Source organism: Hevea brasiliensis, chromosome 7 (genome assembly GCF_030052815.1).
Source record: "Hevea brasiliensis isolate MT/VB/25A 57/8 chromosome 7, ASM3005281v1, whole genome shotgun sequence".
In the NCBI taxonomy this organism is placed as follows: domain Eukaryota; kingdom Viridiplantae; phylum Streptophyta; class Magnoliopsida; order Malpighiales; family Euphorbiaceae; genus Hevea; species Hevea brasiliensis.
The window spans coordinates 61,510,064-61,582,152 of record NC_079499.1 but is presented as its reverse complement, the minus strand read 5'-3'; positions in this window follow the sequence as shown (position 1 = coordinate 61,582,152).

Below are 72,089 nucleotides of genomic sequence, written 5' to 3'. Positions count from 1 at the left end.
CTGGTATACTCATTATACCCGATAGTCTCTCACTGGAGGTACTAGCAGCCTAGTCTGCTGCACTGTCTGTCTGTCTACCTACGACAGCAATAAAAAGCTATCGCTGAGACAATGTCTCAGTGGTGCACAACATTAACTAAATACAATTTAAATCACAATTCATATATCATATAAATAGTGGATACTTAAAACCATAGTTAATTTCAAGACAATAATTGTCAACCAGAATTTAAACTCCATTTCTCAATATCACAATAAATTTCAGTAAGTCAGATCATGGTTGAATTCAAAAGACAGTATGTCCATAAGAGTTTAAATTCATTTCACAATCTCACAATAAATCTCAATAATCAGAACACAGTTAAATTCGAAAGACAGTAAATGTCAATAAGAATTTAACTTCATTTCACAAATTATCAAATCGCATAACAACACAATTTAGTCGAATTAGTTAAGAATACAGTGTTGCCAATTCATTCACAACTTAAGCCATGACACAAATTTCCGATCAATGCCGCGTTGTACACCACGACAAAGCAATCACAACCCCACTAATCGAAATCAATGAGGAAGGGAGCTAGCTATATAATGAGTACTCATCCGATCACCTCAACTGGTAAACCAGAGAGGGAGAAAAATAAACGATCACGACTCCATAAATGGAGAAGGAAAATAAACGATCACAACCCCATAAAAGGAGAAGGAATGATATGATACTGTCATGCTAAGTGTGAACACAAAATCAATTCTAAACATTTTATTCAAATGATTCGTAAGAATCCAATAAATTTCCAAAGTTATAGTTTTATTCACAAAATGGCAACACAATTCATAATTATCTTTAATTTCCACAAAAACCATTTATAGTGCTTTTCAATCAATATTATCCATCAAATCATTTACAATGCTTTTCAAGCAATAAATATCCATTCAAACACATTTCCACAATTTAAAACAATAATGTACAAATAGTCATAATTCATTTCAATTGAAAAATTCAAAAGAAATACTGTTGTGCACAAACACAATTTAAATCAATAACATACAATTAGTCATATGAAATCTTATTCAGAATAAAATCAGTTGAAAACTAGTTGTGCACAAACCTCTGATAATTGTCTCCTGGTCTGGACTCAGTGTTTCCTTCCCTTTTCCTGAGTCTTTGGTAACTGAGAAACACAATTTGAAGTGTTTCAGTACTAAATTAAACTGTCTCTAACGATAATGTTCGATAAGTAATTCACTGAAGGCTATTATTTGCTCAATTACCTAATATACCGACCCTCGATGCATTTTAGGTAACTTAGGTTTTAGTGTCCTTAATATGTCACATTCGATAGGGTTTTAGGGTTGGTACGTTTTACCAAACTCATTTCTATGTATACTGCGTTTCCTTGCATTTTATTGCAAATTGCTGGATTCCGGGATACTAATTTGACCTAGCCGGACGACCTAGTTCCCTCGGTTTTCGGGTTTCAGTCAAAACTACAAACTTGTAGATCTATGTCTTACTGCACACGGGGCAAAATTTTAGGTCAATCCGAGTTAAGTAGACCAAGTTATGGTCATTATACTATTGCTGGTCAAATGGCATCAAATTAGGTCAATTTTAGGTCAATTTGGTCAACTCTGGTTCGGCCAGTTTTTGGACCCGAACTTGTGCAAGCTTTTTGACTTGCTTATGGTCATTTCTGGGCTTTGGTGTCTTCATAAGACTTGTAGGTATGGGTCTTAAATATTCATGGTTAAAATTTCAGGTCAATTGGACCTGTTTTGAGTGAGTTATGGCCTAAACACTCACTGCTGCCCAATTGGTCATTTTTCAGGTCCTAATTGCACCTAATCCGAATTGGTCATTTTCTTAGGTCACCTTGCAAGCAGAATTTTGGTATGTTTTCTCAATGAAAGTTGGCAATTTTGTGCCTAGTTTCACCTCTAATTGGTCTCACACCAATTGAGTTTACACATTTAAACTTATTGGCTAAAATGTACACTGCCCTTGGTTACTTTGCTTAACACACATCAATTACACACATTTACCTTGCAATATGTTTACTTCCCTACCAAATCTGTTTTGGTACATTACCAAAAACACATTCCCCTTTACATTAACATCATTTTGGGCAGATTACAATTATCCTCAATACACCAATTAACACTCAATTTACAAGTTCTAAGTACAATCACATACACACCTAACCATTACAAATTTTTGCATATACTTTACACAACAAGTTCATATACATATCCATCAATCCTTCTATGTCAATATTCTGCCAACACTTCCATGAATACATACATTTATTCAAGTGTCCCCAAGCTGCCGAAAATCTTCTTCAACACCAAATTGTCCTACAATTCATCAATTCCCATCCAAGTGCCAAAAATCACCATATAAATATCAAGTAATTCACTAGGTTTATTAAATCATCATAACTAACATAATTCTCATCAAATATATGTACAATTACTTCATCAATACATGATTACATGGCTGCCCAAAAATGGATATCTCAATACTCTTCAAACTTAAAAAATTTCCTTCACAAAACCAACACCCATAACATGTATACAAAGTTTATCAAAGAAATCTTCAAAAATGCTAACTTACCTTATGGTTGAAACTTGATAAACCTTGCTTAAACTTCTCAAATTTGGTATTAAACTCTTCCTTGTGATGAGTAGACAAACTTTAATGAAGGAACTCAAGTGTTTGGAGTTGAAATGGAAGGATGGATCAAGCTTGCATGAAAATGTCCATGGAGTTTCCTCTCCCTTCATTCACGGCAACTTTGGTACAATGGAGAAGATGAAGTTTCTGCCTTGGATAATGGATGTACACCTTCCCCACTATGTGTTTAATTAATCCTTTAATGGTCCACTAACTCCAAATAATCATATAATAAGCCAATTGTTCATTTATTCCACATTAACCCATGATTTTAGCTATTTGTATTAGGTACCACTAAACTAATTTTTCATTTTATTTTCTAAGTGTAATATTATTTATTTTTAATGGACATTTAGTTCAAAAGACAATTCGGGATGTCAAATGACCATAATGCCCCTGTTCGGGTTGCATTCCCGATTTTTCGGTAACACCGGGTTTTGTCCGTTTTTCGATTTCTCACTTTTCTTTGTACTAATTATTTAATTTTTCTTTGATCTTTCTAATGATATTTATTCTTCAACAAGAGTCTATTTAAGTCCTAAAAATATTTTCCAGGGTTCCCCGCAGTCCAGGGCTAGTCAACGGTCCACGCCGTGGCTTCCCGGTGCAGTCACCCATCGCTAGGGTTTTCGGCTCGCTTAACTTGGTTACATTTCTTTGCTATGATTTTTCCTTTGTTTTTTTTGTACTTTCTTTTCTTGTATTTCATTATTTTATGTCTCCTCACTCATATTGAAGTGTGGTTCTAGGCATCCTAGCTGTCCGGACAGCACTGGTCACCGGAGCAGTAGAACGCACTACCGAACTTAGGGGTGTTACATCAACTACTTAATAATCCATGAAAGCATTGCATCTCAAACATAAAGAGAAAATATTAAAAAAAAAATTCCCTACTTAAGTTAATCATTTCAATTTCAGTGTCACTGAAGTGCACAGATTGTGAGTTTATACAAATGTTCAATTGTTCAATCTGAATAGGATGATGACCCATCCCTCAATATAGAACTTGGAATTTTTTTTTATTGTTGTGAAAAATCACCCATAGAAATTAAAGAATATAAAATTTAACATGGTTTGACATAAGCCTACTCCACCAACAAATTCACTATAAAAGAAAAAAAAATTATACAGCCACTAATTATTTTTCTCACTCTTACAAGTCATTCAAACAAAACTCACAGTATTCTATGCACCTCTCCACTTCATGAGCTCTCTACAATATAATGACCAGCCAACTAATCATATATATAGGCAACTAAAACTTAGTCTTTTTGAAACTCTAGTAATTAAACTTCATAATTTAAATTCTCCTAAACTTCTTATTTTATTTCTCCTTAAACTAAACTTTATCCTAATTAATTCTAAATACTTAATTCTAATTTAACTTGGACTCTAACAATCTCCACCTCCAAGTCAAATAGAATTAGTCTTCACAACTTCCACAAAAGTCAATTTTCTCTTGGATACTTCCTTGCACTCTTGCTTGTTAATGTTGCCTCTTGCCTCAACTCGTATTCTTCCATGTGCAAGTCTCGCCTTCAATTGGAGCAGAGTTACCCCATTTTGCACCTAGAAGCTTTAATTTTCTTGGTTTTTTGGTTAAAATTGTAAGAAATTTCGATATTCAAGTGTTGAATAATGGAATTTTTGAGATTTGTTATGACATGGCTTTTAGCATGGTTAAATGCAAGTGTTACATGTGAGAAGAATGAAATTTTTTGTTATTCCTCACTAACCAACGAAAATTTACATGAGGTGTAACATGGGTTATGTCATACCCAATGCTAAAAATCTCTATATGTGACACTGGGTTTGTTGTACCTAGTGCTAGGATTTCAAGCATGTCGGGAGTTGCACGAGATGTGACTCAAGGCATGTCACACCCAATTTGAATTGAAAAGTTGCCTAGTTTTGCATGAGGCTCGACATGGGGCATGTTAAGACATGCCTCGGGCAACATTGCTCTATGACATAGGGTACGTTTAATCTTATGCAAAATTTGCATGGGGTTATGCAAATGTTGCACTAGGGACTTCCAATTTAACATAGGACTGTACAAATGTTGTATCAAGATACATAAGAGTTACATAAGGCAAAGTATGGACCATTTATTTTCAAATATCAAGTTAAAAAGTTTAATTGCATATTCAACCAAAGATATAATTGGAATATGATTCCAAGTTGTTATTTTAAATATATGATATTTAAAATATTTTCCCATTCAAATGTTGAATGTATGCTTATGCATGATGGATGATCATGGACATTAGGAAGACCAATGTGATTTCTTCCTTCATTTTATTCTTTTATGGGAATGTAATAAATAATTATATTATTTATAAGGGTTGTATAATTTCTTATGGTTGTATATTCATTTATTTGGGTTTGTGAGCTCTTTTCATTATAATTTTTTGCCTTGGTATGCAAGGATAAATGTTATAATTGGCATTGGTGGAATCTATAAGAAGAAAGGAGGCCAAATCATTGATGGGATCAATGGGAGCACAAGACTTCAAGTGTTGAAGACTCAATGCTTATTTGTAAATAGATGGATGACCACTTAGGATGCCCTAAACTCTAATCCTGATGGCTAGGATTAGAGTCCCATAGAATAGTCCATGATCATGCCTTTTACATTACCATTTATGGATGAATGTATGTTTTGGAAATATATGTTTATCGAATGTTTATATAATATGCATGAAAATGGTTAATGTGCAAAGAGATACCTAATAAAAATTAGTCGACCAAGGATGTCACACCCTACCCCTCAGTAAGGCATAACATGATCCCTTAGTACACCTAATGAATTACCGTACTTCGCCTATCGATAACTCATTAAATATACTACAAGGGATTTTAAAATACTTTTCGTTCATTTTGAAAGTGGTGGGTAAATTTTTCACAAAAATTAAAAACATTTATTTGACATTAAGTCATAAATCAAATTTTTGGATATTTAAAATCTCCATAATTTTTACAAAAATTTTGACAGAGTGCCAGCTGTATTTTGAGAAAACAAATCTTCAAAACCTACAAAGAAAAACACTCCTAATGTTTTTACTCAACCATCACTCCAATACAAATCATTTTCATATCCCCATTCAACATAATTAACTCAATCTAATTTTTTTAAGCCATACTTAGCATAAAGAAAACCATACATGGATTTCAAAACTCAGGAAGAAATTTTGATATTAAATCATTACGAAACTCAGAAATAAATTTGAATATTACAATAATTTGCATTTTAATTACATACCCAAAATAATATTACAAAAGTTCTTGTACAACTGCTTAAATAAATTACATACATATAATTACATGTATACATCAAAACCTATGTATAAGGGTATACCTATGATATACCTGGAGCTAATCTGAATGTGTCTTCAAGGCGCAGCTACAGAAAATCTCACTCAGTTGCTCTATCTTTACTTTTACTTGTGACAGCATACAAAGCTATCGCTGAGTGGTAAACTCAGTGGTGCACAACTATAATTTAAAACATAGTACAATATACCTTAGCAAAATTACAGAATTTGAAAATCTAGATATTTATCAAATTCCAAAAATCAAAATATTCATTGCCAATAATATAAATCGTTTGTTAAAATGACTTTGATCAAGAAATTCAATTTATCAAATTACAACTGGACATTTAAAGTAATTCTAGCAATTATGGAAATAAAGATTAATTTTAATAAAATCAATGATGCATAAGTCTCATTTGAAATTGAAATTCTTTACTATTCAAAAACCATTCTTTATCTCACTAACTATGCAAGACTAATCCGTAAGGGCTATCTTTAGAGTGATTCTAACTTCTATGTTTGGGGAGATCGAATCGGGATTCTAACTTTCTATGGTCGAGGAGGTCAAATCATCATGCACAGTACACAACATAATAATGAAACTTCCGAAAGGGCCAATGAAAAACTTAGATCTAACCTCTAATAAGAGGAGAATCTAAGCCTGTGCACGTACCATGGTAATAAAAAAAAAATAAAGCTAACTCCATTGTCTCCTCAACAAATGAGAGAGATGGGTAATAACCTAATCAAGCATCTATAGTGAGATATAAAACAATATCATGAATCTCTTTGTCATTTTTGTAAGCATAAATCACAACACAATTCAATTGAATGTCAATTTCAATATCCAATAATTTTTATGCTCATCACAATTCAAAACATATGTTATCATAAATTTTTTCCAAAACTAATTTATTCAATCCATAACAATGCTCAATAATTGTTGAAATACCATTTCACAAAGCTAAATGCATACATACTATAACAATTTCAATAAACATTAAATTAAATCCAATACTTGATAAACATAATACATAAGAAAAATAACGTCATTTAATCATATGAAATATTCAAAACAAAATCAATTAAAAACTAGTTGTACACAAACCTTTTATGAGTCACCTCTTAGCCTTGACTCAGTGTTTCTTTCTCCTTTCCAGTGTCTTTTCTAACTAAAACACACAATTTAAAGTGTTTCAGTACTTATTTAAATTATTTTAAATAAGAAATTCTAACAATTAAATTTTTATTAGTTACTCTTTATTTCACTAGTCAACCTATAATACTGACTTTTCATACACACTAGGTGGCTTGGTTTTAAGTTTATCAATATGTCACATTTTACATTCCTCAAATGTTGGTATATGTTGCCAATTTCATTTCAAAGCTTATTGCATTTTATTGCAATTTTTCATATTTGGTATACGGCTTTGACCTAGCTAATTAACCTATTTCCCTTTGTTTTTAGATCCTAGTAAAAAAAGCAATATTGTAGGTTTATGTCTTATTGAAATTTTGACACTAATTTCATGTCATTTGGAGTTTTTTAGACTAAGTTATGGTTATTTTACTAATGCTGGACAGATTACTTTCTTATTGCAAGTTTTAGGTCATTTTTAGGTCAATGGCAATTCTGGCAGATTTGGTACCCTAAATTGGGTAAGCAAATTAACTTGGTTCTAGTCATTTTTGGGCTTTGGTGTCCTCATAAGAGTTGTAGCTCTATGTATATGCTTTCCATTGATATAAATTTCAGGTCATTTGGATCTGTTTTGAGTGAGTTATGGCCAAAAGACTGGCTACTATTTTTATGGTAAAAAATATGGGTTCACATGTTGGGCAATTCTGGATTTGGCCACTTTTTTTAGGTCACTTTTAGGCAGAATTTTGGGATGACCTCTACATGAAAATTGGTCTATTATAGGTCATATTTCAACTCCAATTGGCTTCATACCAATTGGGGTCATACATTTTCATTTATAACCTAAAGTACATACTGCCCTTACTAACCATACTTTGCATTGCAAATTGGCATTTCTAATGGACATTATGTACATTGCACTTTGGTCAATTGTCCAATAATAACCCAATTGATCAATATCCAGCAACAACTCAAGTCATTAAATCAATTGTCCAATAACAATTTAATTCAAGTAAATATCTAGCAACACTCCATTCAATTAAATCAATGTCCAACAACAATTAAATTCTCCACTCCCTAATTCAATTTATCCAAACCAACAATATACACTCCATTGCTCATTAATCAACATAAATATATATAAAATTAAAGCTTTCCTAAATACATCAAAGCTGCCCAACTTATACATATGCTTCAAATTGTCCATATTCAATTCACAACTTTACTTTAAACACTCAATTCAGATATAAACATACTAATTAAATTCTAATACATTTGAGCACTCTAATTAACCCTTCAAATCACCATATACATGAAGAATTAAGTCATACTCCCATGAACATGAAGGCTGCCGAATTGGGGACTTGTCAACACTCATTAAATTCTTCAAATTCTTCCATATTCTAACTCACCATATGTCACTCCTTACCCCTCCGTGAGGCATAACATGATCCCGTAGTATACCTAATGAATTACCAAACTTCGCCTACTGATAGCTCATTAAATACACTATAAGGGATTTTAAACCTTTTCTTATTTCTTTTTACAGCGGTGAGCACTTTTGACAGGTGTTAAAAATTTTTAACTGAAGTGAAACAAAATAACAAACCTGAGTATCAATAATTTCTGTAAAAATTTTGGCAGAGTGCCATCTGTATTTTGAATAAAACAGTTCTTCAAAACCTGTAAAAAGTACTTCCAATATATATTTCTTCAATCCCAAGCTCCAATAACAGTTCAACACAATAATTTTCTCAACTCAATTCAACATCAATTTTTCCAGTGTTTCCAAAAGTTGAGATCAAAGAAATATGTCACAATATTTTTACAAGCCAAAATAATTTACAATTTTTACAACTGCTCAAGACCAAGTACAATATATACATACAGAGCACATACATTATAACAAAAACTACAAAATATGGTATACTCAATATACCCGGCGAAATCTCAAAATGTAGCACAAGTAGCCTACTCTGCTGCTCTGTCCGTTTGTCTACCTGTGAAAACAATGAAAAAGCTATCACTGAGCCAATATCTCAATAGTGTACAACATTAAGAAAATACAATTTAAAACCATAAACCATAAATCATATGAACTATGGATACTTAAAATCATAGTTGAATTCAAAAGACAGTGAATGTCATAAAGAATTAAACTTCAGTCAGAGAGGGAATTCAAAGTCAATTCGTCCCACTAGACAAGTTAGCGAGGAATTCAATCAATATACATGATAGCTGTGGTTTCAAACCATTTGTAATATTTTTCAAGTAATAAGTATCCATCAAATTTCATTCAAACAAATTTTCCACAATTTAAAACAATAACATACAAATTGTCATAATTTATTTCAATTGAAAATTCAAAAGAAATAACTGTTGTGTACAAACCTCTGAAGAGTAACCTCTTGGCCCTGACTCAGTGTTTCCTTCCCCTTCCCTGAGTCTTTGCTAACTGAAACACATAATTTGAAGTGTTTCAATACTCATTTAAACTGTCTCTAACAATAAGGTTTAATAATTAATTTATTTAATTCTATTGTTTTCTTTAGTCAACCTATAATATTGACCCTTGATGCACTTTAGGTGAATTAGGTTTAATGTTACTAATATGTCATATTTTTCATTTCAATATGCTTCCAACATAGTGCAATTTACCATTTTTACAGGTTGGCATTCACTGCCAAATTATTTCAAGCATCATTATATGTAAATGTCAAGTTCTCAATGTTTGTGTGCTAGATTGGTCTAGCTTAAAGTCCTATTTCTCTTGGTTTTTAGCTTCTAGTCAAAGAAGCAAAATTGTAGCTCTATGTCTTATTGCACTCTGGGGAAAATTTCAGGTCACTTTGAGTTGTATAGAGCAAGATATAGTCAATTTACTAAAGCTAGACAGATTGCACCTTTACTGCAAAATTTGGTCAATTTTAGGTCACTTTTAGTTCTGGCAGTTTTAGTATCCGAACTTGTGCAAGCATTTTGACTTGCTTATGGTCATTTATAGGTTTTGATGTCTTCATAAGAGTTGTAATTCTATGTCTAATCTATTCATGGTAAAAATTTCAGGTCATTTGGACCTGTTTTGAGTGAGTTATGGCCAAAACACTAACTGCTGCCCAAATGGTCAATTTTCAGGCTTCCAAGTCACTAATCCGGATTTGGTCATTTTTCAAGTCACTTTCTAGACAGAATTTAGGTAGGCTTTCTTCATGAAAGTTGGCACATTTTGTGCCAAGTTTTACCTCCAATTGGCCTCATACCAATTGGAGTGACACACTTAGGGTTATAGGCTCATTTGCACACTGCCCTCTACATGCCTTTCAAGCACCAAACCAAACACACATTTACCAATTACACCTTCACTTCTCCATACCATTCTGCATTTGGCACTAACCATAACCATTCAATTCTTTACATTATAGGTCAACTTCGGACAGAATATAACAACTTCAAAATGCACCAAATGGAATCACAATTCACAATGTCCAAATCCAACAATTTACACACATAAATATTCGTAATTATTACATATAATTTCACTAATAAATTACATACATACTTAGCAACTCTAAAATCACATTAAATCAAATAATCTTCATGAATTCAAGCATTCCTCATGACTTTCTCAAGGCTGCCGAAATGCTCCAATTTACCAAAGTTTCCCATACTTTCTTTAACTTCAAGATCAATTGCTCAATCACCACATACACTTAATACATATTGGCTCCAATATCTTATAACATTAATCAACATGTTTTCCCATCATTTACATGTAAACAACAAGTTAAACATTTTAACTTTCATGATTGCCAAAATGGTACATTGTCACACCCTACCCCTCTGTAAGGCATAACATGATCCCGTAGTATACCTAATGAATTACCAACTCCGTCTACTGATAATCCATTAAATACACTACAAGGGATTTTAAAAACTTTTCTTACTTCTTTTACAGTGGTGAGCACTATTTACAGGTGTGAAAGACTTTGGTGAACTGAAGTGAAATAACTAACTCATTTGATTTATTTGGAATATCTGTAAAAATTTTGGCAAGGTGCCATTTGTATTTTGGACAAAACAGTTCTTCAGAAAACCTGTAAAAAGCACTTCAATATATTTTCAAATCTCAACTCCAACATTTTTATCAACACAACACATTTCTCAAGTCAAATCCACAGTGATTTTCAAAGACTAAGATACAAAGATATAACACAATTTTTACAAGCCAAATAACTCATAATTATTTTACAACTTTACTGTACAACTTAAATTTACAACTGCTCAAAACCAAGAACAAAATATACATACAGTGAATATACATTACAGTACAAAATGCCACATGTGGTATACTCACTATACCCAAAAATCTCTCATTGCGATACTAGCGACCTAACTTTGCTGCCCTGTCTCTCTCTCTACCTGCGACAGCAATAAAAAGCTATCGCTGAGACAATGTCTCAGTGGTGCACAACATTTACCAAATACAAATTTTAAATCACAATTCATAAATCATATCAATAGTGGATACTTAAAACCATAGTTAAATTCAGGACAATAAATGTCAACAAGAATTTAAACTCCATTTGTTAATATCACAATAATTTTCAATAAGTCAGATCATGGTTGAATTCAATAGACAGTATATGTCAATAAGAGTTTAAATCAATTTCACAATCTCACAATACATAATAACACAATTCGATCAAATAACTGAAGAATACAGTGTTGCCAATCTATAACACAATTTAGGCCATGACACAATTTTTCCATATATGCCGTGTTGTACACCACAACAAGACATGCTCACCCCAATAATCGAAATCAATGAGGGAGGAAGCTAGCTATATAATGAGTACTCATCCACACTCACCTCAGACTGGCAAGTCAAAGAGGGAGGAACATAATCATACTCACCCCAGACTGATAAGTCAAAGAGGGAGGAATAATCACACTCACCCCATTAATGGAGGAGGAACATAGTATCAGTGTCATGCCAATTGTGAGTCAAAATAATTTCAAACATTTTATTCAAATGATCCGTAAGAATCCAATAAATTTCCAAAGTTATAATTTCATTCACAAAATGGCAACACAATTCGTAATTCACTTCAATTTCCACAAAAACCATTTACAGTGCTTTTCAATCAATAAGTATCCATCAATATCATTCAAACAATTTTTCACGATTTCAAACCATTCACAATGTTTTTCAATCAATAAGTGTCCATCAAACACATTTCCACAATTTAAAACAATAATATACAAATAGTCAATATTTATTTCAATTGAAAAATTCAAGAGAAATAGTTGTTGTGCACAAACACAATTTAAAACAATAATATACAAATATTCAATATTTATTTCAATTGAAAAATTCAAAAGCAATAGCGTTGTGCACAAACACAATTTAAATCAATAACATACAATTAATCATATGAAATCTTATTGAGTAAAATCGGTTGAAAACTAGTTGTGCACAAACCTCCGATGACTGTCCCCACGATCCGGACTCGGTGTTTCCTTCCCTTTTCACGAGTCTTTGGTAGCGAAACACAATTTGAAGTGTTTCAAGATTACTAATTTAAATCGTCTCTATAGATGGTGTTTGGTAAATAATGCACTGAACTCAATTATTCACTTAATCACCTAATATACCGACCCTCGTTGCGTTTTAGGTAAATTAGGTTTTAGTGTCGTTAATATGTCACATTCGATAGGGTTTTAGGTTCGGTATGTTTTACCAAAGTCATTTCCTTGTTTAGTGCATTTTAATGCAAATTGCTGGATTCACGGAAACTAGTTTTAACTAACCGGACGATCTAGGTCCCTCGGTTTTCGAGTCTCGGTCGAAACTACAAACTTGTAGATCTAGGTCTTATTGCACGCGGAGCAAAATTTCAGGTCAATCCGAGTTAAGTAGACCAAGTTATGGTCATTATACTATTGCTGGTCAAATGGCATCAATTAGGTCATTTTTTTGGTCAATTTGGTCAACTTTGGTTCGGCCAGTTTTTGGACCCGAACTTGTGCAAGCTTTTTGACTTGCTTCTGGTCATTTCTGGGTTTTGGTGTCTTCATAAGACTTGTAGGTATGGGTCTTAACTATTCATGGTTAAAATTTCAGGTAAATTGGACCTGTTTTGAGTGAGTTATGGCCTAAATACTCACTGCTGCCCAAATGGTCAGTTTTTAGGTCTCAAGTGTACCTAATCCGAATTGGTCATTTTTCACATCAACTTGCAAGCAGAATTTTGGTATGGTTTCTCAATGAAAGTTGGCACATTTTGTGCCTAGTTTCACCTCAAATTGGTCTCATACCAATTGAGGTTACACATTTCAGGTTATGGCCTAAAATGTACACTGCCCTCAATATGCATTTCACACCCCACTTCAAACACACATATACCTTGCAATTTGGTTCACTTCCCTACCAATCTGTTTTGGTACATTAACCACAATATAATCTACTTTACATTAACATTATTTTGGGCAGATTACCATTACCCTCAACACACCAAATATAATTCACATTTACAATATCTCAATACCATTACATACACACCTAAACACCACTAATTCTCACATACACTTTACACAATAATTTCATACACATATCCTTCATTCCTTAATGCCACAATTCTGCCAACACTCCCATGAATATACACATTTATTCAAGTGTCCCCAAGGCTGCCCAAATTTGTCCTTCAACATCAAAGTGCTGTCCAAGTTACCAATTCCCATCCAAGTGCATAAATCACCATATAAACATGAAATAATTCACTAGGTTATTAATTTACCATGATCAACATTATTTCTCATCAATTATATGCATAATAAATCATCAAATGTGTGACCCCATGGCTGTCCAAAAATGGCTATCTCAATAACTATTTAAACTTCAAAATTTCCTTCACAAAACCAACACCCATAACATGCACACAAAACTTAACAAAGCTATCTTCAAAATTATGAACTTACCTTATGCTTGGAGTTTGTTAAACCTTGCTTAAACTTCTCAAATTTAGTATCAAACTCTTCCTTGTGATGAGTAGACAAAGTTTCATGAAGGAACTTAAGAGATTGGAGTTGAAAATGGAGAGTTAAGAGAGCTTGCATGAGAAATGGCCATGGTTTTTCCTCTCACCTTCATTCACGGCAATGTTGAGATCACTTTGAGGAAGATGAAGTTCAGCTGATTTAGTGGAGTTACAGCTGCCCTATTATATGTTTATTTTATGCATTAGTGGTCCACTCACAATTTTAATCATATTTTAAGCTAAACTTTCATTTAATCCCACATTAAACCCTTGATTTTAGCTATTTACTTTAGGTACCACCAAATTAATTTTTTATTTTATTTTCTAAGTGTAATATTATTTATTTTTAATGGACATTTAGGTCAAAAGACACTTCGGGACGTCAAATGACCATAATGCCCTGCTCGTTACGTTCGATTTTTCAGATACCGGGTTTTGTCTGTTTTTCGATTTCTAACTTTTCTTTGTACTAATTATTTAATTTTTCTTTGATCTTTCTAATGATATTTATTCTTCAACAAGGGTCTATTTAAGTCCTAAAAATGTTTTCCAGGGTTCCCCGCAGTCCAGGGCTAGTCAACGGTCCACGCCGTGACTTCCCGGTGCGGTCACCCATCGCTAGGTTTCCCGGCTCGCTTAACTTGATCACATTTCTTTGCTATTATTTTTCCTTTGTTTTTCTTGTATTTTCTTTTCTTGTATTTCATTATTTTATGTCTCCTCCCTCATGTCAAAGTGTAGTTCTAGGCATCCTAGCTGTCCGGACAACACTGGTCACCGGAGCAGTAGAACGCACTACCGAACTTTGGGGTGTTACAATTCTCCCCCCCTTAAATAAATTTCGTCCACGAAATTTTACCCAATAGCTATCTTACAATAGTCATACGTTTATTTTCTCCTGTCTATATGATCGTATAATCTTCTTTTCCTCAAATTTGTATAAGACTTTTAACAATCTAATACCACGTTTAATTTGTTTGTATAATACTAATCTCCTCTTACTATTGTGTTGTCTAATATTTCGGTTCACGTTCCTTCTTGAATGACCCTTGAGGTCATGTTAGAATCATTCATCAGTCATTGGTCCTCTGACCATTCTAGTCCATAGTCTTCCTCACATTCGGAATATTTCTTTGTTACATATGAATCAACTGTTCAAGTCTCTACTTCCATAACTCTTTTTATCTGTCAATGTTCTATAACTTACTTCCTTTTGTACTGAACTATAACCTTTCGATATTTTAACTTTTGAGTTTTAGATCCCTAAGTAGGATTTTCAAACTTATTTTTAACAATTAAATTCTGTCATGGCATAACTATACCAAAACAGATGCCGTTGGCAACTATTCTTATCTAGGTGTACTATCGGGTAGTACGTAGCTCTACACAATAATCTCAAGTCAGTATTGTAATCTGCAGCTTACAGTATAAACATCAAGAACATTGCATAGTTACTACGATACATCCCAATAGATCAAACTTTGTTATCTTTTATTCTTTTTGAATTCACTGATATTCGAATCTTATTCTGATTACAATATCCATTAGCAATTTCTAACAGTAACCTCCTTGCCCTTATCAAGAGCAATTCCATTACTGCATCTTACTTTTACGTCCTCTTGCCTTACATTAAGTAGGCTCACTAATTAGCTTTATAATTTATGGTGTGTTAGAAAATACTTTTCGCCGATAAACTCTTTCAAAACTAATTTCACTTATTATCACAATCCTTATCTTAAGGGCTAATCACTAATGCGTCAAAATTTATTCCTCTGTAAACGAATAACAACAGAACATATAGTTCTAACACTAACATAAAAATATGCAAATTCCAGGTCAAACAATACATATATATATCTTAGTTGCTAATTGAGAAAGTACCAATGATGTCAAAAGTCTCGATCTCTTTTCTCGTCAGATAGCGTATACTCTAGTTGAAGCATCACCTGCTTTGGCTGATTCACAAGAGTCCGACTTCTAGGTGTACTACCCTACCTCTACCTTTGCCTCTACTAACGATGGTGAACTATTTGGGGTAGAAACTTGGGTTGATCCCTTTGGTGTAGTAAATGATCCGTAACGACTGGATTTACACAATCCCTAGCAAAATGACCAGTCTCCACAGCTTAAAGCATGCTCCTACGGCTCTATAACATACCCCACTATGTGGTTTACCACAAGTTTCACAAAGTCGATCCGACAGCATTTACGGGTTTCGTTGAGTTGGTGATCGGATCGAGGTGGTTTCTGTCCAAAAGATCTATCTCTACCGGACTTCTTACTATCTCTGTCAGATCCCCAAAGTTTTTCCTCTTTCCAAGAGGGACCACTAGAACTCTGTCACTGACTTTCCTCTTTTTCGCTTCTCTCGATTTCTTTTTCTCAAGAGCCGCTTGATTCAATTCTTTCTAATTCTAGTGCTTGAGAAATAAGTTCAGAGAAGTTGTTATGTTTGAATCGACCACTTGTAATCGATACTAGGCTTCAAGCCGGTTTCAAACCTCTTACATCTCTCCCCTTTGGTAGAAAGTAGACTTCTTGCATAATGGCTTAGGCGGGAGAATTCCCTTTCATACTCACCACCGATCGCCTGTTTGAGACTTAGGAATTCTTGCGACACGGTCTACATAAGCATCGGGGACATATTTTTGCTGAATTCCTAAGGAAGTCATTCCATGTTAGCACTGCAGTTCTATCGATCGTGGGGATGGTTTTCCACTATCATAAGCATCCCCTATAGCAAAGATACTGAGTACTCAAATCTAAGCTCCTCTGTGCAATGCAGTTTCTTGAATACCCTATCCATCCTCTCTAACCAATGTTCTGCCTCTAGAGGATCTATTGTCCCCTTAAACTCTGTAGCCCCATACTTCATCAATTTGTCATATTGTCTAGCAGAAGACTGTGGTTGTACCACCGGTGTCTGTATTGGGACTTGAGTAGGCACATTACCATCCATTTGTTGGAACATTGCAGCCGTCACGAGCTTAATCGAGCATAGAATCTGCAGATGCTGCGGTGCTTGAACCACTGACATTATGTAGGCATGGGGCATCCCCTTGCACCTCAGCCTCTATCGATTGATCGACTGAACGATCACCCTCTTCCATAATCAATTCGAGGATTTTAGACCTCCTGTACAATGATACAAGGAGATTTCCTCCCGTTAGTGCATTTTTATAATGTAATGTACTGTATGTATCAAACAATGATATTGAGCAGTTGTACTGTGAAGAAAGAATATTCAAATAACATGTGAAAACAGAATTTAAAAACTTTGCTCTGATACCACTAAAACATGTCACACCCTACCCCTCTGTAAGGCATAACATGATCCCGTAGTATACCTAATGAATTACCAACTCCGTCATCGATAATCCATTAAATACACTACAAGGGATTTTAAAAACTTTTCTTACTTCTTTTACGATGGTGAGCACTATTTACAGTGTGAAAGACTTTGGTGAATCAAGTGAAATAACTAACTCATTTGATTTATTTGGAATATCTGTAAAAATTTTGGCAAGGTGCCATTTGTATTTTGGACAAAACAGTTCTTCAGAAAACCTGTAAAAAGCACTTCAATATATTTTCAAATCTCAACTCCAACATTTTTATCAACACAACACATTTCTCAAGTCAAATCCCAATTTTCCAAGACTAAGATACAAAGATATAACACAATTTTTACAAGCCAAATAACTCATAATTATTTTACAACTTTACTGTACAACTTAAATTTACAACTGCTCAAAACCAAGAACAAAATATACATACAGTGAATATACATTACTGATAAAATGCCACATGTGGTATACTCACTATACCCAAAAATCTCTCATTGGCGATACTAGCGACCTAGCCTCGCCTGTCTCTCTCTACCTGCGACAGCAATAAAAAGCTATCGCTGAGACAATGTCTCAGTGGTGCACAACATTTACCAAATACAAATTTTAAATCACAATTCATAAATCATATCAATAGTGGATACTTAAAACCATAGTTAAATTCAGGACAATAAATGTCAACAAGAATTTAAACTCCATTTGTTAATATCACAATAATTTTCAATAAGTCAGATCATGGTTGAATTCAATAGACAGTATATGTCAATAAGAGTTTAAATCAATTTCACAATCTCACAATACATAATAACACAATTCGATCAAATAACTGAAGAATACAGTGTTGCCAATCTATAACACAATTTAGGCCATGACACAATTTTTCCATATATGCCGTGTTGTACACCACAACAAGACATGCTCACCCCAATAATCGAAATCAATGAGGGAGGAAGCTAGCTATATAATGAGTACTCATCCACACTCACCTCAGACTGGCAAGTCAAAGAGGGAGGAACATAATCATACTCACCCCAGACTGATAAGTCAAAGAGGGAGGAATAATCACACTCACCCCATTAATGGAGGAGGAACATAGTATCAGTGTCATGCCAATTGTGAGTCAAAATAATTTCAAACATTTTATTCAAATGATCCGTAAGAATCCAATAAATTTCCAAAGTTATAATTTCATTCACAAAATGGCAACACAATTCGTAATTCACTTCAATTTCCACAAAAACCATTTACAGTGCTTTTCAATCAATAAGTATCCATCAATATCATTCAAACAATTTTTCACAGTTTCAAACCATTCACAATGTTTTTCAATCAATAAGTGTCCATCAAACACATTTCCACAATTTAAAACAATAATATACAAATAGTCAATATTTATTTCAATTGAAAAATTCAAGAGAAATAGTTGTTGTGCACAAACACAATTTAAAATAATAATATACAAATATTCAATATTTATTTCAATTGAAAAATTCAAAAGCAATAGCCGTTGTGCACAAACACAATTTAAATCAATAACATACAATTAATCATATGAAATCTTATTCAGAGTAAAATCAGTTGAAAACTAGTTGTGCACAAACCTCTGATGACTGTCCCCCTGATCTGGACTCAGTGTTTCCTTCCCTTTTCCTGAGTCTTTGGTAACTGAGAAACACAATTTGAAGTGTTTCAGTACTAATTTAAACTGTCTCTATCGATGGTGTTTGGTAAATAATGCACTGAACTCAATTATTCACTTAATCACCTAATATACCGACCCTCGTTGCGTTTTAGGTAAATTAGGTTTTAGTGTCGTTAATATGTCACATTCGATAGGGTTTTAGGTTCGGTATGTTTTACCAAAGTCATTTCCTTGTTTAGTGCATTTTAATGCAAATTGCTGGATTTCGGGACACTGGTTTGACCTAACCGGACGATCTAGTTCCCTCGGTTTTCGAGTCTCGGTCGAAACTACAAACTTGTAGATCTAGGTCTTATTGCACGCGGGGCAAAATTTCAGGTCAATCCGAGTTAAGTAGACCAAGTTATGGTCATTATACTATTGCTGGTCAAATGGCATCAATTAGGTCATTTTTTTGGTCAATTTGGTCAACTTTGGTTCGGCCAGTTTTTGGACCCGAACTTGTGCAAGCTTTTTGACTTGCTTCTGGTCATTTCTGGGTTTTGGTGTCTTCATAAGACTTGTAGGTATGGGTCTTAACTATTCATGGTTAAAATTTCAGGTAAATTGGACCTGTTTTGAGTGAGTTATGGCCTAAATACTCACCGCTGCCCAAATGGTCAGTTTTTAGGTCTCAAGTGTACCTAATCCGAATTGGTCATTTTTCACATCAACTTGCAAGCAGAATTTTGGTATGGTTTCTCAATGAAAGTTGGCACATTTTGTGCCTAGTTTCACCTCAAATTGGTCTCATACCAATTGAGGTTACACATTTCAGGTTATGGGCTAAAATGTACACTGCCCTCAATATGCATTTCACACCCCACTTCAAACACACATATACCTTGCAATTTGGTTCACTTCCCTACCAATCTGTTTTGGTACATTAACCACAGTATAATCTACTTTACATTAACATTATTTTGGGCAGATTACCATTACCCTCAACACACCAAATATAATTCACATTTACAATATCTCAATACCATTACATACACACCTAAACACCACTAATTCTCACATACACTTTACACAATAATTTCATACACATATCCTTCATTCCTTAATGCCACAATTCTGCCAACACTCCCATGAATATACACATTTATTCAAGTGTCCCCAAGGCTGCCCAAATTTGTCCTTCAACATCAAAGTGCTGTCCAAGTTACCAATTCCCATCCAAGTGCATAAATCACCATATAAACATGAAATAATTCACTAGGTTATTAATTTACCATGATCAACATTATTTCTCATCAATTATATGCATAATAAATCATCAAATGTGTGACCCCATGGCTGTCCAAAAATGGCTATCTCAATAACTATTTAAACTTCAAAATTTCCTTCACAAAACCAACACCCATAACATGCACACAAAACTTAACAAAGCTATCTTCAAAATTATGAACTTACCTTATGCTTGGAGTTTGTTAAACCTTGCTTAAACTTCTCAAATTTAGTATCAAACTCTTCCTTGTGATGAGTAGACAAAGTTTCATGAAGGAACTTAAGAGATTGGAGTTGAAAATGGAGAGTTAAGAGAGCTTGCATGAGAAATGGCCATGGTTTTTCCTCTCACCTTCATTCACGGCAATGTTGAGATCACTTTGAGGAAGATGAAGTTCAGCTGATTTAGTGGAGTTACAGCTGCCCTATTATATGTTTATTTTATGCATTAGTGGTCCACTCACAATTTTAATCATATTTTAAGCTAAACTTTCATTTAATCCCACATTAAACCCTTGATTTTAGCTATTTACTTTAGGTACCACCAAATTAATTTTTTATTTTATTTTCTAAGTGTAATATTATTTATTTTTAATGGACATTTAGGTCAAAAGACACTTCGGGACGTCAAATGACCATAATGACCCTGTTCGATTACGTTCCGATTTTTAGTATTCTGGGTTTTGTCTGTTTTTCGATTTCTAACTTTTCTTTGTACTAATTATTTAATTTTTATTTGATCTTTCTAATGATATTTATTCTTCAACAAGGGTCTATTTAAGTCCTAAAAATGTTTTCCAGGGTTCCCATGATCCGAGAGCTAGTCAACGGTCCACGCCGTGACTTCCAGTCTGATCACCCATCGCTAGGTTTCCCGGCTCGCTTAACTTGATCACATTTCTTTGCTATTATTTTTCCTTTGTTTTTCTTGTATTTTCTTTTCTTGTATTTCATTATTTTATGTCTCCTCCCTCATGTCAAAGTGTAGTTCTAGGCATCCTAGCTGTCCGGACAACACTGGTCACCGGAGCAGTAGAACGCACTACCGAACTTTGGGGTGTTACATACATCACCAATAATTCATCAAACCTCAAAACTTCTTCCATAAATCAACTCCCCACAACCTTAGTTACACTTTTAATGAAACAAAAATTGAAAATAACCACTTACCTCTTTTGAAGCTTCTTCAAAACTCCACCAAGACCTATCTTTCTTGCTCCCTAACTCTTCCCCAAGGCGTATAGACAACTTTTATTGAAGGAGACTTGAGGATTTTATGGTTGGATCATGGATGCATGGAGCTTGGTTAAGCTTTGGCCATGGAGTCCCATGGAGGATGAATTCGGTTGTTTTGGAAATGAGAGGTTGAAGATGAAGTTTCATCCCACATTTGTGATATTTTAATGTCCACTAACTTAACTTAGTGGAGCACTAAGTTTGGTTTGTCACACCTTACCCCTCTGTAAGGCATAACATGATCCTGTAGTATACCTAATGAATTACCAACTCCGTCTACTGATAACCCATTAAATACACTACAAGGGATTTTAAAAACTTTTCTTACTTCTTTTACAGTGGTGAGCACTATTTACAGGTGTTAAAGACTTCGGTGAACTGAAGTGAAATAACTAACTCATTTGGTTTATTTGGAATTTCTGTAAAAATTTTGGCAAAGTGCCATCTGTATTTTGGACAAAGCAGTTCTTGAAAACACAGTAAAAAGCACTTCAATAATTTTTTCCAAATCTCAACTCCAATACATTTCTCAACACAACAATTTATCAACACAATTCCATAGAATTTTTTTCAAAGTCTGAGATAAGGAAATATAATACAACTTTTACAATCCAAAACACTCATAATTAATTTACAACTTCAAGGTACAATTTAATTTACAAGCTCAAAACCAAAACAATATGTACATACGATGTCATACATTCTGATTACAAAAAGCAAAAGCGGTATACTCGATATCTGGTAATCCTCGCCGGATGTATATGCAGCCTAGTCTGCTGCCCTGTCGGTCTCTCTACCTGCGACAGCAATAAAAAGCTATCGCTGAGACAATGTCTCAGTGGTGCACAACATTAACCAAATCCAATTTAAATCACAATTCATAAGTCATGTAAATAGTGGATACTTAAAATCATAATTAAATTCAAGACAATAATTGTCAACAAGAATTTAAACTCCATTTCTCAATATCACAATAATTTTCCATAAGTCAGATCAGGTTTGAATTCAAAAGACAGTATATGTCTATGAGAGTTTAAATCCATTTCACAATCTCACAATACATATCAATAAATCACACACGACTTAATCATGATCCATAATTCAATTCATCCCAAAGCCGATGGCTAATGAGGTATTCAATTCATCCCAAAAGTCGATGACTAATGAGGAATAACATGGCTAGCTAGCAAAAATATGAGTACTCATTCTATTCGTCCTCAACAGGCACACACCTCAACACTTCAGCAAGAGAGGGAATTCAATTCATCCCACTAGACAAGCTAGAGAGGAATACAATCAATATACATGATAGCTGTGGTTTCAAACCATTTCTAATGCTTTTAATCAATAAGTATCCATCAATGTCATTCAAACCATTTTTCAGATTTCAAACTATTCACAATATTTTTCAATCAATAAATATTCCTCAAACACATTTCCACAATTTAAAAGTATGGTAAACAACTAATCAATATTTATTTCCATTGAATATTATTCAAAATTAAAAGTTGTTGTGAAAAAACATCTGATATTTGTGTGCTTGTCTTGACTCAGTATTTCTTTCCCTTTTGCTGAGTCCTTGTTAACTGAGAAACACAATTTGAAGTGTTTCAGTACCAAATTAAACTATCTCTATCGATGGGGTTTGGTAAATAATGCACTGAACTCAATTATTCGCTTAATCACCTAATATACCGACCCTCGATGCGTTTTAGGTAAATTAGGTTTTAGTGTCGTTAATATGTCACACTCGATAGGGTTTTAGGTTTGGTATGTTTTACCAAAGTCATTTCCTCGCTTAGTGCATTTTAATGCAAATTGCTGGGATTCCGGGACACTGGTTTGACCTAACGGTACGATCTAGTTCCCTCGGTTTTCGGGTCTCGGTCGAAACTACAAACTTGTAGATCTAGGTCTTATTGCACGCGGTGCAAAATTTCAGGTCAATCCGAGTTAAGTAGACCAAGTTATGGTCATTACACTATTGCTGGTCAAATGGTACCATTTTAGGTCAATTTTAGGTCAAAGTGGTCAATTCTGGTTCGGCCAGTTTTGGACCCGAACTTGTGCAAGTTGTTTGACTTGCTTATGGTCATTTCTGGGCTTTGGTGTCTTCATAAGACTTGTAGGTATGGGTCTTAACTATTCTTGGTCAAAATTTCAGGTCAATTGGACCTGGTTTAAGTGAGTTATGGCCTAAACACTCACTGCTGCCCAATTGGTCATTTTTCAGGTCCTAATTGCATCTAATCCGAATTGGTCAAATTTTTAGGTCACCTTGCAAGCAGAATTTTGGCATGGTTTCTCAATGAAAGTTGGCACATTTTGTGCCTAGTTTCACCTCAAATTGGTCTCATACTAATTAAGGTTACACATTCAAGGTTATAGGCCAAAATATACACTGCCCTTAATATGCATTACACATCCCAACTTCAAACACACACTCACCTTTGCAAGGTTTACTTCCATACCCTACCAAACTGTTTTGGCACATTACCAACAACATTTTCTACATAACATTAGCATTATCTTGGGCAGATTCCAATCACCATCAACACACCAATTATCATTCACAATCACAATTCTAAGTACCATTACAATTACACCTAAACACTACAAACATTACATACACTTTACAACTTTAATTTACATACTTAACATCAATCCTTCTAGGTCAATATGCTGCCCACACTTCCTTCAATATACACCCTTTCTCAAGTGTCCACAAGCTGCCACAAATCACTCATCAACATCACATTGCCGTACCATAAGTTAATTTCCATCAAAGTGTATAATTCACCATATATACATGCATTAAATCACTAGGTTACTAAATCACCATGAACAACATTATTTCTCAACAATTATATGCACAATTTCCTCATCAAAAACGTGACCATGGCTGTCCAAAATGACAACAACAATAACCCATCAAACTCAAAATTTTCCTTCACCAAACTAATACCCATAACATGCACATAAACTTTAACAAAGAAATTCTCAAAATTATGAACTTACCTTATGCTTGGAGCTTGTTAAACCTTGCTTAAACTTCCCAAAATTGGTATCAATATCTTCCTTGTGGTGTGTAGACCATTTTTCATGAAAGAAGCTAAGTGAATGGAGTTGAAAATGGAGGGTGGATTAAGCTTGCATGCAAACGCCCATGGAGTTCTTTGTGTTCTTCAATTCGGCCATTTTTGAGAGAATATGAGGAAGATGGATTTCATATGGTGAGTGGACCATATCAGCCATAATTCAATGATAAATTAATCCCTTAGTGCTCCACTAAGTAAAATAATTCATATTATAAACTTAACTTTCCCATAATCCACATTTAACCCATTATTTCCACTATTTATTTTAGGTACCACCAAATTAATTTTTCATTTCATTTTCTAAGTGTAATACTATTTATTTTTAATGGACATTTAGGTCAAAAGACACTTCGGGATGTCGAATGACCATAATGCCCCTGTTCGGGTGGTTTTTCCGATTTTTCGGTAACACCGTATTTTATCTGTTTTTCGATTTCTCACTTTTCTTTGTACTAATTATTTAATTTTTCTTTGATCTTTCTAATGATATTTACTCTTCAACAATGGTCTATTTAAGTCCTAAAAATGTTTCCTGTGGTTCCCGCAGTCGAGCTAGTCAACGGTCCACGCCGTGACTTCCCGATCTGATCACCACCCATCGCTAGGTTTCCCGGCTCACTTACTCAGTTACATTTCTTTGCTATGATTTTTCCTTTGTTTTTCTTTTCTTGTATTTCATTATTTTATGTCTCCTCACTCATATTGAAGTACGGTTCTAGGCATCCTAGCTGTCCGGACAACACTGGTCACCGGAGCAGTAGAACGCCCTACCGAACTTAGGGGTGTTACAATTCTCCCCCCCTTAAATAAATTTCGTCTCGAATTTTTACCCGCATTAGTCTCTGAATCTGTGGGTGTTGTCTCCTCATATCCTCTTCACGTTCCCAAGTTGCTTCTCGCCCGAATGATGGTTCCACAAAGACTTTAACCAGTGTGTATCTGCTTGTTCCTCACTGTTTCACCTCATAAGCCAGAATTTTTATGGGTTCTTCCTCATATGAGAGGTCCGATTTACTTCAATCTCTTCAATCGATAGTACATGAGATGGGTCTGATCTGTACCTCCTTAACATGGACACATGGAAGACACTGTGTATCCTTGCTAGCTCGAGGTAATGCCAACCGTATGCTAAAGGACCCACTCTTTCCGTAACTTCATATGGTCCGATGAAACGAGGACTCGCTTTCCTTTACGCCAAATCTCATAATCCTCTTCCAAGGAGAAACTTTGAGGAATACCTTATCACCCATCGCATACTCAATATCTCTTCTTTTCGATCAACATAGGACTTCAAGCGTCCGATGCAGCCTTGAGCCTATCTCTCGATCAACTGATCTTTTCCTCTGTCACTGGACAATTTCTCGCCCAATCATCTTCCTTTCACCTACTTCATCCCAACATAAGGGAGTTCTACACTTTCTCGCCATACAAAGCTTCATATGGAGGCATCCCTATGCTTGATTGGTAGTCGTTGTTATAAGCAAACTCAATCAAAGGCAAGTGTGTATCCCAACTACCTTCAAATTCAATCACACAAGCCCGTAGCATATCCTCCAATATCTGAATAACCTCTCGATCGCCATCCGTCTGCGGGTGGAATGTCTTTGAAGTTCAATCTAGTTCCTAGGGCTCTCTCAAGACTACCCTGAATCTAGAAGTGAACCTAGGATCTCTGCTGACACAATTGCTACCGCACTCCATGCGCTTTTACAATCTCATATATGTACAATCCGCCAATCTTTCTGTGCTATAGTCCATCCGAATCGCAAAAGTGAGCAGACTTAGTCAATCATCAACTATAACCCATACCGCATCATGACTACTCTATGTCCTTGGAAGTCCTGTAACAAAATCCATAGTTATCCGCTCCCATTTCCACTGCATCGACAAAGGATGTAACAAACCACTGGAACTTGATGTTCGCCTTTACTTTCGACAAGTTAGGCATTTGGAAACAAATTCAGCTATATCTCTCTTCATGCCCATCCACCAAGAATGTTCTTTCAACCCTCTCAGACATTTTAGTTCCACCAGTGGTGCATAGCAAATGGAGACTCATGTGCTTCCTTCATAATGATCTGTCTCGGTTCCACATCACTAGAACGCACATTCGCTTCGATGTAGCAATAAACCATCATCTCTCACGAGAATTCAGGTTTCTTGCCTCACGAACTTCTTTCAAGACTTCCGATATTTTTCATCACTGCGCAGCCCATTACGATCCGATCAATCAACACCGGCTGTACATGCCATGCAACTCTTCATCATCCCTCATCATCAACCTCTAAACCGGCATGTTGTGCTTTTAATTCATATACCATGGACAAAGGAGAAACTCGAGACTTGCCATAGTCTTGCGACTTAAGGCGTCGACCACCACATTTGCTTTTCTGGTGATAGTCTATTAAGCAATCATAATCTTTAATGAGTTCTAGCCATCTCCTCCGCCTCAAATTCAATTCCTTACGGGTACCTAAGTACTTCAAGCTCTTGTGATCTGTGAAAATGTAGCATTTCTCTCCATACGAGATAGTGTCTCCGGATCTTTAGAGCAAAAACAATAGCCGCTAACTCTGGATCATGTGTTGGGTAGTTCCTCTCATGCGGTTTCAACTAGCGTGATGCATAAGCAATGACATTCGATCTTGCATCGATACAGCCTAACCCATTGTGAGAAGCATCACTATAAATCGTGTATTCTTTACGGAGTAGGTAAAGTGAGAACTGAGCTTGATTAAGCACCTCTTCAACTCATTAAAACTCACGACATTTATCGGTCCATCAAATTTTACATCTTTCCAAGCGGCTTTGGTCGGTGGAGAAGATAACATAGAAAATCCCTTCACAAACCGACGGTAATATCCAGCTAAGCCTAAGCTGCGAATTTACGTGATGTTCTGGCGCTTCCAATTAAGGATAGCTTCTACCTTGCTGGAATCTACCTTGATCCTTGGTGACACAACATGTCCCAAAAAGGAGATTTCCTTCACCAAAATTCACATTTCGACAATTTGGCGTACAAGCTTTCTCCCTTAAAATCTGCAGCACAATCCGCAGATGTCTATCATGCTCCTCTGCACGCCTCGAGTATATCAAAATGTCATCAATAAACACCACCACAAATTGATCAAGATATGGTCTGAAGATAGTGTTCATCAGATCCATAAAAGCGGTGGAGCATTTGTTAACCCGAATGGCATTACTAGAAACTCATAGTGGCCATACCGAGTTAAAGCGCTTTTGGAATACTCGCTCTTGCACCTTCAATCGATGATAACCGGATCGCAAATCAATTTTGGAGAATCTGCTGCACCCTTCAATCGATCGACAGATCATCAATGCGAGGCAATGGATATCTGTTCTTTATTGTCACCCTATTCAACCGCTCAGTAGTCAATGCATAAGCGAGAGTACCATCCTTCTTCTTAACAAACAACACCGTGCTCCCAAGGTGACACACTAGGGCGGATGAAGCCCTTTTCAAGTAATTCTTGTAATCGTATCTTCAACTCCTTCAACTCTGCTGGTGCCATTCTCGTATGGCGTTATGGAGATTGGATCCACACCAGTAACATTAATTTCAAATCGCACTTCTCTTTCCGAGGTAATCACGGCAATTCATCAGAAACACATCCGAAAGTCATGTCGTAGGGATGTCCTTCAATCTGGACTCTCCACTTGGGTGTCTACCACATGTGCCAAGTATGCTTCACACCCTTTTACGATCATTTTTCCGGCTAGTGCGGCGAAATGATGTTGGATGGCAATAGCTGCCTCTCCTTGTATCACCACATTCTTGTCTTGAGGAGACCAAAGGTGGTATCTTGACCTCTGATCAATCATGGCATGATGCCTAGCTAACCAATTCATGCCCAAGATGATATCATAATCTCTGAAGGGCATTTCAATGAGATCGAGACAGAAAGTGTGTCCTTGGATCACCAAAGGAAAAACTCTATACATTCTATTAACCCTGACCTCCTGTCCTAGCGGACTTGTTACTAGCACCTCAAAGTCCATTTTTGTACATGGAACAGCAATGCAATCAATGATGCTAGCACTCACATAAGAATGGGTAGAACCCGGATCAAATAGCACAAATACATTACGGTTAAAAGTTGAGAAGGTACCACCACAACATCGAGATGTCTCGCCTCTTCTCTCTGTCTCATGGCATAGACTCGATGGAGCACTTTGTCTTGTTACACTGCTTTCTTGTGCCTTGGCTGCTCTTGGGTTACCTCTACCCCGCCTCTACCTCTGCTAGGTGGTTGTGAGCTTCTAGTGACAGGGCTCTGAACTGACCCTTCTGCAGTAGTAGGAGGTGGTCCAACTCTGCGACTACTGGTGCAGTCCTTGGCAAAGTGTCCTGTGCCTCCACAGCTATAACAGGCTCCAATAGCCTTGTAACAGATTCCACCATGATTCTTTCCACAAGTTTCACATTGGCGGGAGGGTAGGAACTTCGGTACTCACGACCAGGATAGGGAGGTCTCATCACGAATATCTTCCCCTTCCGGACTTCTTGCCACCTCTGCCATGTCCCCATAGTTCTTCCTCTTTCCAAGATGACCACCGAACTCGTTCTCTGATTTTCCCTCTTTCTCTGTCTTCTCTGATCTCTTCTTCTCTGGGGCAGTCTCAAACTCAACTCTTTCCAACTCTAGGGCTTGAGAAACAAGTTCAGAGAAGTTAGTGTGTTTGAAGCCGAGCACTTGTACTCTAATACTGGGCTTCAAGCCAGTTTCAAACCTCTTGCATCTCTCCCTGCTGGTAGAGAGTAGACTCATTGCATAATGGCTAAGGCGGGAAAATTCTCTTTCATACTCACCACGATCGCCCCTCTGTTTCAAACTTAAGAATTCTTGTAGCTTCGGTCTACATAAGCATCGTGGATGTATTTCTGCAATTCCCGAGGAAGTCATTCCAGTCAAGATGCAGTTCTACTGCATCGTGGGGAATGGTTTTCCACCAGTCATAAGCATCCCCTTGTAGTAAGGATACTGAGTATTCAAGTCTGAGCTCCTCTGTACAATGAAGTTTCTTGAACACCCTATCCATCCTCTCTAACCACTGTTCAGCTTCTATAGGATCTACTGTCCCCTTAAACTCTGTAGCCCCATACTTCATCAATTTATCATCGCCTTGTAGGAGATCGTGGTTGTACCACGGGTGTCCGAATTGGGACTTGAGTAGGCGCATTACCGACCATTTGTTGGAATATTGCAGCCATCTCACGAGCGAATCGAGCGAAGCTAGATGCTGCGGTAGTCTTCTTTGAACCACCGACATTTTGTACATTTGGGGCATCCCCTTGCACCTCGACCTCAATAGATCGATCGATGAACGATCACCCTCTTCCATATTCAATGCGAGGATCTTAGCTTTCTGAACAATAACACAAGAATATTCACTCGTTAGTGCATATTTATCTTGTAATGTCTTGTATGTATCAAACAACGATATTGAGCGGTTGTACTATGCAAAAGAACATTCAAATAACAGTGAAACGGAATTTAAAAACTTTGCTCGATACCACTAAAACATGTCACACCTTACCCCTCTGTAAGGCATAACATGATCCGTAGTATACCTAATGAATTACCAACTCCGTCTCGATAACCCATTAAATACACTACAAGGGATTTTAAAAACTTTTCTTACTTCTTTTACGATGGTGAGCACTATTTACAGTGTTAAAGACTTGGTGAATCAAGTGAAATAACTAACTCATTTGGTTTATTTGGAATTTCAAAAATTTTGGCAAAGTGCCATCTGTATTTTGGACAAAGCAGTTCTTGAAAACTCAGAAAAAGCACTTCAATAATTTTTTCCAAATCTCAACTCCAATACATTTCTCAACACAACAATTTATCAACACAATTCCATAGAATTTTTTTCAAAGTCTGAGATAAGGAAATATAATACAACTTTTACAATCCAAAACACTCATAATTAATTTACAACTTCAAGGTACAATTTAATTTACAATCGCTCAAAACCAAAACAATATGTACATACAGTGTCATACATTACAAAAAGCAAAAGCGGTATACTCAAGATATCTGGTAATCCTCGCCGGATGTATATGCGGCCTAGTCTGCCTGTCGGTCTCTCTACTGCGGCGACAATAAAAAGCTATCATTTGAGACAATGTCTCGATGGTGCACAACATTAACCAAATCCAATTTAAATCACAATTCATAAGTCATGTAAATAGTGGATACTTAAAATCATAATTAAATTCAAGACAATAATTGTCAACAAGAATTTAAACTCCATTTCTCAATATCACAATAATTTTCCATAAGTCAGATCAGGTTTGAATTCAAAAGACAGTATATGTCTATGAGAGTTTAAATCCATTTCACAATCTCACAATACATATCAATAAATCACACACAGCTTAATCATGATCCATAATTCAATTCATCCCAAAAGCCGATGGCTAATGAGGTATTCAATTCATCCCAAAAGTCGATGACTAATGAGGAATAACATGGCTAGCTAGCAAAAATATGAGTACTCATTCTATTCGTCCTCAAGCACACACCTCAACACTTCAGCGGAGAGGGAATTCAATTCATCCCACTAGACAAGCTAGAGAGGAATACAATCAATATACATGATAGCTGTGGTTTCAAACCATTTCTAATGCTTTTAATCAATAAGTATCCATCAATGTCATTCAAACCATTTTTCACATTTCAAACTATTCACAATATTTTTCAATCAATAAATATTCCTCAAACACATTTCCCCAATTTAAAATAATGATATACAAATAATCAATTTTTATTTCCATTGAAAATAATTCAAAAGAAATAGTTGTTGTGCACAAACCTCTGATATTTGTCTCTGGTCTTGACTCAAGATTTCTTTCCCTTTTCTTTGAGTCCTTGTTAATCGAGAAACACAATTTGAAGTGTTTGATTACCAAATTAAACTATCTCTATCGAGGGGGTTTTGTAAATAAAGCACTGAACTCAAATATTCGCTTAATCACCTAATATACCGACCCTCGATGCGTTTTAGGTAAATTAGGTTTTAGTGTCGTTAATATGTCACACTCGATAGGGTTTTAGGTTTGGTATGTTTTACCAAAGTCATTTCCTAGCTTAGTGCATTTTAATGCAAATTCTTTGGATTAGGGACACTGGTTTGACCTAACCGGACGATCTAGTTCCTCGGTTTTCGGTCTCGGTCGAAACTAAAAACTTGTAGATCTAGGTCTTATTGCACGCGGTGCAAAATTTCAGGTCAATCCGAGTTAAGTAGACCAAGTTATGGTCATTACACTATTGCTGGTCAAATGGTACCATTTTAGGTCAATTTTAGGTCAAAGTGGTCAATTCTGGTTCAGCCAGTTTTTGGACCCGAACTTGTGCAAGTTGTTTGACTTGCTTATGGTCATTTCTGGGCTTTGGTGTCTTCATAAGACTTGTAGGTATGGGTCTTAACTATTCTTGGTCAAAATTTCAGGTCAATTGGACCTGGTTTAAGTGAGTTATGGCCTAAACACTCACTGCTGCCCAATTGGTCATTTTTCAGGTCCTAATTGCATCTAATCCGAATTGGTCAAATTTTTAGGTCACCTTGCAAGCAGAATTTTGGCATGGTTTCTCAATGAAAGTTGGCACATTTTGTGCCTAGTTTCACCTCAAATTGGTCTCATACTAATTAAGGTTACACATTCAAGGTTATAGGCCAAAATATACACTGCCCTTAATATGCATTACACATCCCAACTTCAAACACACACTCACCTTTGCAAGGTTTACTTCCATACCCTACCAAACTGTTTTGGCACATTACCAACAACATTTTCTACATAACATTAGCATTATCTTGGGCAGATTCCAATCACCATCAACACACCAATTATCATTCACAATCACAATTCTAAGTACCATTACAATTACACCTAAACACTACAAATATTACATACACTTTACAACTTTAATTTACATACTTAACATCAATCCTTCTAGGTCAATATGCTGCCCACACTTCCTTCAATATACACCCTTTCTCAAGTGTCCACAAGCTGCCACAAATCACTCATCAACATCACATTGCCGTACCATAAGTTAATTTCCATCAAAGTGTATAATTCACCATATATACATGCATTAAATCACTAGGTTACTAAATCACCATGAACAACATTATTTCTCAACAATTATATGCAGTTCCTCATCAAAAACGTGACCATGGCTGTCCAAAATGACAACAACAATAACCCATCAAACTCAAAATTTTCCTTCACCAAACTAATACCCATAACATGCACATAAACTTTAACAAAGAAATTCTCAAAATTATGAACTTACCTTATGCTTGGAGCTTGTTAAACCTTGCTTAAACTTCCCAAAATTGGTATCAATATCTTCCTTGTGGTGTGTAGACCATTTTTCATGAAAGAAGCTAAGTGAATGGAGTTGAAAATGGAGGGTGGATTAAGCTTGCATGCAAACGCCCATGGAGTTCTTTGTGTTCTTCAATTCGGCCATTTTTGAGAGAATATGAGGAAGATGGATTTCAGATGGTGAGTGGACCATATCAGCCATAATTCAATGATAGATTAATCCCTTAGTGCTCCACTAAGTAAAATAATTCATATTATAAACTTAACTTTCCCATAATCCACATTTAACCCATTATTTCCACTATTTATTTTAGGTACCACCAAATTAATTTTTCATTTCATTTTCTAAGTGTAATACTATTTATTTTTAATGGAAATTTAGGTCAAAAGACACTTCGGGATGTCGAATGACCATAATGCCCCTGTTCGGGTGGTTTTCCCGATTTTTCGGTAACACCGTATTTTGTCTGTTTTTCGATTTCTCACTTTTCTTTGTACTAATTATTTAATTTTTCTTTGATCTTTCTAATGATATTTACTCTTCAACAATGGTCTATTTAAGTCCTAAAAATGTTTCCCAGGGTTCCTCGCAGTCCAGGGCTAGTCAACGGTCCACGCTGTGACTTCCCGGTGCGGTCACCCATCGCTAGGTTTCCCGGCTCACTTACTCGGTTACATTTCTTTGCTATGATTTTTCCTTTGTTTTTCTTTTCTTGTATTTCATTATTTTATGTCTCCTCACTCATATTGAAGTACGGTTCTAGGCATCCTAGCTGTCCGGACAACACTGGTCACCGGAGCAGTAGAACGCCCTACCGAACTTAGGGGTGTTACATGGTTAATGATTTAATAATCCAAAGTTTCCAAGTTTGTAATTTTGTCACCATTCTTCCACTATTTACATTATGTACCACAATTTAATTTTTTTATGACATTTTCAAAGTTTAATATCATTTATTTTTAATGGACATTTAGGTCAAAAGGTAACTCAGGGTGTCAATTGACCACAATGCCCCTATTCGGATTGTATTCCCGATTTTTCGGTAACACCGATTTTTATCGATTTCTCGATTTCTCGATTTCTCGTTTTTCTTTGTACTAATTAATTAATTTTTATTTGACATTTCTAATGACATTAATACTTCAATAAGTCTTTACGTATGTCTCAAAACTAAATTCCGAGGGTTCCCTGCAATCCTAGGGTCGACTATTGCCTGCGCCATAACTTCCCCGTGCGATCACCCATCGTTGCGGTGCTGGCTCATTTAACTTGGTTACATTTCATTGCTATTATTTTTCCTTTGTTTTTCTTGAATTTTCCTTTCTTGTATTTTATTATTTTATGTCTCCTCACTAATATTTGAATGTAGTTCTAGGCATCCTAGCTGTCCGGACAGACACTGGTCATTGAAACAGTAGAACGCACTACCGAACATAAGGGTGTTACACCATAACCTCAATTAAAATTTTAATGAAGCAAGTAAGGAAAACAAGCACTTACCTCTTTTGAAGCTTGACCAAAACTTCACCAAAACCTTTCTTTCTTGCTCCCTATCTCTTCCCCAAGCTGTATGGACTAACTTTAGTGAAGGATAATGGAAGAAAATTGGCTTGGATCATGGAGAGAGAGAGCTTGGCCATGGACGGCCATGGATGAATTTGAGAGAAGAAAAGGATTCGGCCACTTGAAGGTTTGAGAGGATGAAGGAAATGAAATGGTGATACACCTGTCCCTAAGTGTTTTTAATCTGTCCATAGTGCTCCACTAACTCATACTTATCATTTAAAAAATGCAAATCTTCCCCTAATTGCAATTATCCCCTAATTTTTCACTATCTACATTATATGTAAATTTGCTTATTTTCATGACATTTTCAGAACTCAACACTACTTATTTTTAATGGACATTTAGGTCAAAAGTCAACTCTAGGTGTCAAATGACCAAAATGCCCCTCTTCGGGTTGCATTTCGAATTCTTTAGTTATACCGATTTAGTTCCTGTCCTGCCGATTTCTTAAATTTTCGTTTTCGTTTATACCGACTTGCTATTTTTTTTTTTTACTTTTTCAAAGTCAATTATACCTCAATAGATCTTTAATTAGGTCCCAAACATATTTCCCGGGGTTCCCTGCGGTCTAGGGCTAGTCAACGGTCCTCGCCGTAACTTCCCGGTGTGGTCACCCATCGCTACGGTTCTAGCTCGTTTAACCTATTTGCACTTCATCTCTTTTATTTTCTCTTAGTTTTTTTGTATTTTCTTATCTTATATTTCATCATTTTATGTCTTCTCAATATCATTAGTGCAGTTCCAAACATCCTAGTCATTCGGACAGACACCGATCACTAGAATAGTAATTTGCACAGGACTATGTATATAGGGGTGTTACGATTCTCCCCCCTTAAAAGAAATTTCAACCTTGAAATTTTGCCCACTGTTAGTCCTTAATCATCCATATGTGTTGTTTTCTCATGTCTCTCTCATATTTCCATGTAGCATCATAATCTAAATGATGGTCCGTAGCACTTCAGCCAATAATATTACAGATTGATTGCTCACCTCGTGTGCCCAGTTCCTTTTAAGCTTCTGTCATAAGTTAAATTTGAATTACTTTCAATTCTAGTGGTAAGCAATTCTGTGTGCTGACTGATCCACTCTTTCTCAGACCTCATATAATCCTATGAAGTGAGAGCTTAGTTTTTCTCTCTTACAATCTTCTTATCTTTGAGTCTATGTAAGACTTATGACAATCTAATACAATGTTTAATTTGTGTGTATAACACTAATCTTCTCTTACTATTGTTCTATTTAATATTTCAATTCATGTTTCCTTATTGAATGACCATTGAGGTCGTATTAGAATTACTTATCTATCATTTGCCTTATATTCATAACTGTTATCTTATCTTGCCACTTATTTTGAATCTAGGCCTATGTGCCATTTTACACTATCTTGTTTGCTTTTGTTTAACGTATTTTGATATTTGCATTTTATACCATAAATATTTTTCCTGATGTCATTCCTTTTTACCGTCTTCATTCTTCCTTGACTCTACTGTCGATTCAAAGTTTAACACCTCTTATTATCCCTAATAAATCCCATATACTTCAATATTACTTTGATTTGGTCCTCTGACCATTCTAGTTCATACTCTTACTAATATTCGTAATATTTTTTTATTACATTTGAACCAACTATTCAAATTTTCACTTTCACAACTCTTTTATCTATCGATTTCCTGTAGCTTATTTTTCACTGATTTGCAATCAGTACTTGTACTGGACTATAGCGTATCTTTAATACCTTAAGAAGGGAGTCTACAGAACTGTCATTTTTCTCTTGTCATGCACTAATCATAATCTAGTCATTATGGTTCACACAATAGAATTGTGCTCTTTCTAGGAAATACCTAGCCAATTATTTCTTATCTCATTCTTGTCTTAATTAGAACATCATTTTACAATTTATTTCATTGGTGACATCCCCCAGTATTTCATGAGAAAACATTGTTATGCTCCTATACCTTACCGCAACTACATGATACTACTGATCCTCTTTTCCTATAATAAACTCCTTGAAACATCATTTTATAATGGATAATTATCATCTGTAGCATCCTATCTCCTTCAGGGGAATAAATTTTTTCTTTGTGCCCTGCTGTTACACTAATATAATACTATTTTTCGCTAGACTTTAGGCAAAAAATCCATGACAATATCAAATAATTATAACCCCATATCCGAGATCGAATGACCTTGCCCTATCAATGTTATCTTTAATTTATGACTATACTGAAATCTTTAGTCTTATAGCAATTCTTGATGTATCATAGTTCGGGTTAGATAACTGAATCAATGACTCTAGCTATCTTATAACTATAACCTTTCGATATTCTAACTTTAGAGTTTTAAGCCCCTAAGTAGGATTTCCAAACTTATTTCCAACAATAAAATTTTGTCTTGTCATAACTATACCAAAATAGATGCCATTGGCAACTATCCTTATCTTAATGCACTATCGGGTAGTACGTAGCTCTACACAATAATCTCAAGTCAGTACTATAATCTGCAACTTATAATACAAACATCAAGAACATTGCATAGTTATTACGATACATCCCAATAGATCAAATTTTCCTATATCTTATCCTTCTCTAATCCACTAATATCCTAAACTTATTCTAATTAAAATATCCATTGACACTTACTAACAGTAACATCTTTGCCCTCATCTAGAGTAATTCTATTACTATTGTAACACCCTTACGGCAACAATTCCATACATTCTACTATTTCGGTGATCGGTATCGGTCCGGACAGCTAGAACGTCTGGAAAAATATATAGATTAGAGTGAGGAGTCATAAATAACTCAAATAATTGTAAGAAAAATTTAGAAAAAATTTTAAAAATAAAATCCAACCAAGTTAAATGAGTCGGTGCCCTAGTGATGGGTAACCTAGTGGGAAGTTGCGGTCTTCACAGCTAGGAGCTCTAAACTCAGGGGAAAATTCATGAAATAATTTTTGGGACTCCAGAGAAGAGTCATTGAGGTTTCAATGGCATTAGAATGCCAAGAAAATATTTAGAAAAATTTTTAGATCAGCACAGACGATTTTGGCTTAATAAGCCAAACGGAGGGCATTTTGGTCATTTTGTCTTCAAAGATGATTTTTAGCTGACTTGTCTAGTTAAGTAAATAATTATTATGATATAAAATATGAATAAATATTGCTAAAAATTGAATTGAAAATGAGTAGAAAAGAAAAGAAAAGAAAAGAAAATGAAATAAAACTCAAATTATGACATCACATGATGTCATTAGTTAAGTCTCCACCAATCACAACTCAACAAGCCAACTAAAAAGAGATAAAATGAGACCAAAATGAAAATAAATTCTGCTTCATCTTCTCCATAAGCTGCAAACCATAACACCTTATATTCAGTAGTGCGTTCTATTGTTCTGATGACCAGTTTCTGTCCAGACAGCTAGGATGCTTAGAACTATACTTAAATGTGAGGAGATATAAAATAATGAAATACAATCGAGGAAAATAGAATAAAAATAAAGAAAAATAAGAGCAATGAAATGTGATTAAGTTAAACGAGCTAAAAACTGTAGCGATGGGTGACCGCACTGGGAAGGCTGTTGCCCTCCCCAGAACCGTGGGGAACCCTCGGAATTAAATTTCGGGACATAAGTAAAGGTTTATTGAAACATAATTGACACTAGAAATATCAAGAAATATCAAAGGAAAATTAATAAATTAGTACAAAGAAAAACGAAAAATCGAGAAACAGACAAAAATTGGTATTACCGAAAAATCAGGAATATAACCTAAAGTGGGGCATTTTAGTCATTTGACACCTAGAGTTGCCTTTTGACCTCAGTGTCCATTAAAAATAAATGATATTACACTTTAGAAATGTCATGAAAAATTAAATTGTGATACATTATGTAAATAGTGAAAAATGGGAGATAAATGTGTAAATAATGAAACTTTAAATAATTAAACATTTAATTTAAAGTAAGTGCTCTACTAACTCAAGCCTTTGGACACCTATCTAAGCCATTTAAGGGTAGAATCATCATCTTCAACCTTGAACGAAAACCAGCAGAAGTGAACCTCCATGAAAGAACTCCATGGCTGAATGAGCTCCTCCACCATGCAACATTGATTTAGCCATTATTCCCACTTGATTTCTTTATTAAAGCTTGCCTACTCACCTTAGGGAAGACATTAGTAACAAGAAAAACAAGATTTGGTGAAGTTTGAAGGAAGCTCTCAAGTGGTAAGTGTCCAAATCCTCTCCCTTGCTTTAGTAAACCTTATGTTTAGGTTAAGGAGAGTATTTTGGTGAAGAGAAATGAAGAAAATAGTGAGATATAAAATTATCCATTTTTGGGAGCCATGAAGGTTTATTGTGTTTGAGTTTTTCTTACCTCTAATGGATGGAAATTAAGGTTGATTAACTCAAATGAAAGATGTAGTAAGTTAATGCCCAAGTATGTGCATGTTAGTGCTTGAATTAAGGGTTTAAAATGGGACCTTGATGCTTTGGCTAACTGCCATGTTTGGCAGCCTATAATATCATGAATTTGTGTGTTTGAATATGAAGTTTATTAATGAAATATGATAGTGCTAAATTGTGGGCAGCATGTGTAATTTATATTGAGGTATGAGTATATGGAAGTGTATATGTAATATTGATATTGAGATATGTTGAATTTTGGTAGAAGTGAATGTTGAACTTGAATGGTGTATTGTGTGCATTGAGCACTTGAGTGTTCTACCCAATATGCTTGCTAGAATTGTGTTTAGTATTTGTAGAAGTGCTATGAATGAATAATGAAGTCATGAGGAGGAGAAGGAATTTCAAATTGCAAGTGTAATTGTCTTGTGCAGGTTTTGTATTGTTGGCAGCACCTAAATTAGGTCATAAGTGCCAAACTGTGAACACAATTAGTATAAGGCCAATGGGGGGTGAAACTAGAGGCCAATGGAAGGTGAAACTAGACACCAAATAGGCCAACTTTCATGTAGAAATGTTGCCAAAATTCTGCCTAGAAACTGACCTTAAAAATGACCAAATCCAAAATGGCAACCTTGCAACCTAGATTTTTGACCATATAAACAGTAATCATTAGGATGTCCATAACTCACTCAAAACAAGTCCAATTGACCTGAAATTTTTACCATGGATAGCTTAGACATAGAGCTAAAATTCTTATGAAGACACCAAAGCCCAGAAATGGCCAGAACCAAGTCAAATTGCTTGCACAATTTCGGGTACCAAAACTGCCAGAACTAAAAGTGACCTAAAATTGATCAAATTTTGCACTAAAGGTGCAATCTGTCCATCTTTAGTAAATTGACCATATCTTGGTCTATACAACTCAAAATAATCTGAAATTTTGCCACGAGTGCAATAGGACATAGAGCTACAATTTTTCTTCTTGGACCATAAGCTAAAAACCAAGAGAAATAGGACTTTAAGCTAGACCAATCTAGCACACAAAAATTGAGAACTTGACATTTACATACAGTGATACTTGAAATAATTTGGCAATGAATGCCAACTTGTAAAAATGATAAATTGCACTATATTGGTAGCATATTGAAATGCAAAATTTGATATATTGGTAACATTAAACCTAATTTACCTAGAGTGCATCAAGCGTTAACATTATAGATTGACTAAGGAAAATAGTAGAATTAAATAAATTAATTATGGAACCTTATGATTAGAAACAATTTAACTGAGTACTAAAACACTTTAAATCGTGTGTTTCAGTTGAAAAGGATATTGAAGAGCATAAGGAACATTGAGTCAAGGCCAAGAGGCGACTCATCCAAGGTTAGTGCACAATAAACTTATTTAAGTATTTCTTATTGAAATTTGATTTAGTATGTAATATGAATAGTTTTTAATTGTTTTGGCTTTAGGAATTTTATTTGGAAATTATTGTGTTGCCTACTTTATAAATGAAAATTTTAAGATAAAATATGATTTGTGGTTTGTATGAAATATTTAAATATGGTGATTTGAAATTATTTTGATTCACACTTGGCATGACAATATTACTATTTTCCTCCTCCATTTATGGGGTGAGTATGACTACATTTCTCCCTCTTTGACTTGTCAGTCTGAGGTGAGTATGGATGAGTTCTCATTAGCTAGCTAGCCACCTCCCTCATTGATTTCGATTAGTGGGGTGAGTATGCCTTGTCGTGGTGTACAACACGGCATGTTCGGAAAAGTTGTGTCATGACCTAAGTTGTGTTATTGATTGGCAACACTGTGTTATTTAATTGTTTGATCAAATTTTTGTTATGTGAGCTTTGAAAAATTGTGATTTGTTTGAATTGTAAATTGTCAATAAAAGTTTTATATACTGCATTTTAAATTGTTATTGTGCACCACTGAGTAAATTTTACTTAGCGATAGCTTTTTCATTGCTGTCGCAGGTGGACAAAAGAACAGAGCAGCAGAGTAGATTGCTTGTGATACATTTTGAGATTTCACCGGGTATATTGAGTATACCATATTTTTGTAATTTTTGTTGTAAGATATTTACACTGTATGTATATATTGTACTGGTCTTGAGTAGTTATAAACTAAAATTATAAATTATTTTGGCCTGTAAAAATATTATGACATAATTCTCATATCTCAGCTTTTGGAAACACTGGAAAATTGATGTTGAATTAAGTTGACAAATGTTGAGAAATTTATTGTGTTGAACTATTATTGGAGTTTGGGATTAAAGAAATATACTGGATGTATTTTTACAGGTTTTTGAAGAACTATTTTATTCAAAATACAGATGGCACTCAGCCAAAATTTTTACAGAAATTACTAATACTTCAGATTTGTTAATTGGTTTCATTTCAGTTAAAAAAAAAAATTTAACACCTGTCAAACGTGCTCACCACTGTAAAAAGAAATAAGAAAAGGTTTAAAATCCCTTGTAGTGTATTTAATGGTTTATCAGTAGACGAAGTTTGGTAATTCATTAGGTATACTACGGGATCATGTTATGCCTTATGGAGGGGTAGGGTATGACATGTTTTAATGGTATCAGAGCTAGTTTTTAAATTCTGTTTTCACCTATAATTTGAATATTCTTTCTTCATAGTACAACTGCTCAATGTCATTGTGTTATACATACAATACATTACATTATAAATATGCACGAACAGGAGGAAATCTCCTTGTGTTATTTATTCAGGAGATCTAAGATCCTCAAATTGACTATGAAAGAAGGGGATCGTTCAGTCGATCAATCAATAGAGGTTGAGGTACAAGGGGATGCCCTAGCCCTACACAATGTGAGTGGATCAGCCGCACCAATCCCCTTAATACCACAGTTCCCCACTCAATTTGCTCAGCAGATGGGTGCGATGTTCCAACAGATGGCTGGTAACATGCCCACTCAAGCCCCACTGCAGACACTAGTAGTATAACCATAGCCTTCAGCTAGGCAGTATGACAAGTTGATTAAATATGGGGCTACTGAGTTCAAGGGGACAATGGATCCGCTAGAGGCAGAACAATGGTTGGAAAGGATAGAAAGAGTTTTTAGGAAGCTACACTACACTGATGAGCTGAAGTTTGAGTACTCAGTCTCACTTCTATAGGGGGATGCATATGACTGGTGAAAAACCATTCCCCACAGTTTGGTGGAACCCCCAGTGCTGACATGGGATGACTTTCTCAGAGAGTTCAGACAAAAATATATCCCAGATGCCTATGTGGACCAGAAGTTATAGGAGTTCTTAAGCCTGAAGTAAAGGAGCAGAACAGTGGCAGAATATGAGAGAAACTTCTCTTGATTGCATCATTATGCAGGAAGCCTACTTACCACTCCTAGAGATAGATGTAAACGTTTTGAGGTTGGGTTAAGGCCTAGTTTAAGAATGCAAGTTGTGGGGTTCCAACACCAGAATTTCTCAGAGCTAATATCGCAAGCCCTGGAACTGGAAAGAATTGAGAATGAAGAAACAGTTTACTAATACTTCAGATTTGTTAATTGGTTTCATTTCAGTTAAAAAAAAAAAAATTTAACACCTGTCAAACGTGCTCACCACTGTAAAAAGAAATAAGAAAAGGTTTAAAATCCCTTGTAGTGTATTTAATGGTTTATCAGTAGACGAAGTTTGGTAATTCATTAGGTATACTACGGGATCATGTTATGCCTTATGGAGGGGTAGGGTATGACATGTTTTAATGGTATCAGAGCTAGTTTTTAAATTCTGTTTTCACCTATAATTTGAATATTCTTTCTTCATAGTACAACTGCTCAATGTCATTGTGTGATACATACAATACATTACATTATAAATATGCACGAACAGGAGGAAATCTCCTTGTGTTATTTATTCAGGAGATCTAAGATCCTCAAATTGACTATGAAAGAAGGGGATCGTTCAGTCGATCAATCAATAGAGGTTGAGGTACAAGGGGATGCCCTAGCCCTACACAATGTGAGTGGATCAGCCGCACCAATCCCCTTAATACCACAGTTCCCCACTCAATTTGCTCAGCAGATGGGTGCGATGTTCCAACAGATGGCTGGTAACATGCCCACTCAAGCCCCACTGCAGACACTAGTAGTATAACCATAGCCTTCAGCTAGGCAGTATGACAAGTTGATTAAATATGGGGCTACTGAGTTCAAGGGGACAATGGATCCGCTAGAGGCAGAACAATGGTTGGAAAGGATAGAAAGAGTTTTTAGGAAGCTACACTACACCGATGAGCTGAAGTTTGAGTACTCAGTCTCACTTCTACAGGGGGATGCATATGACTGGTGAAAAACCATTCCCCACAGTTTGGTGGAACCCCCAGTGCTGACATGGGATGACTTTCTCAGAGAGTTCAGACAAAAATATATCCCAGATGCCTATGTGGACCAGAAGTTATAGGAGTTCTTAAGCCTGAAGTAAAGGAACAGAACAGTGGCAGAATATGAGAGAAACTTCTCTTGATTGCATCATTATGCAGGAAGCCTACTTACCACTCCTAGAGATAGATGTAAACGTTTTGAGGTTGGGTTAAGGCCTAGTTTAAGAATGCAAGTTGTGGGGTTCCAACACCAGAATTTCTCAGAGCTAATATCGCAAGCCCTGGAACTGGAAAGAATTGAGAATGAAGAAACAGTTAAAAAGGGTACAGAAGAAAAAGGAAAAATTGGAAAGACTACAGATCAAGTTCCTGATTATGGGTCAGGAAAGAAAAAGCACTTTGTAGGATTTAGCTCACGCGAATCGGGTAGAGATAGATCTTCTAGACATAACCCACCCCGATCTGATCAGCAAACTCAGTAAAAACCCAGAAATGCCCTGTCCGATTAACTTTGTGAAACTTGTGGTAAATCACATAGTGGGGTATGTTATAGAGCCATAGGAGCATGTTTAAATTGTGGAGAGACTGGTCATTTTGCTAAGGATTGTATAAATCCACACCGTTCTGGATCATTTACCACACCAGAGAGATCAGCCCAAGTTTCTACCCCAAAGAGTTCACCATCAGTTAGTAGAGGCAGAGGTAGAGGTAGGGGTAGTACACCTAGAAGTCAAAGTACTATGAATCAACTAGAACAGGGTGATGCTTCGGCTAGGATGTACACTATACAGCAGAAGGAAGAAGCAGAAACTTCTGACATTTTTGCTGGTACTTTTTCAATTTTTAACTAAGATATATATATATATATTTGGTCACCTAAAATAAGTTACAGTAATGGAATTGCTCTAGATGAGGGCAAAGATATTATAGTTAGTAATTATTAATGGATATTATAATCAGAATAAGTTTCGGATATTAGTGAATTCGAGAAGGATAAAATATAAGAAAGTTTGATCTATTAGAATTTATTGTAGTAACTATGCAATGTTCTTGATGTTTGTACTGTAAGCTGCATATTACAGTACTGACTTGAGATTATTATGTAGAGCTACATACTACTCGATAGTACACCAAGATGAGAATAGTTGTCAACGGCATCTGTTTTGGTACAGTTATGCCAGGACATAATTTTATCGTTGGAAATGGGTTTGAAAATCCTACTTAGGGATTTAAAACTCAAAAGTTAGAATATCGAAAGGTTATAGTTTAGTACAAAAGAAATTAAGTTATAGAATATTAATAGATGAAAAGAGTTATGGAAGTAAAAATTTGAACAGTTGATTCAGATATAACAAAGAAATGTTACGAATATGAGTAAGATTAATAACTAGAATGGTCAGAGGACCAATGATTAGATAAATAATTTTAACATGACCTCAATGGTCATTCAATAAGGAAATATGAACCAAAATATTAGACAGAACAATAGTAAGAGAAGATTGGTGTTATACAAACAAATTAAATATTGTATTAGATTGTTAAAAGTCTTATACAAATTCAAAGGAAAGAAGATTATACGATCATATAGAAAAGAGAAAAACTAAGTTCTCACTCCATGGAACCACACAAGGTCCTAGAAAATAGTGGATTCGTTAGCACACAAAATTGTTTACCTCTAAAAAGGTGAAATGAATTTAAATTTAATGTAGGAAGGGGAAACTGATAAAGATCTTAGTACATGAGGTGAAACAGCTGTGAAATAAATGTATACATTTGGTTAAGGTGTTATGGACCATCATTCAAGCCAGGAAGTTACTTAGGAACGAGAGGAGGATATGAGGAGGCAGCACCCACAATTGTTCAGAGACTAAAATCAGGTAAAATTTTGAGACGAAATTTATTTTAAGGGGGACGGGGGAATTGTAACACCCCTATATTCAGTAGTGCGTTCTACTGTTCTGGTGACTAATGTCTGTCCGAACAGCTAGGATGCTTAGAATTATACTTAAATGTTATTGAGGAGACATAAAATAATGAAATACAATAGAGGAAATGTGATTAAGTTAAACGAGCCAAAAATCGTAGCGATGGGTGACCGCACCGGGAAGGCCGTTGCTAACCCCAGGACCACGAGAAACCCTTGGAATTAAATTTCGAGACATAAGTTAAGGTTTATTGAAATGTAATTGACACTAGAAATATCAAAGGAAAATTAATAAATTAGTACAAAAAGAAAAAAGAAAAATTGAGAAATAAACAAAAGTTGGTGTTACTGAAAAATTATGAATATAACCCAAAGTGGGGCATTTTGGTCATTTAACACCTAGAGTTGCCTTTTGACCTCAGTGTCCATTAAAAATAAATGATATTACACTTTAAAAATGTCATGAAAATTTAAATTGTGATACATTATGTAAATAGTGAAAAAGGGGAGATAAATGTGTAAATAATGGAACTTGAAATAATTAAACATTTAATTTAAAGTTAGTGCTCCACTAATTCAAGCCTTTGGACACCTATCTAAGCCATTTGTCGGTAGAATCATCATCTTCAACCTTGAAAGAAAACCAACCAAAGTGAACCTCCATGAAAGAACTCCATGGCCGAATGAGCTCCTCTACCATGCAACCTTGATTTAGCCATTATTCCCACTTGATTTCTTTATTAAAGCTTGCTACTCACCTTGGGGAAGACATTGGCAACAAGAAAAATAAGATTAAGTGAAGTTTGAAGGAAGCTCTCAAGTGGTAAGTATCCAAATCCTCTCCCTTGCTTTAGTAAACCTTGTGTTTAGGTTGAGGTGAGTATTTTGGTGAAGAGAAATGAAGAAAATAGTGAGATATGAAATTGTTCATTTTCAGCAGCCATGAAGGTTTATTGTGTTTGAGTTTTTTTTTACCTCTAATGGATGGAAATTAAGGTTGATTATGTCACAACCTACCCCTCTGTAAGGCATAACATGATCCCGTAGTATACCTAATGAATTACCAACTTCGTCTACTGATAACCCATTAAATACACTACAAGGGATTTTAAAAACTTTTCTTACTTCTTTTACAGTGGTGAGCACTATTTACAGGTGTTAAAAACCTTTTTGAACTGAGGTGAATTAACTAACACATTTAGACTATTAGTAATTTCTGTAAAAAAATTTTGGCAGAGTGCCCTCTGTAATTTGGATAAAACAGTTCTTCTAAGACCTGTAAAAAGTACTTCAATAGATTTCCAAATCTCAACTCCAACATATTTCTCAACACAACACATTTCGCAACTCAAATCCACAGTGATTTTTCAAAGACTGAGGTAAAAGAAATATAATACAATTTTTACAAGCCAAAATAACTCATAATTATTTTGCAACTTCAATGTACAATTTTTATTTACAACTGCTCAAAACCAACAACAATATGTACATACAGTGAACTTACATTACATTACAAAATAAAAAAATATTGGTATACTCATTATACCCGGTAGTCTCTCGCTGGAGGTACTAGCAGCCTAGTTCACGTGACTGTCTGCCTATCTACTCGCGACAAAGAATAAAGCTATTCTTTGAGACAATGTCTCAGTGGTGCACAACATTAACCAAATACAATTTAAATCACAATTCATAAATCATATAAATAGTGGATACTTAAAACCATAGTTAATTTCAAGACAATAATTGTCAACCAGAATTTAAACTCCATTTCTCAATATCACAATAAATTTCAGTAAGTCAGATCATGGTTGAATTAAAAAGACATTATATGTCAATAAGAGTTTAAATTCATTTCAAAATCTCACAATAAATCTCAATAATCAAAACATAGTTAAATTCGAAAGACAGTAAATGTCAATAAGAATTTAAACTTCATTTCACAAATTATCAAATCGCATAACAACACAATTTAGTCAAATAAGTTAAGAATAAAGTGTTGCCAATTCATTCACAACTTAAGCCATGACACAAATTTCCGATCAATGCGCGTTGTACACCATGACAAAGCAATCACAACCCCACTAATCGAAATCAATGAGGAAGGAAGCTAACTATATAATGAGTACTCATCCGATCACCTCAACTGGTAAACCAGAGAGGGAGAAAAATAAACAATCACGACTCCATAAATGGAGAAGGAAAGTAAACGATCACAACCCCATAAAAGGAGAAGGAATGATTTGATACTGTCATGCTAAGTGTGAACACAAAATCAATTCCAAACATTTTATTCAAATGATTCGTGAGAATCCAATAAATTTCCAAAGTTATAATTTCATTCACAAAATGGCAACACAATTCATAATTATCTTTAATTTTCACAAAAACCATTTACAGTGCTTTTCATTCAATAGTATCCATCAAATCATTTACAATGCTTTTCAAGCAATAAATATCCATTCAAACACATTTCCACAATTTAAAACAATAATGTACAAATAGTCATAATTCATTTCAATTGAAAAATTCAAAAGAAATACTGTTGTGCACAAACACAATTTAAATCAATAACATACAATTAATCATATGAAATCTTATTCAGAGTAAAATCAGTTGAAAACTAGTTGTGCACAAATCTCTGATAATCGTCTCTGTCCGACTCGTGTTTCCTTCCCTTTTCCTGAGTCTTTGGTAACTGAGAAACACAATTTGAAATGTTTCAGTACTAAATTAAATTGTCTCTAACGATAATGTTCGATAATTAATTCACTGAAGGCTATTATTTGCTCAATCACCTAATATACCGACCCTCGATGCATTTTAGGTAAATTAGGTTTTAGTGTCATTAATATGTCACATTCGATAGGGTTTTAGGGTTGATACGTTTTACCAAACTCATTTCCTTGTTTAGTGCATTTTCTTGCAATTTGCTGGGTTCCGGGATACTAGTTTGACCTAGCCGGACGACCTATTTCCCTCGGTTTTCGGGTGTTGGTCAAAACTACAAACTTGTAGATCTATGTCTTATGGAACGCGGGGCAAAATTTTAGTTCAATCCGAGTTAAGTAGACCAAGTTATGGTCATTATACTATTGCTGGTCAAATGGCATCAAATTAGGTCAATTTTAGGTCAATTTGGTCAACTTTGGTTCGGCCAGTTTTTGGACCCGAACTTGTGCAAGCTTTTTGACTTACTTTTGGTCATTTCTGGGCTTTGGTGTCTTCATAAGACTTGTAGGTATGGGTCTTAAATATTCATGGTTAAAATTTCAGGTCAATTGGACCTGTTTTGAGTGAGTTATGGCCTATACACTAACTGCTGCCCAAATGGTCAGTTTTTAGGCCTCATTTGCACTTAATCCGAATTGGTCATTTTTCATGCCACCTTGCAAGCAGAATTTTGGTATGCTTTCTCAATGAAAGTTGGCACATTTTGTGCCTAGTTTCACCTCAAATTGGTCTCATACCAATTGAGGTTACACATTTAAAGTTATAGGCTAAAATGCATACTGCCTTAATCACATTGCTTAAACATACATCAATTACACCCTTACCTTACTATATGTTCACTTCCCTTACCAATTCTGTTTTGGTACATTACCAAAACCATATTCCACTTCACTTTAATATCACTTTGGGCAGATTACAATTATCCTTAATACACCAATTAAAACTCAAATTTACAATGTCTAAGTACAATCACATATACACCTAAACATTACTCATTCTTACATACACTTTACACAATCCATCTATATACATATCCATCAATCCTTAATGTCAATATTCTGCCAATACCTTTATGAACACATACATTTATCCAAGACTCCCAAGGCTGCTGAAAATGTTCCTCAATACCAAAGTATCATACAATTCATCAATTTCCATCCCAAGTGCAAAATTCACCATATACATATGGAATAATTTACTAGGACATTAAATCACCATAACCAACATAATTTCTCATCAAATGTAACACTCCAAAGTTCGGTAGTGTGTTCTACTGCTCCGGTGACCAGTGTTGTCCGGACAGCTAGGATGCCTAGAACTACACTTCAATATGAGTGAGGAGACATAAAATAATGAAATACCAGAAAAGAAAATACAAGAAAAACAAAGGAAAAATAATAGCAAAGAAATGTGATCAAGTTAAGCGAGCCGGGAAACCTAAGGATGGGTGACCGCATCGGGAAGTCACGGCGTGGACCGTTGACTAGCTCCTCGGATCATGGGGAACCCTGGAAAACATTTTTAGGACTTAAATAGACCCTTATAGAAGAATAAATATCATTAGAAAGATCAAAGAAAAATTAAATAATTAGTATAAAGAAAAGTGAGAAATCGAAAAACAGACAATATCCGGTGTTACCGAAAAATCGAGAATGCAACCCGAACAGGGGCATTATGGTCATTTGACATCCCGAATTGTCTTTTTACCTAAATGTCAATTAAAAATAAATAATATTACACTTAGAAAATGAAATGAAAAATTAATTTGGTGGTACCTAAAGTAAATAGCTAAAATTATGGGTTAATGTGGGATAAATGAACAATTAACTTATTATATGATTTAAACTTAGTTAGTGGACCACTAGGGATTTAATTAAACATAAAAATACTGATGTAAGTCCACTATACCCATCAGAATGTTCATATTCTTCATTGTACCAAACCAGCCGAATTGAAGAACCTAGAAACCTCCATGGCCGTTTTATGTAAAGCTTGATCCATCCCTCCATTTCATCTCCAAACACTTAGGTCCCTTCATGAAAAATTGTCTACACATCACAAGGAAGAGTTTGATACCAAATTTAAGAAGTTTAATCAAGGTTTAACAAGTTCCAACTATAAGGTAAGTTAGCATTTTTGAAGATAGCTTTGTTAAACTTTGTGTGCATGTTATGGGTGTTGAATTTGTGAAGAAAATTTTTAAGTTTGAAGAGTTATTGAGATGTTCATTTTGGACAGCCATGGATTCATGTAATTGATGAAATAATTGTGTATATATTTGATGAGAAATGTTGTTGGTTATGGTGATTTAATATCCTAATAAATTACTTCATATGTATATAGTGATTTTTGCACTTGGATGGAAATTGATGAATTGTGGGATACTTTGGTGTTGAGGAAATTTTCGGCAGCCTTGAGATTCTTGGATAAATGTATATGTTCATGAAGGTATTGGCAGAATATTGACCTTGAGAATTGATGGATATGTGTAAAGATTGGTTGTGTAAAGTGTATGTAAGAATTAGTGATGTTTAGGTGTGTATGTGATTGTATTTAGACTTTGTAAATGTGAGCTTTAATTGGTGTATTAAGGATGTTTGTAATCTACCCAAAGTGATTTTAGTGTAAAGTGGGATATGGTTTTGGTAATGAACCAAAACAGAAATGGTAAGGGAAGTGGACATATAGTAATGTAAGTGTGTAATTGATGTATGTTTAAGCATGGTAGTTAAGGGCAGAATGCATTTTAGTTAATAACTCCAAATGTGTAACCTCAATTGGCATGAGACCAATTGGAGGTGGAACTAGGCACAAAATGTGCCAACTTTCATTGAGAAAGCATACCAAAATTCTGCTTGCAAGGTGATATGAAAAATGACCAATTCGGATTAAGTGCAATTGAGACCTAAAAACTGACCAATTGGGCAGCAGTTAGTGTTTAGGCCAAAACTCACTCAAAACAGGTCCAATTGACCTGAAATTTTAACTATGAATAGTTAAGACCCATACCTACAAGTCTTATGAAGACACCAAAGCCCAGAAATGACCATAAGCAAGTCAAAAATCTTGCACAAGTTCGGGTCCAAAAACTGGCCGAACCAAAGTTGACCAAATTGACCTAAAATTGACCTAATTTGATACCAATTGACCAGCAAGAGTATAATGACCATAACTTGGTCTACTTAACTTGGATTGACCTAAAATTTTGCCCCGCGTTCCATAAGACAACAAGTTTGTAGTTTTGACCGAAACCCGAAAACCGAGGGAACTAGATCGTCCGGCTAGGTCAAACTAGTATCCCGGAATCCAGCAATTTGCAATAAAATGCAAGGAAACGCAGTATACATAGAAATGAGTTTGGTAAAACGTACCAACCCTAAAACACTATCGAATGTGACATATTAATGACACTAAAACCTAATTTACCTAAAACGCATCGAGGGTCGGTATATTAGGTGATTGAGCAAATAATAGCTTTCAGTGAATTACTTATTGAACATTATCGTTAGAGACAGTTTAATTTAGTACTGAAACACTTCAAATTGTGTTTCTCAGTTACCAGAGACTCAGGGAAAGGGAAGGAAACATTGAGTCCAGACCAGGAGACAGTTATCAGAGGTTTGTGCACAACTAGTTTTTAACTGATTTTATTTGAATATTTCATATGATTAAATGACATTCTTTTCTTATGTATTATGTTTAACAAGCATTGGATTTAATTCAATGATTATTGAAATTGTTAAAGTATGTATGAATTTAGCTTTGTGAAATGGTATTTCCACAAGTATTAAGTATTGTTATGGATAGAATAAATTGTGTTTTGGAAATTTGTGATAGAACATGTTTTGAATTGTGATGGTAATTTTCATGGAAAAATGCAAATTTTTGATTTGAATTGTGATGAGCATAAAAATTATTGGATATTGGAATTGACTTTGAATTGAATTATATTGTGATTTATGCTCACTAAAAGGATTGTGATATTGTTTTATATCTCACTATAGATGCTTGACTAGGTTATTACCCGTCTCTCTCATTTGTTGAGAAGACAATGGAGTTAGTTGTGTTTTGATTACCATGGTACATGCACAGGCTTAGATTTTCCTCTGATTTGAAGTTAGATCTAAGTTTATTTTATCATTATGGCCCTTGCGGAAGATTCATTATTGTGATGGTACTGTGCACGATGATTCGACCTCCCCGACCATAGGGAGTTAGAATCTGATTCGACCTCCCCGACCATAGGGAGTTAGAATCACATCGAAGATGGCCCTATCGGATTAGTCTTGCATAGTTAGTGAGATAAAGAATGATTTTTGAGATACAACATGGTTTTGAGATAAGGATTGATTTATGAGATACATAATGATTTTCGAGATACAGAATGGCTTTTGAATGGTAAGGAATTGTGATTTCAATTATGGTTTATGTATAATTGATTTTGTTGGAATTACTTAAATGGTTAGTCATGATTTGATAAATTGAATTTTGTGATCAAAGTCATTTATACAAATGATTTACATTATGGGCAACGAATATTTTGAGTTTTGGAATTTGATGAGTATTCAGACTCCCAAATTATTTACTGTAAATTTTGTCAATATATATTGTACTATGTTTTAAATTATAGTTGTGCACCACTGAGTTCACCACTCAGCGATAGCTTTGTATGCTGTCGCAGGTAAGAAGAGCATAGAGCAGTAAGTAAATTTCCTTGAAGATATATTCATATCAGCTCCAGGTATATTATAGGTATACCCATGTACATAGGTTTTGATGTATGCATGTAATAATATGTATGTAAATTATTTGAGCAGTTGTATAGAAACTCTTGTAAAATATTTTGGTATGTAATTAAATGTAAATTATTGTAAATGTAAATTTGAGATTTCATTTACTTGAATAGTTTTGTATTATATTTCTTGTATCTCAGTCTTTGAAAAATCACTGCGGATTTGAATTGAGAAAAATGTTGTGTTGAGAAATATGTTGGAGTTGAGATTTGCAAATACATATTGAAGTGCTTTTTACAGGTTTTCTGAAGAACTGTTTTATCCAAAATACAGAGGGCACTCTGCCAAAATTTTTATAGAAATTCCAAATAATTCAAATGTGTCAATTCTATCACTTCAGTTCAAAAAGGTTTTAACACTTGTAAATAGTGCTCACCACTGTAAAAGAAGTAAGAAAAGTTTTGAAAATCCCTTGTAGTGTATTTAATGGGTTATCAGTAGACGGAGTTGGTAATTCATTAGGTATACTACGGGATCATGTTATGCCTTACAGAGGGGTAGGGTGTGACATGTTTTAGTGGTATCAGAGCAATGGTTTTAAAGTGAATTTCGAACTGTGAATTTGAAATCTTTTTATCGGTAACTACAACTGCTCAATTGTTTGATACATATAGTACATTTACATCATAAATATGAACTAATGGAGAGGAATCTCCTTATGTTGGTTTTACAGGAATGAAAATTCTATGAAAAGAATGGAAGAGAAGAATGAGACAATAGAACAGTCTGTGATGGCAGAAGAACAAGTTGAGGCCCCAGGTCCACAAAATGTCGAAGGCCTGACTGTACTCGCTTTACTCTGTACAAATTATCGCACAAATGGCCCAAAGAATGGCCACTTTCTTCCAACAAATGGTCGATAATCACGCCCAAGCCCAATCTGCACTCCAACCCCCACAAGGGCCGTGTGAAATGGAAAAGAGGGAGAAACCTATGGGCTAGAGCTCGAACAGTAATTTGAGAAAGAGAAAAGAATTTGAGGAGCCCCGAACTCAAAAATATGATAGAGGCGGATCATCAGGGCAGAGACCACCAAAATCTAGTCGTCGAACAACCAGAAGTTCCTATCCTGCCCGTTTCTGCCATGTTTGTGGTAAGCTACATGGAGGTATTTGTCGTAAGGCCTCTAGAGCCTGCTACAATTGTGGAAAACTTGGACACTTTGCTAAAGATTGTACTAGAGCACCTCGATCTACTTTTTGGAGTTCACAGACCGTCAATCAGAGTCAAGATAGAAATAAAGTTGGTACTCCTCACCATTATAACACAGTGAATCAACCCGAATATAGTAGCGCACTAGTCAGAGCGTCCACTGTGCGCCAAGGGGAAAGAGCAGAAACTTCAGACGTAGCTGCTGGTAAGTTCTTAATTTTTGAAAGAAACAATTAGTTATTATTTGATCCCAGCACTACTTAGTTGTGTGTTAGTGTCAGAACTATATGTTCTGTTGCTATTCCTTTACAGGGGAATAAATTTTGATGCGTTAGCGACTAGTCTTTTAGGATCAAAACTACAATAAAAAGTATGATTGACATTAATTTTGGAAGAATTGTTAGCTAAAAGTATTTTCTAACATACCATAAATTATAAAGCTAATTGGCAAGCCTACTTAATGTAAGGCAAGAGGACCTAAAAGTAAGTTACAGTAATAGAATTGCTCTAGATGAGGGCAAAGATGTTACTGTTAGTAATAAGAAATGGATATTGTAATCAGAATCGGTTTAGGATATTAGTGGATTCGAGAAAGATAAGATGTTAGAAAACCTAGTCCATGAGGTTATAACGTAGTGACTATATAATGTTCTCGATGTTTGTATTGTAAGCTGCAGATTATAGTACCGACACGGGATTATTGTTTAGAGCTACGTGCTTCCTTGTGGTACAATAAATTAAGAATATTTGTAAGTAATCTATAAATTAATACAGTTGCACCCGAATAGAGTACTATTACTGGAAATAAATGTGAAAATTTTAGTCAAAAATGTAAAACTTTAGAACTAGCCTATCAAACGACTACACTTGTAAGGTAGCTAGAGTCAGTGACTCAGTTATATTAATGTGAATTACCTGTACCACAGTAATTGCTATAAGCTTAAAGATATCAGTACGACTTATCATCCTTAAACGGATGGACAGTCGAAACAAGTAATTCAGGTAAATTCGGAAACTCATTGAGTTCCTATAAATAATGAAATGAAATGATAATAATAACCGGTAAAATGTGACAAGCCCTCAAGAATATATCGAGAACTTGTGTCATTGAATCCGAGAGGAGATGGGACAGATACATCCCACTAACAGAATTTGTATATAATAATAAGTGTCGAGCTAGCATACAAATAGCACCCTATAAAACATAGTAAGAGAACGGATAACTATGGATTTTGTGATGAGATTTCCGAGGACACAGAATAGTCATGATGCAGTATGGGTTATAGTTGACAGACTAACCAAGTCTAATCACTCTTTGCCAGTCCGGATGGACTATAGCCTGGAAAGATTGGCCAGATTGTACATATATGAAATTGTAAAATTGCATGGAATGCCAGTATCGATTGTATCTGATAGAGATCCTAGGTTCACTTCTAGATTCTTGGGTAGTCTTCAGAGAGCCCTAGGAACTAGATTGAACTTCAAAGACAAAGATTCCACCCACGCATGCATGGCCAGTCTGAAAGGGTAATTCAGATATTGGAGGATATGCTACGGGCTTGTGTGATTGAATTTGAAGGTAGTTGGGATACACACTTGCCTTTGATTGAGTTTGCTTATAACAACAGCTACCAATCAAGCATTGGGATACCTCCATATGAAGCTTTGTATGGCAGAAAGTGCAGAACTCCCTTATGTTGGGATGAAGTAGGTGAAAGGAAGATGATTGGGCCAGAAATTGTTCAGCAGACAGAGGAAAAGATCAGATTGATCAGAGATAGACTTAAGGCTGCATCAGACCGTCAGAAGTCCTATGTTGATCTGAAGAGAAGAGATATTGAATATGCAGTGGGTGATAAGGTATTCCTCAAAGTTTCTCCTTGGAAGAGGATTATGAGATTTGGTAGAAAGGGGAAACTGAATCCTCATTTCATTGGACCATATGAAGTTCTGGAAAGAGTGGGTCCTTTGGCATATCGGTTGGCATTACCTCCAGAGCTAGCAAGGATACACAGTGTCTTCCATGTGTCCATGTTAAGGAGGTACAGATCTGACCCATCTCATGTACTATCAGTTGAAGAGATTGAGGTAAATCCAGACCTCTCATATGAGGAAGAACCCATAAAAATTCTGGCATATGAGGTGAAGCAGCTGAGGAACAAACAGAAACACCTGGTTAAAGTGCTGTGGAACCATCATTCAGGCCAGGAACCTACTTGGGAACGTGAAGAGGATATGAGGAGACACCACCCACAGCTGTTCAGAGACTAATGCCAGGTAAAATTTCGAGACGAAATTTATTTTAAGGGGGGGAGAGTTGTAACACCCCAAAGTTCGATAGTGCGTTCTACTGCTCCTGTGACCAGTGTTGTCCGGACAGCTAGGATGCCTAGAACTACACTTCAATATGAGTGAGGAGACATAAAATAATGAAATACAAGAAAAGAAAATACAAGAAAAACAAAGGAAAAATAATAGCAAAGAAATGTGATCAAGTTAAGCGAGCCGGGAAACCTAACGATGGGTGATCAGACCGGAAGTCACGGCGTGGACCGTTGACTAGCTCGGATCATGGGAACCCTGGAAAACATTTTTAGGACTTAAATAGACCCTTATAGAAGAATAAATACCATTAGAAAGATCAAAGAAAAATTAAATAATTAGTACAAAGAAAAGTGAGAAATCGAAAAACAGACAAAATCTGGTATTACCAAAAAATCGGGAATGCAACCCGAACAGGGGCATTATGGTCATTTGACATCCCGAATTGTCTTTTGACCTAAATATCCATTAAAAATAAATAATATTACACTTAGAAAATGAAATGAAAAATTAATTTGATGGTACCTAAAGTAAATAGCTAAAATCATGGGTTAATGTGGGATAAATGAACAATTAACATATTATATGATTTAATCTTAGTTAGTGGACCACTAGGGATTTAATTAAACATAAAAATTCTGATGTAAGTCCACTATACCCATCAGAATGTTCATCTTCTTCATTGTACCAAACCAGCCGAATTGAAGAACCTAGAAACCTCCATGGCCGTTTTATGTAAAGCTTGATCCATCCCTCCATTTCAGCTCCAAACACTTAGGCCCCTTCATGAAAAATTGTCTACACATCACAAGGAAGAGTTTGATACCAAATTTAAGAAGTTTAATCAAGGTTTAACAAGTTCCAACTATAAGGTAAGTTAGCATTTTTGAAGATAGCTTTGTTAAACTTTGTGTGCATGTTATGGGTGTTGAATTTGTGAAGAAAATTTTTAAGTTTGAAGAGTTATTGAGATGTTCATTTTGGACAGCCATGGAGTCATGTAATTGATGAAATAATTGTGTATATATTTGATGAGAAATGTTGTTGGTTATGGTGATTTAATATCCTAATAAATTACTTCATATGTATATAGTGATTTTTGCACTTGGATGGAAATTGATGAATTGTGGGATACTTTGGTGTTGAGGAAATTTTCGGCAGCCTTGAGATTCTTGGATAAATGTATATGTTCATGAAGGTATTGGCAGAATATTGACCTTGAGAATTGATGGATATGTGTAAAGATTGATTGTGTAAAGTGTATGTAAGAATTAGTGATGTTTAGGTGTGTATGTGATTGTATTTAGACTTTGTAAATGTGAGCTTTAATTGGTGTATTAAGGATGTTTGTAATCTGCCCAAAGTGATGTTAGTGTAAAGTGGGATATGGTTTTGGTAATGAACCAAAACAGAAATGGTAAGGGAAGTGGACATATAGTAATGTAAGTGTGTAATTGATGTATGTTTAAGCATGGTAGTTAAGGGCAGAATGCATTTTAGTTAATAACTTCAAATATGTAACCTCAATTGGCATGAGACCAATTGGAGGTGGAACTAGGCACAAAATGTGCCAACTTTCATTGAGAAAGTATACCAAAATTCTGCTTGCAAGGTGATATGAAAAATAACCAATTCGGATTAAGTGCAATTGAGACCTAAAAACTGACCAATTGGGCAGCAGTTAGTGATTAGGCCATAACTCACTCAAAACAGGTCCAATTGACCTGAAATTTTAACCATGAATAGTTAAGACCCATACCTACAAGTCTTATGAAGACACCAAAGCCCAGAAATGACCATAAGAAAGTCAAAAATCTTGCACAAGTTCGGGTCCAAAAACTGGCCGAACCAAAGTTGACCAAATTGACCTAAAATTGACCTAATTTGATACCAATTGACCAGCAAGAGTATAATGACCATAACTTGGTCTACTTAACTCGGATTGACCTAACATTTTGCCCCGCGTTCCACAAGACATAGATCTACAAGTTTTTAGTTTTGACCGAAACCCGAAAATTGAGGGAACTAGATCGTCCGGCTAGGTCAATCTAGTATCACGGAATCCAGCAATTTGCAATAAAATGCAAGGAAACGCAGTATACATAGAAATGAGTTTGGTAAAACGTACCAACCCTAAAACACTATCGAATGTGACATATTAATGACACTAAAACCTAATTTACCTAAAACGCATCGAGGGTCGGTATATTAGGTGATTGAGCAAATAATAGCCTTCAGTGAATTACTTACGAACATTATCGTTAGAAACAGTTTAATTTAGTACTGAAACACTTCAAATTGTGTTTCTCAGTTACCAGAGACTCAGGGAAAGGGAAGGAAACACTGAGTCCGATCAGAGACGCTTATCGAGGTTTGTGCACAACTAGTTTTTAACTGATTTTATTTGAATATTTCATATGATTAAATGACATACTTTTCTTATGTATTATGTTTAACAAGCATTGGATTTAATTCAATGATTATTGAAATTGTTATAGTATGTATGAATTTAGCTTTGTGAAATGGTATTTCCACAAGTATTAAGCATTGTTATGGATTGAATAAATTGTGTTTTGGAAAACTGTGATAGAACATGTTTTGAATTGTGATGGTAATTTTCATGGAAAAATGCAAATTTATGATTTAAATTGTGATGAGCATAAAAATTATTGGATATTGGAATTGACTTTAATTGAATTATATTGTGATTTATGCTCACTAAAAGGATTGTGATATTGTTTTATATCTCACTATAGATGCTTGACTAGGTTATTACCCGTCTCTCTCATTTGTTGAAAAGACAATGGAGTTAGTTGTGTTTTGATTACCATGGTACGTGCACAGGCTTAGATTTTCCTCTGATTTGAGGTTAGATCTAAGTTTATTTTATCGTTATGGCCCTTGCGGAAGATTCATTATTGTGATGGTACTGTGCACGATGATTCGACCTCCCCGACCATAGGGAGTTAGAATCTGATTCGACCTCCCCGACCATAGGGAGTTAGAATCACATCGAAGATGGCCCTATCGGATTAGTCTTGCATAGTTAGTGAGATAAAGAATGATTTTTGAGATACAACATGGTTTTGAGATAAGGATTGATTTATGAGATACATAATGATTTTCGAGATACAGAATGGCTTTTGAATGGTAAGGAATTGTGATTTCAATTATGGTTTATGTATAATTGATTTTGTTGGAATTACTTAAATGGTTAGTCATGATTTGATAAATTGAATTTTGTGATCAAAGTCATTTATACAAATGATTTACATTATTGGCAACGAATATTTTGAGTTTTGGAATTTGATGAGTATTCAGACTCCCAAATTATTTACTGTAAATTTTGTTAATATATATTGTACTATGTTTTAAATTATAGTTGTGCACCACTGAGTTCACCACTCATCGATAGCTTTGTATGCTGTCGCAGGTAAGAAGAGCATAGAGCAGTAAGTAAATTTCCTTGCAGATATATTCAGATCAGCTCCAGGTATATTATAGGTATACCCATGTACATAGGTTTTGATGTATGCATGTAATAATATGTATGTAAATTATTTGAGCAGTTGTATAGAAACTCTTGTAAAATATTTTGGTATGTAATTAAATGTAAATTATTGTAAATGTAAATTTGAGATTTCATTTACTTGAATAGTTTTGTATTATATTTCTTGTATCTCAGTCTTTGAAAAATCACTGCGGATTTGAATTGAGAAAAATGTTGTGTTGAGAAATATGTTGGAGTTGAGATTTGCAAATACATATTGAAGTGCTTTTTACAGGTTTTCTGAAGAACTGTTTTATCCAAAATACAGAGGGCACTCTGCCAAAATTTTTACAGAAATTCCAAATAATTCAAATGTGTCAATTCTATCACTTCAGTTCAAAAAGGTTTTAACACCTGTAAATAGTGCTCACCACTGTAAAAGAAGTAAGAAAAGTTTTAAAAATCCCTTGTAGTGTATTTAATGGGTTATCAGTAGACGGAGTTGGTAATTCATTAGGTATACTATGGGATCATGTTATGCCTTACAGAGGGGTAGGGTGTGACATCAAATATATGCATCAATATTTCATCAAATACATAACTCCATGGCTGTCCAAAATGGACATCTCAATAACTCTTCAAACTTGAAAATTTTCTTCACAAAACCAACACCCATAACATGAACACAAAGTTTAACAAAGCAATCTTCCAAAATACAAACTTACCTTATGGTTGGAACTTGCCAAACCTTGATTAAACTTCTTGATTTTGGTATCAAGCTCTTCCTTATGATGTGTAGACAATTTTTAATGAAGCTATCTAAGTGATTGGAGTTGAAATGGAGGAATGCGTGAAGCTTGAAGAGAAACGGCCATGGAGGTTTTGGGAGTTTTTCCTTCGCGGCAATGGAGGTTTCTAATGTTGAAGATGACATTTTAGTGGAGCAATCTGCCCACTTATGCTTGTTTTTAATTCATTTTATAATTCTTAGTGGTCCACTTACTTACTTTAAATCATATAATATGTTTAATTTCCACTTATTCCACATTAAACTCTTAATTTTTGTTATTTACTTTAGGTACCACCAAATTAATTTTTCATTTTATTTTCTAAGTGTAATATTATTTATTTTTAATGGACATTTAGGTCAAAAGAAAATTCGGGATGTCGATTGACCATAATGCCCCTGTTCGGGCTGCATTCCCGATTTTTCGGTAACACCGGGTTTTGTCTGTTTTTCGATTTCTCACTTTTCTTTGTACTAATAATTTAATTTTTCTTTAATATTTTTAATGATATTTATACTTCAATTGATGTCTCTTCAAGTCCTAAAAATATTTTCTAGGGTTCTCCGCAGTCCAGGGCTAGTCAACAGTCCACGCCGTGACTTCCCGGTGCGGTCACCCATCGCTAGGGTTCTCGGCTCGCTTAACTTGGTTACATTTCTTTGCTACTATTTTTCCTTTGTTTTTCTTGTATTTTCTTTTCTTGTATTTCATTATTTTATGTCTCCTCACTCATATTGAAGTGTAGTTCTAGGAATCCTAGCTGTCCGGACAACACTGGTCACCGGAGCAGCAGAACGCACTACCGAACTTAGGGGTGTTACAATTCTCCCCCCCTTAAAATAATTTCGTCCACGAAATTTTACCCCATAGCCATCTTACAATAGTCATACGTTTATTTTCTCCTTTTTATACGATCGTATAATCTTCTTTTCCTCAAATTTGAATAAGACTTTTAACAATCTAATACAACGTTTAATTTGTTTGTATAACACTAATCTCCTCTTATTATTGTCCTGTCTAATATTTCGATTTATGTTCCTTCTTGAATGACCCTTGAGGTCATGTTAGAATCATTCATCTAGTCATTGGTCCTCTGACCATTCTGGTCCATAGTCTTCTTCACATTAGTAATATTTCTTTGTTATATATGAATCAACTGTTCAAATCTCTACTTCCATAACTCTTTTTATCTGTCAATATTTTATAACTTACTTTCTTTTGTACCGAACTATAACCTTTCGATATTCTAACTTTTGAGTTTTAGATCCCTAAGTAGGATTTTTAAACTTATTTCTAACAATTAAATTATGTCCTGGCATAACTATACAAAAACAGATGCCGTTGGCAACTATCCTCATTTAGGTGTACTATCAGATAGTACGTAGCTCTACACAATAATCTCAAGTTAGTACTGTAATCCGCAGTTTACAGTATAAACAATCAAGAACATTGCATAGTTACTACAATACATCTCAATAGATCAAACTTTCCTATCCTTTGTCCTTTTCGAATTCACTGATATCCGAACTTATTCTGATTACAATATCCATTAACAATTACTAACAGTAACATCTCTGCCTTCATCTAGAGCAATTCTATTACTGTAACTTACTTTTACGTCCTCTTGCTTTACATTAAATAGGCTCGCCAATTAGCTTTATAATTTATGGTGTGTCAGGAAATACTTTTCGCCGATAAACTCTTCCAAAACTAATTTCATTTATTATCAAAATCCCTATACTAAAGGACTAATCACTAATGTATCAAAATTTATTTCCCTAACCTCCTGTCCTAGCGGACTTGTTACTAGCACCTCAAAGTCCATTTTTGTACATGGAACAGCAATGCAATCAATGATGCTAGCACTCACATAAGAATGGGTAGAACCCGGATCAAATAACACAAACACATCTTGGTTAAAAGTTGAGAAGGTACCAGCCACAACGTCAGATGTCTCGGCCTCTTCCCTCTGTCTCATTGCATAGACTCTGACCGGAGCACTGTCTTGCTCTGAATGTTTTACCGTGCCTTGGCTGCCTGCTGGGCTACCTCTACCCCTGCCTCTACCCCTGCTGGGTGGTTGTGAACTTCTAGTGACAGGGCTCTGAACTGACCCTTCTACAGTAGTAGGAGGTGGTCCAACTCTGAGACTACTGGTGCAGTCCTTGGCAAAGTGTCCTGTGCCTCCACAGTTATAACATGCTCCAATAGCCTTATAGCATATCCCACCATGATATCTTCCACAATTTTCACATTGGCGGGAATGGTAGGAACCTCCGGTACTCTGCTGACCAGATAGAGGAGGTTTTTGTCCTGAATGTCTTCCCCTACCAGATTTCTTGCCACCTCTGCCATGTCCCCCATGGTTCTTCCTCTTCCCAGTATGACCACTGGAACTCTGTTCTATTGACTTTCCCTCTTTATCTGTCTTCTCTGATTTCTTTTTCTCAGGAGCAGCTTCAAACTCGATTCTTTCTAACTCTAGAGCTTGAGAAATAAGTTCAGAGAAGTTAGTGTGTTTGAAGCCTACTACTTGTAATCTGATACTGGGCTTCAAGTCAGTTTCAAACCTCTTGCATCTCTCCCTGCTGGTAGAGAGTAGACTCACTGCATAATGGCTAAGGCGGGAAAATTCCCTTTCATACTTAGCCACTGATCTGCCCCCCTGTTTCAGACTTAGGAACTCTTGCGACACGGTCTACATAAGCATCAGGGACATATTTCTGTCTGAATTCCCTAAGAAAGTCATTCCATGTTAGCACTGCAGGTTCTACCAGACTGTGGGGAATGGTTTTCCACCAGTCATAAGCATCTCCTTGTAACAAAGATACAGAGTATTCAAATCTGAGCTCCTCCGTGCAATGCAATTTCTTGAATACCCTATCCATCCTTTCTAACCACTGTTCAGCTTCTAGAGGATCTACTGTCCCCTTAAACTCTGTAGCCCCATACTTCATCAATTTATCATCTTGCTGGTAGGAGGCGTGGTTGTACCACCGTGTATGTGTATTGGGACTTGAGTAGGTACATTACCGACCATTTGTTGGAACATTGCGACCATCTCTTGAATCGAGCAGAAGCTGCGATGCTGCAGTGGTCTTCTTTGAACCACTAACATTATGTAGGCCTGGGGCATCCCCTTGCACCTCAGCCTCAATAGATTGATCGACTGAACGATCACCCTCTTCCATAGTCAATGCGAGGATTTTAGATCTCCTGAACCAATAACACAAGGAGATTTCCTCCCGTTAGTGCATATTTATAATGTAATGTATTGTATGTATCAAACAATGATATTGAGCAGTTGTACTATGAAAAAAGAATATTCAAATAGCAGGTGAAAACAGAATTTAAAAACTTTGCTCTGATACCACTAAAACATGTCACACCCTACCCCTCTGTAAGGCATAACATGATCCCGTAGTATACCTAATGAATTACCAACTCTGTCTACTGATAACCCATTAAATACACTACAAGAGATTTTAAAAACTTTTCGTACTTCTTTTACAGTGGTGAGCACTATTTACAGGTGTTAAAAACCTTTTTGAATTGAAGTGATAGAACTAACACATTTGAATTATTTGGAGTTTCTGTAAAAATTTTGGTAGAGTGCCATCTGTATTTTGGATAAAACAGTTCTTCAGAAAACCTGTAAAAAGCACTTCAATAGATTTCCAAATCTCAACTCCAACATATTTCTCAACACAACACATTTCTCAACTCAAATCCACAGTGATTTTTCAAAGACTGAGGTAAAAGAAATATAATACAATTTTTACAAGCCAAAATAACTCATAATTATTTTGCAACTTCAATATACAATTTTTATTTACAACTGCTCAAAACCAACAACAATATGTACATACAGTGAACATATTTACATTACAAAATACAAAATATTGGTATACTCATTATACCCGGTAGTCTCTCGCTAGAGGTACTAGCAGCCTAGTCTCACCTTTGTCTGTCATCTACTGCGGCGACAATAAAGCTATCGCTGAGACAATGTCTCAGTGGTGCACAACATTAACCAAATACAATTTAAATCACAATTCATAAATCATATAAATAGTGGATACTTAAAACCATAGTTAATTTCAAGACAATAATTGTCAACCAGAATTTAAACTCCATTTCTCAATATCACAATAAATTTCAGTAAGTCAGATCATGGTTGAATTAAAAAGACAGTATATGTCAATAAGAGTTTAAATTCATTTCACAATCTCACAATAAATCTCAATAATCAAAACATAGTTAAATTCGAAAGACAGTAAATGTCAATAAGAATTTAAACTTCATTTCAAAAATTATCAAATCGCATAATAACACAATTTAGTCAAATAAGTTAAGAATACAGTGTTGCCAATTCATTCACAACTTAAGCCATGACACAAATTTTCGATCAATGCCGCGTTGTACACCACGACAAAGCAATCACAATCCCACTAATCGAAATCAATGAGGAAGGGAGCTAACTATATAATGAGTACTCATCCGATCACCTCAACTGGTAAACCAGAGAGGGAGAAAAGTAAACGATCACGACTCCATAAATGGAGAAGGAAAATAAACGATCACAACCCCATAAAAGGAGAAGGAATGATATGATATTGTCATGCTAAGTGTGAACACAAAATCAATTCCAAACATTTTATTCAAATGATTCGTGAGAATCCAATAAATTTCCAAAGTTATAATTTCATTCACAAAATGGCAACACAATTCATAATTATCTTTAATTTCCACAAAAACCATTTACAGTGCTTTTCAATCAATAGTATCCATCAAATCATTTACAATGCTTTTCAAGCAATAAATATCCATTCAAACACATTTCCACAATTTAAAACAATAATGTACAAATAGTCATAATTCATTTCAATTGAAAAATTCAAAAGAAATACTATTGTGCACAAACACAATTTAAATCAATAACATACAATTAATCATATGAAATCTTATTCAGAGTAAAATCAGTTGAAAACTAGTTGTGCACAAACCTCTGATAAGCATCTCTGATGCGGACTCAGTGTTTCCTTCCCTTTTCCTGAGTCATTGGTAACTGAGAAACACAATTTGAAGTATTTCAGTACTAAATTAAATTGTCTCTAACGATAATATTTGATAATTAATTCACTGAAGGCTATTATTTGCTCAATCACCTAATATACCGACCCTCGATGCGTTTTAGGTAAATTAGGTTTTAGTGTCATTAATATGTCACATTCGATAGGGTTTTAGGGTTGATACGTTTTACCAAACTCATTTCCTTGTTTAGTGCATTTTCTTGCAATTTGCTGGGTTCCGGGATACTAGTTTGACCTAGCCGGACGACCTATTTTCCTCAGTTTTCGGGTTTCGGTCAAAACTATAAACTTGTAGATCTATGTCTTATGGAACGCGGGGCAAAATTTTAGGTCAATCCGAGTTAAGTAGACCAAGTTATGGTCATTATACTATTGCTGGTCAAATGGCATCAAATTAGGTTAATTTTAGGTCAATTTGGTCAACTTTGGTTCGGCCAGTTTTTGGACCCGAACTTGTACAAGCTTTTTGACTTACTTCTGGTCATTTCTGGGCTTTTGTGTCTTCATAAGACTTGTAGGTATGGGTCTTAAATATTCATGGTTAAAATTTCAGGTCAATTGGACCTGTTTTGAGTGAGTTATGGCCTATAAACTAACTGCTGCCCAAATGGTCAGTTTTTAGGCCTCATTTGCACTTAATCCGAATTGGTCATTTTTCATGTCACCTTGCAAGCAGAATTTTGGTATGCTTTCTCAATGAAAGTTGGCACATTTTTTGCCTAGTTTCACCTCCAATTGGTCTCATACTAATTGAGGTTACACATTTAATGTTATAGGCTAAAATGCATACTGCCTTAATCACATTGCTTAAACATACATCAATTACACCCTTAACTTACTATATGTTCACTTCCCTTACCAATTCTGTTTTGGTACATTACCAAAACCATATTCCACTTCACTTTAATATCACTTTGGGCAGATTACAATTATCCTTAATACACCAATTAAAACTCAAATTTACAAAGTCTAAGTACAATCACATATACACCTAAACATTACTCATTCTTACATACACTTTACACAATCCATCTATATACATATCCATCAATCCTTAATGTCAATATTCTGCCAATACCTTTATGAACACATACATTTATCCAAGAGTCCCAAGGCTGCCAAAAATGTTCCTCAATACCAAAGTATCATACAATTCATCAATTTCCATCCCAAGTGCAAAATTCACCATATACATATGGAATAATTTACTAGGACATTAAATCACCATAACCAACATAATTTCTCATCAAATATATGCACAAATATTTCATCAAATACATAACTCCATGGCTGTCCAAAATGGACATCTCAATAACTCTTCAAACTTGAAAATTTTCTTCACAAAACCAACACCCATAACATGAACACAAAGTTTAACAAAGCAATCTTCCAAAATAAAAACTTACCTTATGGTTGGAACTTGCCAAACCTTGATTAAACTTCTTGATTTTGGTATCAAGCTCTTTCTTATGATGTGTAGACAATTTTTAATGAAGCTATCTAAGTGATTGGAGTTGAAATGGAGGAGTGCATGAAGCTTGAAGAGAAACGGCCATGGAGGTTTTAGGAGTTTTTCCTTCACGGAAATGGAGGTTTCTAATGTTGAAGATGACATTTTAGTGGAGCAATCTGCCCACTTCTGCTTGTTTTTAATTCATTTTATAATTCTTAGTGGTCCACTTACTTACTTTAAATCATATAATATGTTTAATTTCCACTTATTCCACATTAAACTCTTAATTTTTGTTATTTACTTTAGGTACCACCAAATTAATTTTTCATTTTATTTTCTAAGTGTAATATTATTTATTTTTAATGGACATTTAGGTCAAAAGACAATTCGGGATGTCGATTGACCATAATGCCCCTGTTCGGGCTGCATTCCCGATTTTTCGGTAACACCGGGTTTTGTCTGTTTTTCGATTTCTCACTTTTCTTTGTACTAATAATTTAATTTTTCTTTAATATTTCTAATGATATTTATACTTCAATTGATGTCTCTTTAAGTCCTAAAAATATTTTCCAGGGTTCCTCGCAGTCCAGGGCTAGTCAACGGTCCACGCCGTGACTTCCCGGTGCGGTCACCCATCGCTAGGGTTCTCGGCTCGCTTAACTTGGTTACATTTCTTTGCTACTATTTTTCCTTTGTTTTTCTTGTATTTTCTTTTCTTGTATTTCATTATTTTATGTCTCCTCACTCATAATGAAGTGTAGTTCTAGGCATCCTAGCTGTCTGGACAACACTGGTCACCGGAGCAGCAGAACGCACTACCGAACTTAGGGGTGTTACAGATTAACTCAAATGGAAGATATAGTAAGTTAATGTCCAAGTATGTGCATGTTAGTGCTTGAATTAAGGGTTTGAAATGGGACCTTGATGCTTTGGCAAACTGCCATGTTTGGCAGCTTATAATATCATGAATTTGTGTGTGTGAATACGAAGTTTATTAATGAAATATGATAGTATTAATGTAACGGCCCGGCCCACTAGTGATATTGTCCGTTCTGGGCCAAAGCCCTCACGGTTTTAAAACGCATCACTAGGGGTTACGAACTGCCAACTTATAAACCCAGCATCTCTCCCGTGTTTTGCCGATGTGGGATTTGCCTAGGGTGTTACAATCTACCCCCCTTATGGGACCCAACGTCCTCACTAAGATTTGCCCCACCATCGCTCAAGGTTGGACACGGAGTGGCTCTGATACCATAAATGTAACGGCCCAGCCCACTAGTGATATTGTCCACTCTAGGCCGAAGCCCTCACGGTTTTAAAACGCGTCACTAGGGGTTACAAACCGCCAACTTATAAACCTAGCATCTCTCCCATGTTTTTTCGATGTGGGATTTGCCTAGGGTGTTACAGTTAAATTGTGGGCAGCATGTGTAATTGATATTGAGGTATGAGTATATGGAAGTGTATGTGTAATATTGATATTGAGATATGTTGAATTTTGGTGGAAGTGAATGTTAAACTTGAATGGTGTATTGTGTGCATCGAGCACTTGAGTGTTCTGCCCAATATGCTTGCTGGAATTGTGTTTAGTATTTGTAGAAGTGCTATGAATGAATAATGAAGTCATGAGGAGGAGAAGGAATGCCAATTTCGAAGTGTAATTGTCTTGTGCAGGTTGTGTGTTGTTGGTAGTACCTAAATTAGGTCATAAGGGCCAAACTGTGAACCCAATTGGTATGAGGCCAATGGGGGATGAAACTAGAGGCCAATGGAGGGTGAAACTAGACACAAAATAGGCCAACTTTCATGTAGAAATGTTGCCAAAATTCTGCCTAGAAACTGACCTTAAAAATGACCAAATCCGGAATGGCAACCTTGCAACCCAGATTTTTGACCATATGAACAGTAATCATTAGGATGTCCATAACTCACTCAAAATAGGTCCAATTGACCTGAAATTTTTACCATGGATAGCTTAGACATAGAGCTATAATTCTTATGAAGATACCAAAGCCTAGAAATGGCCAGAACCAAGTCAAATAGCTTGTACAAGTTCGGGTACCAAAACTGCCAGAACTAAAAGTGACCTAAAATTGACCAAATTTTACACTAAAGGTGCAATCTGTCCAGCTTTAGTAAATTGACCATATCTTGGCCTATACAACTCAGAATGACCTAAAATTTCGCTCCGAGTGCAATAAGACATAGAGCTACAATTTTGCTTCTTTGACCATAAGCTAAAAACTAAGAGAAATAGGACTTTAAGCTAGACCAATCTAACACACAAAAATTGAGAACTTGACATTTACATATAATGATACTTGAAATAATTTGGCAATGAATGCCAACTTGTAAAAATGATAAATTGCACTATATTGGTAGCATATTGAAATGCAAAATGTGACATATTGGTAATATTAAACCTAATTCACCTAGAGTACATCAAGGGTCTACATTATAGGTTGACTAAGGAAAACAATAGAATTAAATAAATTAATTATGGAACCTTATGATTAGAAACAATTTAACTAAGTACTGAAATACTTTAAATTATGTGTTTCAGTTGAAAAGGATATTTGTAACACCCCTAAGTTCGGTAGTGCGTTCTGCCGCTCCAGTGACCAGTGTTGTCCGGACAGCTAGGATGCCTAGAACCACACTTCAATGAGAGTGAGGAGACATAAAATAATGAAATAAAAGAAAAGAAAGTACAAGAAAAACAAAGGAAAAATGATTGCAAAGAAATGTGATCAAGTTAAGCAGTAGGAAACCTAACGATGGGTGACCTTTGGGAAGTCACGGCGTGGACCGTTGATTACTGGCTGCGGGAACCTGGAAAACATTTTTGGGACATAAATAGACCCTTGTTGAAGAATAAATATCATTAGAAATTTCAAAGAAAAATTAAATAATTAGTACAAAGAAAAGTGAGAAATCGAAAAACAGACAAAATATGGTGTTACCGAAAAATCGGGAAAGCCACCCGAACAGGGGCATTATGGTCATTTGACATCCCGAAGTGTCTTTTGACCTAAATGTCCATTAAAAATAAATAATATTACACTTAGAAAATAAAATGAAAAATTAGTTTAGTGGTACCTAATGCAAATAACCAAAAGTGGAGTGAAAATTGTGTAATTAGCACTTTAAGCTTATAATATGATTTAAATGTGGTGAGTGGACCACTAGGGAATTAATTAAGGACTAAAGGGGCAGGTGTACACCCATTATACAATCTGCCATTTCATCTTCAAGCTTGGGAATTGCCATGGCCGTATGAATTTCTCCAAAAACCTCCATGGCCGCAAATTGAAAAAGCTCCATTAACCACCTTCATTTCACCTCCAATCACCTAAGTGGCTTCATTAAAAATGGTCTACACATCACAAGGAAGATATGGATACCAAATTTGAGAAGTTTGGTGAGGGTTTAGCAAGTTACAATCAAAGGTAAGTTTACATTTTTGAGAATTCCTTTGTTAAGTTTTGTGTGCATGTTATGGGTGTTGGTTTGGTGAAGGAAAATTTTGAGTTTGAAGAGTTATTGTTGTTTTCATTTTGGACAGCCATGAGTCACGTTTTTTATGAGATAGTTGTGCATATAATTGATGAGAAATAATGTTGATCATGGTAAATTAATAACCTAGTGAATTATTTCATGTTTATATGGTGATTTATGCACTTGGATGGGAATTGGTAACTTGGACAGCACTTTGATGTTGAAGGACAAATTTGGGCAGCCTTGGGGACACTTGAATAAATGTGTATATTCATGGGAGTGTTGGCAGAATTGTGGCATTAAGGAATGAAGGATATGTGTATGAAATTATTGTGTAAAGTGTATGTGAGAATTAGTGGTGTTTAGGTGTGTATGTAATGGTATTGAGATATTGTAAATGTGAATTATATTTGGTGTGTTGAGGGTAATGGTAATCTGCCCAAAATAATGTTAATGTAAAGTAGATTATACTGTGGTTAATGCACCAAAACAGATTGGTAGGAAGTGAACCAAATTGCAAGGTATATGTGTGTTTGAAGTGGGGTGTGAAATGCATATTGAGGGCAGTGTACATTTTAGCCCATAACCTGAAATGTGTAACCTCAATTGGTATGAGACCAATTTCAGGTGAAACTAGGCACAAAATGTGCCAACTTTCATTGAGAAACCATACCAAAATTCTGCTTGCAAGTTGATGTGAAAAATGACCAATTCGGATTAGGTACACTTGAGACCTAAAAACTGACCATTTGGGCAGCAGTGAGTATTTAGGCCATAACTCACTCAAACCAGGTCCAATTGACCTGAAATTTTAACCATGAATAGTTAAGACCCATACCTACAAGTCTTATGAAGACACCAAAACCCAGAAATGACCATAAGCAAGTCAAAAAACTTGCACAAGTTCGGGTCCAAAAACTGGCCGAACCAGAATTGACCAATTTGACCTAAAATTGACCTAAAATGGTACCACTTGACCAGCAATAGTGTAATGACCATAACTTGGTCTACTTAACTCGGATTGACCTGAAATTTTGCACCGCGTGCAATAAGACCTAGATCTACAAGTTTGTAGTTTCGACCGAGACCCGAAAACCGAGGGAACTAGATCGTCCGGTTAGGTCAAACCAGTGTTCCGGAATCCAGCAATTTGCATTAAAATGCACTAAGCAAGGAAGTGACTTTGGTAAAACATACCAAATCTAAAACCTTATCGAATGTGACATATTAACGACACTAAAACCTAATTTACCTAAAACGCAATGAGGGTCGGTATATTAGGTGACTTAGTGAATAATTGAGTTCAGTGCATTATTTACCAAACCCCATCGATAGAGACAGTTTAATTTGGTACTGAAACACTTCAAATTGTGTTTC